Source organism: Lynx rufus, unplaced genomic scaffold, assembly GCF_022079265.1.
Source record: "Lynx rufus isolate CCGP_SWC_20201006 ecotype Redwood Valley unplaced genomic scaffold, mLynRuf1.p SCAF_12, whole genome shotgun sequence".
NCBI classification, from domain to species: domain Eukaryota; kingdom Metazoa; phylum Chordata; class Mammalia; order Carnivora; family Felidae; genus Lynx; species Lynx rufus.
Window position 1 is genome coordinate 18,977,586 of NW_025814826.1, and position 67,415 is coordinate 19,045,000.

The following is a 67,415-nucleotide window of genomic DNA, read 5'->3' on the forward strand; positions in this document are numbered from 1 at the left end:
TTAAGTCCAGGACCTTGGGTTAACTACCTAACCTACTTGAGTCTGTGTCCTGAAAGATGAAGACAATGGCGTTACCCAACCACAAAGAGTTGTTTTGAGGGTTTAACTAATTTTACATGTTGTGGTTCACCTATTGTCTGGATACAGGGAAATGGTCACTAAATGATAGTTATGAATGTGTTTATTGCTTGTCTCCATCATTGGGATGTAAGCTTCTACATGGGCTTTGTCTCATTTAGAATTGTTTCCCCAGTTCCTAGAACAGAAGCTTGGCTTTTGATCAGTGCTTAATAAACAGATTAAATGAATGAATGATTCAAGTATAATGTTGATTCCATAAATCAAATATAAAAATAAGTCATTATTTTACAGGTAGACCTCATACTATACGTGTTTCTTTCTATACATGGAACTGACAAACAGGAATAATCCCCCCAGATTCCCACACAGTTTGTTTTTAGATGAAGATTTATGTGGTCTGACAAATGGACCAACGACAGGTTTAGTTCCAACAAGGGAAGAGTACAGGTTTAAAAAAAAAAATTAATGTTTATTATTTTGAGAGCAAGAGAGAGAGAGAGAGAGAGAGAGAGAGAGAGAGAGAGAGAGAAACAGGGGAGGGACAGAGAGAAGACACAGAATCTGAAGCAGGCTCCAGGCTCTGAGCTGTCAGCACAGAGCTGGATGCAGGGCTCAAACTCCCAGAACACGAGATCATGACCTTAGCTGAAGTCAGATGCTTAACCGACTCAGCCACCCATGTGCCCCAGGAAAGAGTACAGGTTTAAAGAACCTGTAAGTTTTTCATCTCAATATACCATATACAGTTTAGGAAATCAATTAAAGACTTACTTCATTTTTCTGTATACATTTTTAATGATTAGAAACAATCAACTATGCAGTCATAATTGCAGTTACTGGGGTCTGAAAAAGCCAGTCAATAAAAATAAAATCCATATTGAACTGTCATGAGTAGGATGTTTATCTCATTTTATTCACTGAAGTTTTTGAGAGCTTCAAACTATACGGTATGTGACCAGTGGGATGCATGTACAAGACCTCAAGTCCAAGTTTGGGACAAGTGTAGCCAGCCAAAGCATAAAGCAAAGCTAATTGTTTAGTTTACTTGGAGCCCACACCAATGTCACTTGTCCCATAAGCACTAGATCATCAGCAAGTGAGCCCATGATGACATGGTCAGCAGAACAAGAAGGTAACAACTGTAGAACCAAAAGATTATAGTAGAAATGGAGGCCTTGAGAGGCTCCATGACTTGCCTTAGGTCACAGAACAAGTTAGTGAGAAGCACAAGACTGTCAGTTCTCCAGATTTTCAGTATTGCATGTGGTCATAAAGCTCTTGCATAAATATTTGAACATACAAACCATTCAGTTTTTAGCCCATTAACCATATATCACAAATAAAGCAGGTTTTAACCTAACAAAACGAACTATTTAAATAATGTGTCCTGTATATGAGGATTTATCCCTTTTAAATGGCAACTGAACTCTACTGAATTACTGTGATATGTAAATAACAGTAATAGTAAACATTTGAGTGTTTACTTTATGTCAGGCACTATTCCAATCATCTGATAAGTATTAACTCTTTTAATCCTCACAACCACCCCAGGAGTAGATATCCTCATCATCCTCCTAGAGAGGAAAATGAAGCATAGAGCGATCATACCATAAGCAGCGTGCCCAGACTCAGTTCTAGAAGTCTAGTGTCTGAGACTCTGCTCTAAGTTAAACAGGTCTAACAAATTGGATATTAAACATACATATTAAAACTTCAAAGTAAGTATGTCATGTTGATTGCTAAGCTCTACAAATGTTACTATTTTCTTTATTTCCCTTCATTTCATTATGCCTAACAAGTATTTTTTAAAAAAACAGCACAAAACTAAGTTATGTCTTTATTGGAACATGTCTGTTTTGTCTTTAAATATTCAGTAAGCGTTCCATAACCCAATTATGTAAAATGCCTAAAGAAATTTTGCTCATTCTTTTCTAATTGAGTCCACTTCATTTCCATTGAGATCACATTAAGGGGGAAACTTCTGTCCCTATATGATGTCCCACTAAAAGTTTAGAAAAGACTTTATTATAGTAAGAATTCCTTTATAAAACTGAACTATATTTTCATGCATTATATTATTAAAGTATAATTCCAGGAAACTAAAGAATAAAAAATTATTTTAAAAAGCTACTGTGGAGAAGTCGAGGGGAAAATCAGTATGTATTAACTTATAGTTTTATTAATATAAAAGAAAACTTCAAATACTGTACAGTGTGAGGTGTGCTGTAGAACACTATATAGTTATAATACACTATTACCAATTATTTATTACTCAAATGTAATATATACAGCAACCACAAAATCAGAAAATAATGGGTAACAGCCAGTGCCTTAGGGATGATAAAACATTTATACTATTTAATTGAGCAATTAAAGCACTAGCTATGTGATTTTTCTAAATATTTACATTACCACTTATTTTTACATATTCTAAAGAGTATTTCTCTCCAAAAAGTAGACTCTCCAGCTCTTGGCACTAATTCTTAAAGTCAAATAAACCTGAAATATTGATAACCTTTTCACTCTTTTATTGCCCTATCATAGGCATAAAAGGCTCAGGGACTTGTGCATTCTAAAGAAAAATATGCAATACCTTCAAATTTTAAATACTAAGTAATTGATACTCACAAGCAGATAATATCAACTAAAACTTTTTTTTTTTACTAATTTTCCTTTTCTTTTACAAGAGAATAATCATTGTATTAATATTATACTACAAAAGCATGTAGACTCCATAATTTAAAAAATTAAATGTCAGATATACAAGTAATGGCATTTTCTCCAATAATTCACAATTTTTTACAATTTCTGCTATTTTGGAACAAACGTTAAAATTCCCACAATTTAATTATCATTAAATATGAATTGAAACACAGTATCTCAAAGAATTATTAAGAATGGCAGAACTTACAGTTAACTATAAATCTTACAATAGCTCCGCTTTGTTATTTTATTTCTTAAGTAAACATTCTACTGTGGTATGTTTTCAAGTGAATAGTTCTCTTTTGCAAATTAATTTCTTATATTGTGAAGAGCCTTGAGAATGTACAATTTTGTTAAATTATATAATCTTGAACTGTAGGATATATCTACTCAACTTATGTAGAGTATGTATCTCACTACTGCTATGATAAAGGTCATTTTAAATTCGTATCAAATGCAGCTTAATTCAATTTTGCAAAGGCTTCTAGGAAAATCTTAATATGGAGATCTTGTTTTGGGAACCATGAAACTCTCAATATCTACTCTGCAGTATTTTAAGTGTGGGCCAACTGAAATTCCTATTGAAAAATGAAGACAAAATTGTACTGATATTCTGAAATAAACACAGTATTAGATATTGTCACTATATTGATCAAAGCATAATTAATGACAGAAGTTACGAGTTTACTTCATAGCTAAAGATTAGTAATTAGCGAGTTCTAAATTTTTAAGAAAATGTTCACTAGCAGTCAGTATTAGTAGGCAGCTCCATAAAGTAATAGTTATAAATTGTGCATTTAGTAGCTAACATGTGATGTCAGTACAATTCTCAAAAACCTGTCATTAGTAATATATGAATTGCTAGCAAGTGATCTTCCCTGAGGTAAGAGACCATACACAAAAGTCTGCTCATTTCAAATCAAGTTAGATACTTAAAAAGAATGGCAATAGGGACCTGTGGCTGGGATTCACAGATGCATTTCAGATTGATGTCTTAATTGCAAGCAGTAGGCTTGATTGTGAAAACCAAACTAAAAATCATCAGAAGATATAAAGCAAATTTCACAGTCAATAGCATTTGCTAAATTTCTCTCAGGTCTTCATTCTAACATTTTCCAACAAAATACTTGAAACATAGTGAAAGGGGAAACTTAGGCTTACTTTTTAACCAGTTCCTGAGTAAACATTCTCTTGGAGTTCATTATATTCTAGCTTATAATATATGGCAGTGTCTTGTTTTCTTCAATTTCAACCAGTTTGTCATTACCACTATTCTAAACATACACCATCTTCAACTCTACTTGGACTTTTGGTCATCATTTCAAACTTGGTATGACTACTTATAAAATGTATTACTGAAGAGAAAAACTTACAATTTTACTTTAAGTTTCAGTGAAACATCGCAAATAGAATTTAATTATAAGATTGAGTTATGGTTATGTTACATCTAGGGCTAAAAAAAATATTTTAACGATTTATGATCTCTAGCTTGAACTCAAAGTTGTGGTGACCACAAATGGCAGTACTAAAAAATAAGAAGTCTGTGGTCATGTATTTGATTATGATAACCACATGGAAGGACAAAGGATGAAAATTAAGCACTTAAATTCTTTCTAAAACTTGTGAAGATGATACCTGGCCCGCTTCTCAAAACCTACTAGTTACTCCACCCAAATTTCAGCAAATTTAAAATAATTTCAGAAAATCTGACCACTCTCAAAATCAAGCCTTTTATTCTTTATCAAGGGAGAACCCAAACTATTATAATATTCATACCTAACTGGCTTCTAAATAGCATTGCTGTGGCAAGAGAAATTAATAGTGTTATCAGAGTTTAAAGCCCTTCTTCTAATGTTCACAGGTGCATTCTAATTTGACTAAATGCAAATATTTAATATAATAGGAAGATAAAATTTATTCCTGACACTTTTACTTTATGCTATGAGAGTGTATTTCTCAGTTATTAACTAAACATGCCAAGCCACAGGTGAAGAAAATATTTGTTAAAGAAAAGGTGATTATATCATTTACCTGGAAGCAGTGCATCTGCTTGCTAAACAGTTTTCCTGTATTTAAACTAATAAGAAAAAGCCAGTTTCAGTGGGTGAAAGAGCCCAAAATAATTATAGTGGTTAGTGGTAGTTCTAATTTTTAGTTTTATACCCAGAAGCCACCTATACTAACTAAATAATTATTTGGTAGCTGCAGTTCTTTATGCAAAACGAGTGCACAATATAAAAGTCCTAAATTTTCCTGCTCTTTAGGTATTAAGATCATTGAAACTAAATTTAGAAGAAAAGAGATAAAATATGGTTTAAAATGTGATGTGATAAAACCCAAATATATATCTTGCTCAGATATCACTTGCAAAATGTCTAGATTCTCCATTCTTTCCTGATTCAAAATGGAGTAGTTCATTTAGTAAGTGGATTCAGTCAGAAATACTTTCATAGAAAGAAATCTAAAACCTCCCTTCTTTGGAAACACAAGTCAAAGTACTGTATATATATTCCTTAATGAATCAACAGGTTGAAATTTTGAAACACCTGATAATATACTTTCTGATGAACATTTTCTTAGACTGAAAACACAGTTCTGTATCTGTTACATGTGCAAACAGAGACAGCCAGGCTTTGAATGCTCTAGATAAGAGATTGTATTAACATACATTTTGTCTTTCATCCATTCAAATTCAACTTAATTTCAGTGAACAAAGGAAAAAGATGGATTGAAATGTACATTTCAGAATACAGCTTTGCAGAATAGGATAAAATAGTGCAATACCAATCTCAGGATAAACATTCTTTGTCTTTAAGGTATAATAAGCATGAAAGCTGCTTCTTGAGGAAACTGGCACTAAAGATTTGATGAATACACTATTTAAGCAAATGCCCAGTTGATCAGGGTATGATGCAGTAAAATTTGCATCCAAATCCAAGTGAAGCCAACAAATAAAGAAAATTTTATGGATGCTAAGGGAAAAAAGGAAACATTTTTGGTTCAAAGGGGCTCAAAGACATTTAGCATATACAAGCTTAAATACCATTGATCAAAATTGTAGAACAATGTAACTCATTCATAAAGATAAATTCTTATATATAAATTCTCTGTGAATCTGACAAACTCTGAAAATTAGAGATTAACTACTGCTACCATTATTTTCATATTTTCTACCACACTTTGCAATCAACTTTTCTGCAAGATTAAAGAAAAAAATTCAGTGGTACTTGACCAGGCCAGGATTAAAAAAATAATGGTAACATATTATCAACAACAGAGCACACAATTGGCTGTGTTGGCTCAGACAGCAACATTACTGAATCACATTGACTTTATCATTCTAGAATAGATATTTTCCCCCTAGCCTTGCTTAAATCAGCAAAATGTTATATCATTACACTCTATTCTCAAGATATTTTTCACCAAGAATACATATCTCTATGAATGTGTTTACGTTCACGGAAATGTCAGGATCCCAGTATCTAATAAATCCTTCTATGAATTTTAAGATATAATTTAGTTCAGATAACCTTCAAATTTACATAAATCTTTTGACACTCTAATAAATATGTGGAATGGTTATCTTGATGACATCAACATTAGCAAAATCTCATTTCCCCCTAGTTCTATCCTTTTCAGAAATCAAACATTAGCAAGAGAATTTTCATGTTTGAAACATTAAGACTTTCATGGAATTAAAGTTACAAAAACTTCCAATGAACCACATGTATGGAAGAAACTCATCTCAGCAGATCTAATAACTAATTTATAGGAATTCAGAGCCAGCCTGGGCAGCAGTATATTAAAAGCTATTGCCAATCACACACTTGCTGTCATGCACTGAATAACAAGATATAATCTTTGAATTATATACGTACAAGATTTTTATGACTAATTGAGTTATGTGGCCCAGCCAACAAATGTTACATATTCACAATAAACATTCTGCCTTTATTATTAGCCTCTAAATAAATCAAGAGTGATCCATTGGCTCAGTTGTGTTTGTCATTTCAGCATCTTGGCTATCCATCTCTTCAGGCTCCTCCACTGAATTTCCCTTTTGTGCTTTTGACCTTGTAGCAAATGCTGCTCCCAGTGCCTCTGCCACACAGCTATCAGTTGTTTCTATATTCAAATTTTCAGTGCCACCAGTTAAGGAAAAAGATTCAGGTAAGCCAGTCTGAAGACTCCCAGACTTCACAGAAGAACTCACAACTTCTGCTTTCCTTTGAGGAAGATCAGATGGTGGCTGCTCTGTACTTTGATCCCGCAAGTGCTTGTCCATTGAAGCCTGGATAGAAGAAACCATTTCCTGCAATTTTTTTCGCTGGGCCTCAACCAAATCAGGATCAAGCTGCCTGCTGTCTCTCATTGTAACTACTCCAGGAGCTATTCGAATAAGCTCACTATTACTAGGAGCAGCTGTGAATACAGAAGGCTCTATTTTAATGGAACTAGTACTAAAGTCTGTCCCTGTGTTATGCTTCCGTACAACTGGGGCTTCCCTAGCTCTTGAATCAAGGTGTGGGTTACTGGATGCAGTTCCTAGAGAATGCCCTTTTCCCTGAAAGGCAGTTACGTTATGAAGCTGCTCAGATTTCTTTTTCACTACTCCACCACTACCTAGTTTTAATAGCCCATGTGAGGGACTGGATTCTCTACTTCTTGTAGTAGCCTCTGCTCGAACCTGACTTACAGCCTCTTTAACTAAATCTTCAACATCAGGACCGATGGGGAAATGTCCTGCAGCATCCACACACAACTCCAGTCTATCTTCAGAAGCATTATAGACAAAGGTTTTGCCAGGCAGATGTGGAAAAGTACAATGCTTGCCATCAGCCATACCTAAAGAAGGGGGGAAAAAGGTGTTTAACATATTAAAATCTTACTTAAAAAGTGTAGTAAAGACCATTATAGTTGAAATACTGAATTTGCAACAATAATAGTCAGATCAGTTTTGAAAAACAAAACTAATTTAAAAATAACTCATTATATTTATTAATAGAATTTGACACTACTAAACAAAAAGAAATATAACAGACCTTACTGTAGTTCCCCAGGGGACTTTTTTTTTCTTTTTTTTTTAAAGACCATCATTAACCTATTACAAAGTTAGGAAAAGGGCTTGCAACAAACAACTGAGTTATGGGAAAATAGTAGCAAAATTAGTAAAACAACTGCTTACAGTAAAGCAGTTAGAAAATATATTTTTATTTACTAAAACTCAAATTTAAAACTCAGCAAAAATACTTATAAGGGCAAAGTGTTGCACAAATAAGCTGCACATTGTGAATTACAATTAAAAAATCATAAGTAGTTCTACTGAATTACAGAATACCAGAATAAAAGTAGTTTTCTCAGCATACCTTAGGTACATACTTTTCACAAATATAAAAAAATATGTACTTTCAAAATAAGATATCCCCTAGTTAAAGTAGTAATTATGAGAGCACATTCAGGAAAGCTAAAAAAGAGCTAAAAGATCTTAATTCAATTCCTTTAAAAAAGGAGTTATATTTCATGTTACTTCTCTTATTCTTCTCTGGTAAGTCACAATCACCAAAATAAGCCTGACTTACGATTTACTTCTGATCGTCAACTAATACAGCAACAGAAGAACTTGAAAGCAGCTTCTCTTTCTTTTCTAGTTGAGGATCTTGACCTCACTATATGGCATTCCAAAACTGTATATTCTTTCCAGCATACGTGTAAGAAATATGTGTGTGTTTTAAACTATCCAATATTCCTACATTTTAAATTTGTTACTCAGAGTATACTCCAAGTATACAAAAATAGGGGTATAAAACCAAAGATTTTCCATGTTAGCAACAACAAAAGAAAGATGAAGTATAGAACTCTCAACAACATGTGATGAAAATGGTATGTTTATGGCAAAATATAAAGGTAAAAGCAAACTAGTTTTAAATGAATGAAACTATTAGTAAGTGCTGTAGAAACACAGAGGTGTAGGGTAAATGAATTCAAGAATGCTTAGTGGGCATTTAGGTAGTCTCCAGTTTTGTAGGTTGTTAAGAATAGTTCTTCCTGGGGCGCCTGGGTGGCTCAGTCGGTTGAGCATCCGACTTCGGCTCAAGTCATGATCTCACAGTCTGTGAGTTTGAGCCCAGCGTCAGGCTCTGTGTGCTGACAGCTCAGAGCCTAGAGCTGCTTCGGACTCTGTGTCTCCCTCTCTCTCTGCCCCTCCCCAGCTCATGCTCTCGCTCTCTCTCTCTCTCTCTCTCTCTGTCAAAAAATCAATAAACATTAAAAAAAAAAAGTTGTTTAAAAAAAAATATAGTTCTTCCTCCCTCCACTGAAAAAAAGCTACAGAGTGGTTCTAATGTATCTCACTGAATATTCCAAATAACCAGAGAAAAGAACGAAACTGCAAATGAATAAATAACATATAGTAATTTTAAACACTCATTTCAGCAGAAGTATCCATTAATACAAATCCAACTAGAATTTCCTCTTGACAGAACATTTTTGGCAGAGATAACTGACAAAAAGAGACAAAGTTTAAAATCAGAGATGTGGTCTAAAAAGTGCCTTTCAGGCCACAACCCTGGAGTCAGTTTATTACCAATCCCCTCCCTCAAAGATCTGTAAAACTTGGCACAAGAAACAAAGGTAGCAGAGAAGAGAATTTTGAATGGTTAAGTCCAGGGATGACCCTAGGCAAAACTTTTCAAACATTCATTTCAGTAGATAACATCTATTGAGTCTCACTATGTGCCAGGAACTAAAACAGACCCTGAAGATTCAAATAAAATGTAATTCTTAGGAGACAGATACAAACAGATCATTATAATACAATCAGGTAAATATATGATGGGCATACTACTCATTTCACTGATTTGAGGATTAAATGAAAAAACATGTAAAGCATATACCACAGACTGCCTAATATTAATCAGTCAGTCAATAGTTTTAATTCCTCTGTTAGATCGAAAAAGGTTTTGTAATTGTTTCCAGGCTGCTATTGTGATGCTTTTCCTTGACCCTCCCTGGAAAGAATCATAGTCCCACACATGTTCATCACAGTATTTTTTATAACAAAATACCAGAAACAATCTAAATAAGCTTTCAACAAGAAGAGAATGGCTAAGAAAATTATGGTCTATCTCCCTAATGGAAGTAATATCCAGCTATTAATAACTGACATAAATAAGAAACCTATGATGTTTCATATATATAGTTAAATGTGCATGAATAGCAGGAAACAAATCTAAGTACTATAATTACAATCTGGCCAAAACATATATGTATAAGATAAATATTTAAAAATTATAGGTGATGTTTCCCATTTCTATATTTTCTAAACCTTTATATTATTAAAAAAATTTAAATTGTATTAAAAAATCCCTGCAAATATGTTAAGGGTTGTGACCCCTTTAAGCATAATCATTTACATTTTATATAACTTATATAGTCCTTTGAATTTTAAGAATCAAAGTGTATTAAAGTTCCTATATCACATATCAACAATTCCATCACACTGGATACACCAAAAAATGTGTATACTAATGTTTATAGCTACATTCTTCCTTATATCAAAAAACCCAAATGCATCAGAACAGTAGATGAATAATATTAAAATGATACAATAGAATACTATGCGGCAGTGAACATGAATGTATTGAATCCATCAACATGAACGAATCTGAAAAAGTGTTGCATAAAAGAAGCAAATCACAGAGAATGTATACAGCACAATTTTCAATGTCCATTTTCACAAAGTTCAAACACATTATAAAGATACCTGTACAAGTTTTAAAACTAAATTTTTCGTTCATGAATGCATTTATCTCTATATAAAGACCTGCATGGAAAATTACTATAAGCAAATTAACTTTAATTTTTTTTAAATTCATTTATTTTGAGAGAGGGAGAAAGAGAGAGAGGGAGGGGCTGAGAGAGGCAGAGAAGAATCCCAAGTCGTCTCCTCACTGTCAGCATGGAGCCCAATGGAGAGTTCAAACCCACGAACCGTGAGATCATGACCTGAACTTAAACCAAGAGTTCAACCAGATGTTCAACTGACTGAGCCATCCAGGCACCCCTTAAACAAATGAATTTTAAAATATCTACCCAAATATAAAGACTAGGAACATTAACAGTCTGGTTAATTAAATTGGGAAATATTCCTGTTCAAATGTAGATATAACCATCTATTTGTTAGAGAATTTGAAAAAAGTAAGAGAAGTATGTTCCAATTTTTGGAGGATATGGTTGTAAATTTTGGGGTGAGGAGGGCTTGATATACTTTGATTCTTTGACCACCAGATAATAACAATGATTTGCCAAATAAATCTGTCCTAAAAAAAGGAGAGATCAGGGGCACCTAGCTGGCTTGGTTGGAGGAGCATGCGACTCTTGATCTCAGGATCGTGAGTTCAAACCCCACGTGGGGTGTAGAGATAACTTAAATAAATTAATTAAAAAAAAAAAGAGGTAAAACTTTGCCACAAATATTAGAATTGTATTTTGAACAGTAAAATAATTTTCTGACAATGACCCATTTCAAATGGCTGTTGTAGTCAAAAGAATTTTAATTATTCTGCAAATGCCAGCTGAAATTCTAATAATAATAACAAACATTAGCTAATTATTTATTAGGTGCCAGGCCCTTTGCTAACTGTTTCATGTGCAGGATCTCATTTGATCCTAACAATCTCTAGATTATAATATCCACTTACAAATGAAGAAACTGAGACTTAGAAGTCACACAGGTAGGGGCACCTGGGTGGCTCGGCAGGTTAAGTTTCAGACTCTTGATTTCAGCTCCGATCATGATCTCACGGTTTGTGAGTTCCAGCCCTATGCACTGACAGCGCGAAGCCTGCTTGGGATTCTCTCTCTCTCTCTCTCTCTCTCTCTCTCTCTCTCTCTCTCTCTCTCCCTCCCTCCCTCCCTCCCTCCCTCCCTGTCTCTCTTAATAAATAAAGTTAAGAAAAAAAGTTTAAAAAAACTTTTTAAAAATAGTAGTAAATGGTAGAACCAAAATTTGATATCAGATGTTCTTACTTCAGAGCTCTAAACTACTTCCTAATAAGGATAAGTAACACCGGTAACATTTAAAAAACTATAATGGCTCTATTGAGAAATAATTCACATACAATTCACCCGTTTTAAGTGTACAACTGAATGGTTTTTTGTATATTCACAGAGTTGTGCAACTGTTACCACAATCACTTTTAGAACATTTTCATCACACTAAAAAGAAACCCAAACCCATTAGCAATCATTCTCATTTTCTCCCCTTTCCCTAACTCCCAGCCCTAGGCAACACTGATTTCTCTCTAGGTGTGCCTATTCTTGACATTTCATATAAATGGAATAATAGAATGTGTGGTCTACTGTGACTGGCTTGTTTCATGTAACATAATATTCTCAAGGTTCATCCATGATATAGTACATACCAGTACTTCATTCCTTTTTATTTCTAAATAATAGTCCATTGTATGAATATACTAAATCTCACTTACCCATTCATCAGTTGATGGAAATACTGGGTTGTTTCCACTTTTGACAGTTATGAATAGTGCTATTATGACCATCTGTGTACAAGTTTTGTGTGGACAAGTTTCATTTCTCTTGGTTATACACCTAAGAGTAGAATTGCTGGGTTGTAACCATGTTAAATCTTTTGAGGAACTGTCAGACTGTTTTCCCAACTCACTGTACCATTTTACATTCCTACCAGCAGTACGAGGGTTCCAGTTTCTCTACATCTCCTTGCCAGTAGTTCTTATTATCTGCCTCTTTAATTATAGCCATACTAGTGAGTGTGAAGTACTACCTCGTTGTGGTTTTGATTTGCATTTCTCTGGTTAATGATGCTGAGCATCCGAACATCAGTTCATGTACTTACTGGCTGTTTATATATTTTCTTTGGAGAAACATCTATTCAGATTTTGCCCATCTTTTAATTGAGTTATTTGCCTTTTTACTGATGAGTTCTTTATATTCTAGATGCAAATCTATTATCAGGTACATAATTTGCAAAAATTTTCTCCCATTCTGTGGGCTGTCTTTTCACTTTCTTGATGGTGTCCTTTGTAGCACAAAAGTTTGCTTTTTATTTTCCTACTTTTTTCTTTCGTTGCTTGTACTTTTGGTGTCATATCTAAGGTTTTGCCAAATCCAAAGTCAGGAAGTTTTAGGCCTATGTTTTTTTCTAAGAGTTTTCTAGTTTTACTTCCTATACTCTGGTGGTGGATACATTTGGTGTGAGGTAGAGGTCAAATTTCATTCTTTTGTGTGTAACTATCCAGTTATCCCAGCACCATTTGTTGAAAAAATTATTCTTTCTTTATTAAATTGTCTTAGCATTACAGCTAAGAGTTTAAAAATAATTTCAAACCAGAAACATATAAGTATTCAGAAAATAATCAAGAGTCATCCCCACAATCACCCACCTCCTCCCCCCCACACACAAAAAACTGAGGGAAGTTACTTTCAGTTGCATGAAAGACACTGCATACTTACCCTAATTACTGAAAACACCATAATCAATCCTAATTAAATACTAACTTTTAAAAAAACTATTAGCTGGTATCAATATAGTTCAGGATGTAGAATAAAGTGAAAATGGAAAGTTAAAAAGAAAAGGATTAAAAAAAGAGGGGAGGATGTTAAGAGAGAAATTTATAGCTTTAAATTTATTTATTTATTTTTTTTTAAATTGTTTTTTCAACGTTTATTTATTTTTGGGACAGAGAGAGACAGAGCATGAACGGGGGGAGGGGCAGAGAGAGAGGGAGACACAGAATCGGAAACAGGCTCCAGGCTCTGAGCCATCAGCCCAGAGCCTGACGCGGGGCTCGAACTCACGGACCGCGAGATCGTGACCTGGCTGAAGTCGGACGCTTAACCTACTGCGCCACCCAGGCGCCCCAGCTTTAAATTTAAATAATTCTACCTTTATTAGAAAATAAAAATAGAGAAAACCTGTGAAACCAAAACCTGTTTCTTTGAAAAGATCAATAAAACTGATAAACCATTAGCTGGATTGGCCAGCAAAACAAGAGAGGCACAGATTTACCTATATCAAAATGAAAGAGCTAGAGACTTTACAGATATTAAATAGATAGTAAGGGAAGATTATAAATAATTTTATGCCAATAAAATTGATAACTTGGATGAAATGGATAGATTTATTGAAAAATAAAACTAACAAAGCTTACTCAAGAAAAAAGACATAACCTTAAGAGGACTCTATTAAAGAAATTAAATTCATAGTTTAAAATGTCCAGCAAAGAAAATTCCAAGCACAGATGGCTTCATTGATGGATTCTACCAAATAGTTAAGAAAGAAATAATATCCTCTAGAAAACAGTATGGAGGTTCCTCAAAAAGTTAAAAACAGAACTACCCTACAATCCAGTAATTGCACTACTAGGTATTTATCTATAGGATACAAAAAAACAGACTCAAAGGGGTACAGGCACCCCAATGTTTATACCAGCATTATCAACAACAGCCAAACTATGGAAAGAGCCCAAATGTCCATCAACTGATGAATGCATGAAGAAAATGTGGTAAACACACACACACACACACACACACACACACACACACACACACACTGGAATATTATCCAGTCATAAAAAAGAATGAAATCTTGCCATTTGCAATGACATGGATGGAGCCAGAGTGTGAAGTAAGTCAGGGAGAGAAAGACAAATACCATTATGATTTAACTCATACGTGGAATTTAAGGAACAAAAGAGATGAAAGGATGGGAGGGAGAGAAAAAAAGAGAGAGGGAAACAAACTGTAAGAGACTCCTAATGATAAAGAACTGAGGGCTGATGGAGGAAGGTGGGGGAGGAATGAAAGAGATGGGTGATGGGTATTAAGGAGGGCACTTGTTATGATAAGCACTGGGTGTTGTACATAAGTGATAAGTCATTGAATTCTACTCCTGAAAGCAATACTGCACTGTACGTAAACTGACTAGAATTTAAATAAAAATTTGAAGGGAAAAAAAAAGAAATAATATCAGTTATTACAAAATCTACCTGAAAACGAAAGAGAAACAAACACTTCTCAACTCTATTTTATGAAGCCAATATTACCCTGATTAAACAGTCATTACAAGACAACTACATTCTGGGGTATCTGGGTGGCTCAGTTGGTCAAATGTCTCTCTTGATTTTGGCTCAGGTCACGATCTCTCGGTTCATGGGATCGAGCCCTGTGTTGGGCTCTGCTCTGGTAGTGTGGAGCCTGCTTGGGAATCTCTCTCCCATTCTCTCTGCCTCTCCCCAACTTATGCTCTCTGTCTCTTTCTCTCTCTCTCTCAAAATAAATAAACATTAAAAAAAATTACATGCCATCATACCGACATAAGTCACAAAACACTCAACAAAATAAGTGATTTGAATCCAGCCGCAAAGTTGACTCAACATCCAAAAATCAATATAATTCACCCTATCGATAAACTAAAGAGAAAAACCATAAGATCATCTCAATAGATGCAGGAAGAGAGCACCTAATAAAATTCAACATCCATTCAAAATATAAATTCTCAGTAAACTACCAATTGAAAGGAATGTCTTCAACCTGAAAAACCTAGAGGCTGAATGCTAATGCCTGCCCCCAAAGATCAGGAACAAGGCAAGGAAGTCTGCTGTCACCACTCCTATTCCACAATGAACTTATAGCCAGTGCAATAAGGCAAGAGAAAGAAATACAAGGCATACTAACTGAGAAGGAAAAAAATAACTTTTTTACTTGCAAAAGATATGATAACCTACATAGACAATCCCATAGAATCTGATCAAAAGCTACTAGAATATGTGAATTTAGCAAGTCACAGGATACAAGGTCAATGCATAAAAACCAATTTTCTATGCACTAGCAAAGAACAAAAGGAAATTGGAATTTTTAAAAAGCATCTTTTACAAGCATTCCCAAAACATGAAATATTTAGGATTTCCAAGAATTGTATACTGAAAATTACAAAATTTTGATGACAGAAATTAAAGAACGCTTAAATAAATGGAGAAATACAAAGTTTTCATGAAATGAGAAGAATTGATGTAAAAATATCAATTATCCTCAATTTGATCTATATAGTCAACAAATCACAGTAAAAATCCCAGATTTTTTTTATAGAAACTGACAGGTTGATTCTAAAATTTATATGGATAAGCAAAGCACCTAAGATATCCAAAAAGTTTTTTTGGTAAAGAATAAAGATGTTTGCAATGACATAGACAGAGCTAAAAAGTATTATGCTAAGTAAAATAAGTCATAGAAAGACAAATACCATGTGATTTCACTCATGTGGAATTTAAGAAATAAATGAGCAAAGGGAAAAAAAGGGGGGTGAGGGAGAGGCAAATCAAGAAACAGACTCTTAACTACAGAGAACAAACTAATGGTTACCAGAGGGGAGGTGGGTGGGGGATGAGTTAAATAGGTTTGGGCATTAAGGAGTGCACTTGTTGTGATGAGCACTAAGTGTTGTATGGAAGTGTTGAATCACTATATTGTATACCTGAAACTAATTATTACACTGTATGTCAACTGGAATTTAAATTAAAACTTTTAGAAAATAGAAAAAAAAGAATAAAAATAGAAGACTCATACCAACTGATTTCAAGAATTACTATAATGATACTGTAATCAAGACTACAGTATTTGTTAAAGGAGAGACATATAGATCAACAAATCAGAAAATAGTATCTAAAAACAGACCCACATATACATGGTCAATTGATTTTTAAAAATAATTTTACTGATGCTATATTTTGCATATACCCTTTTCAAGTGTATAACCCATGGTCAGTTGATTTTTGATGAAGCTACCAAAGTAATTCAATGGACAAGGCGTACTGTTTTCAACAAACAGTGCTGGCACAATTGGATGTCCATACATAAAAAAAATGAACCTCAACTCATACCTTGTGACATATAAAAAAATCAACTTGAAATAGATCATAAACCTAAATATAAAACCTAAAACTATAAAAACCCCTAGAAGAAAACATAGAAGAAAAATTTTGTGACCTTTGATTAGGTAAGGATTGTTTGGATAGGGCACAAAAAGTATAAATCATGAAAGAAAAAAAGTGTTAAATTGGTTATCAAAATTGAAATCTCTGATCTTCAAAAGATACTGTTAAGAGAATGAAAACACCAATTACAAACTGGGAGAAAATATTTGCAGAACACTTACCTGATAAATGATGTGTGCCTAGAATATATAAAGAACTCTCAAAACTCAACTTAAAATAAAGATTCAAGCCAATTTAAAGATGAGCAAAGGATGGGGTGCCTGGATGGCTGTCAGTTGAGCGTCCAGCTTTGGTTCAGGTCATGATCTCACATTTCATGAGTTTGAGCCCCACATAGGGCCCACTGGTGTCAGAGCAGAGCTCACTTCCGATCCTCTGTCCCACTCTCTCTGCCCCTACCCTAATCACACTCTCTCAAAAATAAATAAAACATTTTAAACAAATGAGCAAAGGAAGAAGTAGGAAGCAAATAAGCATATGAGAAGATGGTCAACATCATTGGATATTAGGGAAATGCAAATTAAAACCACTATGAGATAGTACTATAAACCTATTAAAATCGTTTTAAAAACAAAAACTGATACTACCAAGTGTTGGTAAAGAAAGATACAGAGCAACTGGAACTCCAATGCAGTGTTAGTAGGAATAAAAAATGATCCCGCTACTTTGGAAAATGGTTTGGAAGCTTCTTATAAAGATAAACATACACTTACCATATGACTCAGCAATCCCATTCATAGGTATTTACAAAAGGGAAGTGAAATATATGTCCACACACAAAGACCTGTTCACAAATGTTTATGGTGGCCTTATCCATAGTAAACCAAAACTGAAAATAATCCAAATGTCCTTCAATTGGTTATGGATTTTTAAAAATGTGACATATCCATGTCCAATGGAGTATTACTCAGCATAAAAAACAATGAACTACTAATATATGCAACCAGATAGATGAATCTCAAAAGCATTAAGCTAAAACAGAAATTGGCAAATTTTTCCTGTAATGGAACAACACAGTAAATACTTTATGTTTTCAGACTATATAGTCTCTGTTACAACTATTCAACTCTGCCATTGTAGTGTGAAAGCAGCCATAGACAATGTGAGTATGGCTGTGTTCTTTTTGGCTGTGTTCTGATAAAACTTTATACACAACGGGCAGCAGGCCTGATATGGCCCACAAACAGTAGTTTGCCAACCCCTGTGCTAAATCAAAGAAGCCAGACACAAAGGGTTGTATTAAATTAATCCATTTATATGGCAATAATGAAAAAGCAAACATAAAGAGACAGAAATAAAATCAGTGGTTGTCAGGGCCTAGGGGTAGGGGTAAGGGATTCATTAGAACGGAGCACAAGACAACTTTTTGGAATGATGGAAATGTTCTGTATCTTGACTGTGGTGGTGGCTACTGGGCTGTATATGTTTGTCAAAATTCATATTACACTGAATACCTACAAAGGGTGAATTTTATTATATGCAAATATGCTTCAACAATCCTGTCTTAGAAAGAAAGGAATGAAAGAAGTAAGATCAAGGGAGAAAGGAAGGAAGCCAGCAATTCTTTGGTCCCTGATTCAAATAAAATAAAAGAAAAAAAAAATGGAGACAATCAAAAATCAAGGAAATTTAAACACTCACTGGATATTTGATGTTTTAAAAATTATTTTTCATATTTTTAATATGTGATAATATATTGTAATTTTTTAAGGAAAGTTCTTACTTTTAGAGATACATACTAAAGTTCTTACAGATGAAATTATATTATGTCTGGATTTCTTTTAAAATAGTCCAGTTGATGTAAATAGAAATGTACTGAGAATTGCTGAAGACAAGTGGTGGGTTAACAGGGGTTCATTATATTATTCTTGCTACTTTTACATATGTTTGAACATTTCTACAACAGCCAAGTTGGGCTGTTTTTGTAAGAAGGAAAAAAAGTGTGTAAGAGATAAAATCCATAAATAGTGACTGTGCACTTAATGTCTACAGAGGTCCGGTAGGTGGAAAAATGAGAAAAGCCAGAGTGATAAAGTCTGGGGCCAAAATTATTCACATCAAATCTTTGAAAAAACATGTGAGATCCAAACACACACACACATTGCCAACATTTCTCTTAAGACCTTAAAACTCTGAAGTTGCATACTTGCATATATCTTTACAAACAATGCATATACAATATGAGAAGTTAAATATATAAAATGAACTATTTCTTAAAATCCAGAAAACACTGAGGTATATAATAAGAATAGCCAAAACACAACAACAACAACAACAACAAAAATACTGTATTATCTGGTTCTGGAAGTCACTAGCATTACAATCAATTCTGCTTCTAATTTCACAATTTGTCCTTAGAATCATATACATAATTTAATGAGAAAATAGGAGCAAGAAAGTGATAGGAGACTTTTTGTAATATTATAGCAGAAAATATAGCTGACCATATCAAGAGAATAATCCACTTTAATTAGGCAGACTGCTGAAGAATATATACCTAAAATAAATGTTGGAAATAGCCTTATTTTTATTTAATTTTTTTGTTTCAGAGAGAAAGCAAGCATGAGCAGGGGAGAGGGGCAGAGAAGAGAGAAAGAGAGAGAATCTTAAATAGGCTCAGCGTCTGTCACATAGCTCAACAAAAGGCTTGATCCCATGACCCTGGGATCATGACCTGAGCCAAAATCAAGAGTCGGATGCTCAACCAACTGAGCCACCCAGGTGCCCTGGAAATAGCTTTTAGAAGAATACTATCTGATCTTTCTTAATCTTATAATAGCTTAAATGGAGATATTATCTAAGAATAAAATCATATATTAACTATACCCATGGTTTTCTTCATAATATTGTAGAACACTCCACCCTGCTGGAACATGTGAGGAAGGCCCTTTGCATAAGACCATACATCTTCTCCTGTAAAATAAAAACAAACAGTATTAGCAACAAACAAAAGAATTCCACCCAGGGTTGCCTAATGATTAACCTTGAACAGAGATTGCAAGGTAGATCTCCTAAATAAGTGATGCAGCTTGGTATAACATAAGGAGATGATATGGAGTGATGGGACTGCGGTAAACTGGAAAACCCATGACCTATCTAAAGGTGGCAGCCACTGACTGCCAAGTGCTATCATAGCAGAGTGTAAGCCCAATGCTTTAAGACCATCTGGCTTTTCAGAAGCCAGAAAGCTAGGTTTTTCATGTGAATTCTCCCTATTTTTAAATGTAGAAACTAATTCAAAAATGTCTTTAAAACTGCATGAGTCAATACTGGGCATATGAAACAAAATATATCTGAAGACTCAATCCAACTCAAAGGAAAGTATTTCTCAACACTGAACTAAACCAACAGAGAGAGTGATAGGAAGATATTTATTTTTAACAAGTAGAATACAGAACATTCTATATTTATGTTAAAACTAAACAAAAATAGATGGAAGAGGCTAGGGAGAGAAGTCTATAGGTAGACTGAAGATAAGTAATTGATGTTGTATTGTGTTGTTCCAAAGTTGACTTTTTTAAATAGAAATTTAGAGGGGAAATGACTTGTTGAAGAGATTTAGAATAACCTATAGAAGTCCACAAAATGTCCCCAAGCAAATCACCATTTCACAAAAATATTTTTTCAAGAACATCCTTTGACAGTGACTATTCAATAAGAAGTTTCAAATAAAAAGTTAAGAATGATGATCACTGTTCAAAAAGGTAATAAAGAATGGAAAGAACGTAATAGTTACTTCTGGTAACTAGAGGAATGGTTGTTTTTGTTTCCTTATACTTTCACTATTTTCTCATCTGATAATGTACATGTACGATCAGAATTTTTTAAGTTAATCTTAACAAAGAAAGGTTTTTATTTTTCCTACTAGAAGATTATACTGGGTCTGAGTTTTGAATGGAGGTTACTGATGATGAGGCTTAATCACTATGTACATGCAATCTCTCAGAGCTCTAACCCCTTCCCACATTTATAAACAAGAATAGGAATTTGCATGGCAGTTGGCTAAAGTTATTCAGTACATCAGTTTAAAGTATGCAAATTTTAGGGGCGCCTGGGTGGCGCAGTCGGTTAAGCGTCCGACTTCAGCCAGGTCACGATCTCGCGGTCCGTGAGTTCGAGCCCCGCGTCGGGCTCTGGGCTGATGGCTCAGAGCCTGGAGCCTGTTTCCGATTCTGTGTCTCCCTCTCTCTCTGCCCCTCCCCCGTTCATGCTCTGTCTCTCTCTGTCCCAAAAATAAATAAATGTTGAAAAAAAAAAAAATTTTTAAAAAAAAAAAAAAAAAAAAAAAAAGTATGCAAATTTTAAAAGGCCAGGCACTTAAAGTTTCGGTTGAATAGAACATTTACTTACACACAAACACTTCATTCATTAATGATACAGTATTACCAGAAAATGGCTAAATTTAAGGGTGGGCATACAAATTTAAAATTTTAATATTAATAAAATCCCCAAATAGAGAATGTTAATAACTTCTAGTAGAAGTTCTGGTTGCTGAATTTATCATTAGACTTCATTTGGATGAATTATTTCTATGATAACCTTTCATTTACTTATCAATATTACTTTGTACTATTTTATAAAATATCAGAATACAATTTATTTGGAAAACGTAAAAAATTATAATGGTAGCACTTAAGTTTTTTTGGTAAAAGTCTGAACGGGTCTCAAATTAGGGAACTCTTCAGAATTGACCACCATTAAATACTAGTAAAAAAAAAAAATGACATTTCTTAGTGCTTTACATAACTTAACTATTCCTATTCCTTAACTATTCTGGAACTCTAACCAATTAGAACTCTATTGGAGTGGTTATTAATCTTGTTTTCATTCTGTCCCTCTAAGGATCCTTCTTTTTTTTAATTGTTCCTAAGGACCCTTTTAAGACACTATATTCCTATGCTGCCTCCTTCATTACATTTGAATACTACAGATATACAGATATACTGTTTGTCTATGTACTACATCAGAATTTTATTCATTAAAGTTTTTTTTACTCTCTCCATCTCCCAAGAACCAAATTCACCCCCTTTGAGAGCAATATGTGGCCCCACTGAGTATGCATGCTCTGTTGCTTAAGGGAAGGATAAATAAATCAAAACCTCTATTATCTACCCAGCTTTGAGCTGGAACTTTACAGTTTCATTTTCTCATCACAACTAAGTCCTATTTTACAGAAAAAGAAACAAGCTCAGAGTTTAAGCAATTCTCCCAAGATCAAACAGCTAGTAAGTGGCAGAGCCAGGATTTGAATCCTGTGTATCATTCCAAAGCTTAAACCTACCCTTTCCATTGATATTAAACCTCTACCAGAGGTCAAATTGTGTTACTACAAATTTGACAGAACTATCCGCAGTCTTTTCTTACAGAAATCCATGGCATCAACAACTGGTTAGGAGGAAAAAGTAGGCAAATTATTTCCTTTGGTATACAGATACTTCCATTTGTTGGCAACAGAACCAAAAAAAGAAATTAGAGGTCAGGAAAAATGGATTGTGACATTCTGCACAAGAGCCCCATTAGCATCATATGGCTCTCCACTGCATTTGTCTCCATCAATTCTACAATTGCCCTGGTTCAGGCCTGTCTCCTATTCGAATTACTGCCACCATCTCCTTAACTGGTTTTCCCTCCAATCTTGTTCTCAAATCCCTCCTCCATAATACCTTCAGAGTTGCACCTTTAATGGTTCCCCCAAAAACATAAGGTAAAGTCCAAGCTCCTTTTTCATGGCAGATAAGAGTAATCCTTGCATTCTCTCCTATCCCACATCTCACATCATACCCTAACTTGAGTTTTACAAAGCAACACCACCAAAATGCTCTCTGGTTCCCAATGGCCAATAATTGCTATATATTCTTTAAAACTCAATTTAGGTGTCACTTTCTCTAGCATTCTTCAGAGTGGTGGATAGGTAGGTACCTTCCTTGCTACTCCTATGCATATGAGTACCACAGCCCTCATCACACTACAGGGTAATTTAGTGTATTTTTCTGTTTCCCCTTCTAGACTAGCCTTTCAAAGTCAGGAAAAGGTCACTGGTCTATCTGACTTTCTATTTCCAGGGCCTGGCACGGTGCTAGGTAGACAGTATCATTCTTAACATTCATTGAATGAATGTACATGAATGAACAGTATAAATGACGTTTTTCCTTTTAACAGTGCCTCAAATAAGTTCAGAAAAACTTAACTGAAGCAGCACCATGATAACTGTTCTTCAGTGTCAATACTGATAAAATATAACTAATGGAACCATCTATACCTCTTCATGAATCTAATAAAAAAAATCACAGCAAAAACAAAGGAAAAGACTTTTAGGTACAAACTTCCAGTTATCAAATAAATAAGTCATGGGAATGTAAAGTACAGCATGGTGACTATAGTTAATACTGTATTGTCTATTTGAAAGTTATTAAGAGTAATCTTACAAAAAAGGGAAAGAATTATTTTTCTACCATTTCATTAGAAAGCAAACTCTTGGAGAATAGGAAAAGCTTGGTAAAACATTGAACAAATATTGTATTAATTCATATTGTTAGTCCTCAATTAATTTTACTTTTATTTTATTAAAAAAATTTTTTAATTTATTTATTTTAAGAGAAAGAGAAACAGAGCACACAAGCAAGGGAGGGGCAGAGAAAGAGGGACAGAGAGAGAATCCCAAGCAGGCTCCATGCTATCAGTGCAGAGCCCAATGTGGGGCTCAAACTCACAAACTGTGAGATCATGACCTTAGCTGAAGTCCGAAGAGCCGGATGCTTAACCAACTGAGCCACCCAGGTGCCCCAGTTTTACTTTATAATTCATTTGTTTCTCCACAGTGAACAGTAAAATATTTATATTCAACATATTGTGTGTATGTATAAATGTAGAAAAAAGTCTGTATCACCATCAATAATCTCTGTCTAAACTTTGTCTTCCTCCTAAAAATCTTCAGTTCTCCTATCTAAGTTATATATGGCAGTGATATTACAGATCGTTTTTCTTTTGGTTTATCTGACTTTTTTCCTCCTTAAGAAGCAATATTTAATTTTTAAAAAGCATGTTAAAATGAAACATTTTTAAAATTTTCATTTTTCTAACTTTTACTACTAATAAAATCATGGGGTTAAAAGTGGGCTTTAAGCTCATCATTCCAATCTTTTTTTTATTTGGGGAAGAGGGGCAGAGGGACAGAGAGAGAGAACCCCAAGCAGGCTCCACACTAAACAATGTGGGGTTCAATCCTACAACCCCAGGATCATGACCTGAGTTGAAATAAAGAGTCAGACGCTCAACAGACTGAGCCACACAGGCACCCCCGTCATTCTAATTTTCTAACTAGATTTTTAAAAAGGCAATTTGAAGTTTCTACTTTGCAATTTATAAAGTGAGCAAATTTTAAATTCTAACACCTATATGAAATTTATTTATGTGTTTTTATTGAGGCATAATTGACACACAATGTTACATTAGTTTCAGGTGTATAACACCGTGATTTGACAACTCTATAGGTTATGCTACACTCAACATAAGTGTAGCTGCCACCATACACTATTACAATACCGCTGACTATAGTCCCTAGGCTTTAACTTTCATCCCCATGACTTTTTCATTCTGCAACTAGAAGACTGTACCTCCCATGCCCCTTCACCCATTTGGCCCACTTCCCATCCCCACGACCATCAGTTTGTTTTCTGTATTTATGGGTCTGTTTCTGCTTTTTTGTTTTGTTTTTTAGATTCTGCATACATGTAAAATCATATGGTATTTGTCTTACTCTGTCTTATTTTACTTAGCATAATACCCTCTAGGTCCGTCCATATTGTTGCAAATGGCAAGATCTCGTTCTTTCTTTATGGCTGAGTAATGAAATGAAATATATTTTTAAATGCCCCCCCTTTATATTTTTAAAGATGCCCAAAGGTACTAAACATTAACTCTGAACTCCAATATCTATGACCATAAAATAAACTGGCCAAAATGTAAATTTAAACTAGGAACATGGGACTGTTTCTACTAGAAATACTCCTAAGGGTATTCATTAGCTGAAAGAACCATTGCCATCACTCCACCCTTCTTGCAGATCCTCCCATCTAAAAATGTATCTACTTTATCAGTAGTCAAAACCATTTCTAAGAAAGGCATGCCTGTTTTTTTCCTTATACTGAATCCCTGAAGTATATCCAGCCCATACAACTTTTAGCAGCATCATTAGCATTAAATGATGTATTTATCACACACACACACACACACACACACACACACACAGTCTCTGGGGAGTAAAAATGTTACAGGCAACTATCATATTTTACTTTATACACACTTAAATTCTTTGAATTTTTAAAAATATTATCTTATAACTGAAAAATATGAAGGAAAATAAAAAATATCAAAGTAGCTAAGCACAGAAAGGAACAGAATCAATGTTTAACTTAATCTTCAAAGTATGATAGTATAAATTCATGTATAGACTACTATCTCTGCCTTTGAGTAGTTTATAATAAATACGGTGGGGTAAGCAAATGAATGAAGTAAACCAACAAATAAGATAATGGAAACCTGTAATAGGTGCTATAAGAGAAATGAACTGGGTACCATGAGAGAGGGGGCCCGCTTAGAGTGGTTAGCAAAGGTCTCTCAAACCCTTAGAAAAGGTAGTCAGGAGAAAGCCTCTCTAAGGTGGTATTTAAGCCTACACCTAAACGAGAAGGAGCCAACAATTCAAACAGCATAACGCTTGATGAACTATTTTCATAACAGCTCAGTTCACATCTGGTAATTCACAAAGTAATTTCTGCATTTTGAAATTTGCAATTTTATAAATAAGCCCTGTCATTTTCCATTTTCCAGTCCTCTCCAAACTAAACATCAATAGTTCTCCATCACTCTTTACATAAAGTTGTGTGTATATATAACTATCCCCAAACTGACATTTTTACCAACACATCAGTTTTTATTAAGAATGTCTTCTGCATAATTCAAATACAGTTATAAGAAAATTAGAGGTAAAAAAACTAATGTTTAATACAGGGACTAATACAGGCCACGCAGTGTCTTAGTACACTACAGCAGAAAGTCTCTCAAGTGCTACACTATAAAATCAGCAAAACACTCTTTTTATACTCAAATTTTGTGTTGGGAATAGAAGATTTAAAGAGATTTGTGTATTGAGAAGGGAAGCAACATAAATGTTGGAGGTAAAGAGGAAAGTGATCATAACAAGAAGACACTACCTTACTGAACTCATTGCAGTCAATAGTCTAGTACTCAGATATTCAGGTTGAGAAACCTCAAACTAAACTCAAAAAGTGACCAATTATAAACCAGAACTACATTTTACTAATTTTCATTATAAAATATATTATTATGCTAATCAGACTTTTACAGTACTGATCATAATCTCACCCTTGCCAATTTATTTATCTACAATGGAGAACACAGTCTTCTAAGTGAAGACTACAGGTATGCTCTCACCTGTACATCAATACTTAGGAAGTTAAATGAATGATCAGAATACTTGATGAATACAGAATCCCTAAACAGATACAGTTCTTTCATCCAGGCCATGGTGAGGACTGATCAAATATTCCAGCCCCTAGAGATTATCTTTCTAGTTACCAGAATTTTCATGAACCCCAGATGATGTATCTTTTCCCTTTGTACAGTAGTGTATAAACAGTGCCAAATTCTGCTTTTCAACTCTTTTTCAATGTTCAATGCTGACCATCCATTCCATTTCTGCTGACACAGCCTTTCTTTAGACATGTTAATGTCATCTATTTAATCCAATCAAAAACATTCAGGGTGCCTACAACCTGCTGGGCACTATACTAGGTACTGAGCATCCAAGGTTAGATAAGAAATGAGCCACATCCTCAAGAGTTCATCTTCTACTGAGGAAGACCTTTTCTTTTCCTGTTTTTGACCTGGGAGATTGCCAGTTTTTAAACTACCTTCTGCATGTATCTAATTTTATCCATTCTTTGCCGATGTTATTTGATTTTCACAGTTCTAGGAGGATTTTACTGTTGCCCTGTGTATCAACCACAAAAGGCATTTTGTACAGAGGCAACTGAAGTATCGGGGAGTTAAGCAGCTTGCCTGAATCACTAAGTTAATAAGTAGTGGAGCCAAGATTCAAATTCGAGGTCTTTCTGACTCCAAAGATCACACAATCTTTCCTATTATTTCATGCAGTCTCTAAGAAACTAAAAACTCTAAGAGATAGAAATACACAAAGTGCCTAGTACATTTCTTGACATATCCCCCGATTTGATGGCTATGTCTGCCAAAATAAAATCTACAATATCAATATCAAGTTATTAATGTGTACAGGGCTTTTAGATCTCCTATTAACTTCTAGGCCCCCAAATTTAACAAGCCAGGAATAATCTTTATTTTGGTAGGTCAAGGCCCAACTCACTGATACTTAGTACTCTTAGAAAACAGAATCAAAACCCAGATCACTTTTCTAGTTAAAAACTCTAATTTCAGCAAAAATAAGGCTCTTCTAATATGTAATATAAATTTTAACTCTACTTTAAGCCTTAGTAAAGCATATTAACAGTGATTTAAAAACAAAGAGTAAGCAAATAAAAATAATGTAAAAAGTGCACCATTGGATCATATCCCAAATCATCTAAAGCTTTAGTTTACATATTTGGTTGATATTTTTAATTTATGCTGAATTATTAAAAAGAAATGCTTCTTAAGAAACACATTAACATCCACCTCTGTTTCTTTTATTTCTCAGGAGTTATAATAGTACAATATGTTTGAAAGCAAAGAGTCACTGAGCAAGGAAATTACTTAAACACAAATCCTAATGTACAAATAAAAATGTGATGAACTAGGAAAGGAAGAACAGGAAATGGAGGACAGAGACTATTAGGTGGGAGTGCAGTGAGAATATAAACACCAGAAACTGCAATTCATCAAACAGGAAGTCCTGAAATCACATGACATGCAGGAAAAGAAAATTTTAAAATAAATGAAAAGGGACAAAGTGACCAGGCTCAATACAGCCCTGGGGGGAAAATATTTTAAAAGACTTTAAATAGATACATTATAAGCTATTAAAAAAATATGAGAATAAGTTATATTTAAATAATCTGGTGACAGTTAATGGACTACTTTCACTTTCTTAGTTATCCTAATGTTTACTCAATGGAGAATCATGCTAACATCCATCTATTTAGGAGGAAGAAAATAATCTCTTCCTAAAATATTTATATAATCAAATCGTTTTTATAATGATCACAGATTGTTTTTCATGAAGACAACAGAAAAATATTCACAATTAAGAAATACCATCTAAGTTAAAATTATCTTACCCATTAATGTTGCTAAAAGACACAAGGAGTACATTTCTTTGTCAGCTTGCTCCTGAAGTTCCTTGGATAGTTTACCAGTAACAGCAATCTCTTCTTGTTTCACAGTGTGGGCAGAGTGTGCTGCAGCAGACTGACCACCTTCCGCTTTACTTTTTAGAATCTCTATTGTAATTCTGTCACCATGCTGTAAAGGAACCGGCTCCTTTTCCATTCCTGCCTGGGGTGGCATTAACTCTTTAGGAGGAAAGCCATATCGAATACACTGTAAATATGGAGGAATGTTAAATTCTCTGGCTATGCTTTCTTGAAGTTCAAAAAAGGTTGTTGAAGATTTAAGTGTAACCATGGACTGTCGTCCATCATTAGTTGTTATTCGGATCTTCTTTTCCTTTGAAGTTGTTGGTGAATATGGAGCCTTGGTAGGGGTAGCAGGTGCAGAGGACGGACCATCACGAATGGTACTAGGAGAAACAGTCCTGGGTTGCCCTTTTTGTTCTTGTTTTAACTTCTCTGTTTTCCGTTTCTGCATTACAGCAGCCTGTTCCGTAATATTCTGTTGAATAGTTCTTTCAGTTTTACTCATGTTTAACTCCTCCTTGTGCAAAGTTTTTGTTTTCTGTCCAGTAAGAATAATTTTAGTTGGGAGCTGAGACTCTGACTCTTGTCCTTGTACATCTCCAATTCTTTGGGCGTGAGCACCATCTATATTTACAGGAGTATAATCATCGGGATTCTTTTTGGCAGTCTGATGCAGTATAGTATGGACAACTTTCTGAACTAGGATTTCACTCCCAAATTCACCTGGAAAGTGCTTGGTAACAAGTTTCATTGCAACATCATAAACATTACTATTCAAAGATGAATCACTTTCATACTGGAACCAATATACTGTTTCTCTGACCACTCTTCCACCCCATTCCAAAGTAATAGGAAAAGCTTCTGGTAGATTGTCATACTCTTTACCATCCCAAAAATGTTTGAATCCACAACCACATTTGCCACCAGTGGACCTAGAATTAGTTCTGTCCCCATCCAAATACACAATAGACCCATCTCCTCTGACCCTTCGCACAGATGTGCCATGGCACCAATTACAGGCTGTCAGGTTACTCAATCCATAGTCTGGTACCAGAACATCTTTCACTGAATCATATGAGCAAACTAAATTGTTCAAGGGAAAGCTATAATTTTTGTCAGGCCTCAGCTGTCCATGAGTACTTTTTGCCAGGTTATACAGTTTCCCTCCTGGAGCCAACCACTCTGGAGGAACATGAAGTTCAGAAAGGGCACCACAGAGCAAACATTTGTGAAGGCGATTATCCATTACTGCTTTTTTAGCAGCTGCTGTAACTTCTTCAGGCTGAACTCCTATCACCCCAGTCCTCCTGTAGAAATACTGATGGACATCAGCAACCAAACTAGGATGGATACCGTGTTTGTCCATAAAGACTTCTTCCATAGCAGCCACAAGCCTAAGTAAGTATTTATCCTGCAAACTTCTGTCTCCTCCAATAACACAACCACCATCCTCCTCAAGTTTAATGTACTTTTTAATAAGGTCCTGAGGCACACCCCATGCTTTAGGCAACAAATTCATAGGCAATTTGGGCAAAGCAGCCCCTTTTATGCCTACCAAGGGGATATAATGGTTTCTACCAGAGCTACTCCATGCAATACAGATTGGTTTGTTCAAATGACCATCTCTCCCTGTGCACTTCTCTGCAGGGATGAGCCCAGGCAGAAAGGTGGCTGAATAATCACCAGAGCTTCTCATGCCACTGAGAGAATCTAGCAGAATAATAGGGCGATGTAATACATTGGCAAGGCCAAATATGTGGATGTTCCTCAGGCCCAAGGGAACACCCTCAGGTGGTACAAACAGAGGGTCACACTCATTGATAATATCCTCCCATTCAGCGGCATCAATGAAGTCATGGAACAGGGCTTGATATTGGGCCAGGTGCTGCTGAAAGTGCTGTTTAAGATTCTCTCTCAAGGCATGCCAGAAGAGCTCCCGGCCTACTAGAGCACGGGACACAGCATGCACCAAGCAGTGTCCATCCCCGTCCACATGAACTGGAATGAGGCATTCCTGGCTTTTATTGGCCCGCTTGATGTCCTCAAGTGTGTCATGCAAATACAGGAGGCTTCCGGAGCGGTCCTTGCCATAGCCCACTGTGTTAACATGCTCTGGTTCGATGAGGAAGGCGCGGTCACCTAGCAAAGCGCAATCGAACAGTTCGCCCTGGTTCATGTCCCGGAGAAGCTTAGCCCTGCCTGTCTGTTTATCCATTCCATAGCGAGCTAATATGGGCGACAACAATTTGCAGTGGTAGTTAGAAAGGCCCATCACCTTTACCAGTTCCGTGTTCTTCTTGGGTGCCCCTGTCACCCCAAGCAGCGCGTTCCGCAGCAGGTTGTGTAGCACTACGTCCGGGTCGGTCACCTCCTCCACCCCCAGCAGCTGTTGCTGCTCGTGCCGCTGTCCGCACTCGGTACACTCGATGCTGACAGAACCGGAGGCCGGGAAGAACAGACGCGCCTGGCACTTCGGATCCGGGCAGCTCCCAGAGAGGATTCTCCGGTCTCTCCGTTTCGAGAGCCCCCCCGGAGGAGCCGCCGCCGCCGCCGCCGCCAGGGACGGCGGAGTCTGCGGAGCCTCAGGGGGAGGAGGTGGCGGCGGCAGCGGAGGCGGCGGCGGCGGCTGAGACATACCTCTCGGCTCTCGTGTCTCGCTCCGCGTCCCAAGCGACCCTCAAAGGCTCATAGCCCAGACACCCACCGGCCCGACTCTGTCTAGTCCAGGCCCAGGACGAATCACTTTCCTTTCCCTACCAGCTCCTCCTCCTCCTAAGCGAAGGCGGAAGCGCCGGACGTTGTTTCTCTTCTTACTTCTCCACTGCCGTAGCCGTTGCCCCGAACGTAACGGCCACCACCCTACCCAGCACTCACACTCACTCACTCTCGCTCTCTCTCTCCCTCAGACACACAGACATACACGCCCTCACTGGGAGTGCGCAGGCGCAGCTACCGCTCTGCCCTCTGGGAATTAGAGTCTTGCAGCCTCTCTCCGGGCCATTGAATGCTAGGATTTTGGATCCGCAAAGAACTACAATACCGTGAGGCCATGCGGTTCAGCACCCGCGGAGAGGAGGAAGAGGAAGGCAATAGTAAGGGGGGGCAGAAAGGAGATCGTCATTCGTGTTGCTTGCCGGGAGTTGTAGTTTTAACTGGATCTTCTTTGTCGTCTTCCTCACTCTGGGGCTCAAGCAAAAGAGGATGAGAGACCACATTTCCTAGGATGCCCTGCGGTGCGTTCAGCCTCACTTCCCCCTTAGGCGGAGAGAAGGATACAGGGAAGCTTGGTAAAAAACAGAATTAAAGGGAATGGGTGTCGGAAGCCGAGGGTCTGAAGTTCACGACTCATAGAAGGGGAGGGGAATTGAAAGGCTCTCAGTGAAGAAGGTACAGTAAATAAATGTCCAGCGGCATAGCGGGCTGGGAAGTTGAATGAAATGGCCTAATCTAGGCCGGAGGTCGTAAGAGAGAAGGGAGGGGGGCGGGGGGTAAACAATGAATTGATTCTCGGAATATTTCTTAAGGTCTTTTTTCCTGCCATACTTCTCCTCTCATTCCTACCGCTATTCCAAGCTACTGAGGCGCCTAAGTCCCCTTCTCTGCCTTATTCCCCTTCTGTTTTGAGGGTCACTGAGGCGCCATTTGTTTCCTAGTTCCTTGTACGTCTTTGCAGTTTACAGTACAAATAACAGTACTTTGGATGCGTGTAGAGTTGTATATGCATGCAAAGGCTTTTAACTAGATATAATTTACTTACGATCCTCTCTTCAAAACTAATAATAGCTATCATTTATTAAGTTCTTAATATATTTCTGCCTCAATCTTTACGTACACATTATATTTGCTCTTCATAAAAACCTTGTTAGAAAACATGCCCAAAAGGAAGTGACTTCCTTAGGTTCACACAGCCAGCAAGCGACGGTTAGGCATTCAGATCTAGATATGTACCCATATTGCAGACGGGACATAGCAGGAAAGTTTAGGCCAGTATTATATAAAATAATAACTAACTTCCGGTTACTGTTGCTTTATAGTTTACATAATACGTTCACATATATCATTTCATTCTGGCACCAATCCTGTAATACGATACCAGGTATTGTCGACTCCATTTACAGTTATGGAAACAGACTAGGAATTAAGTGACTCGTCCAAGGTCAAACCACCAGTGTATCTCAGACCCAGAGAGTGTTTTTTGTACTATTTTCTACAAAAGAAAAGAGCTGTTAAGCTCACACCTTTTGTTAGGCCTCTGGATCTCTTAGGGGGAAGAAGTGATAAGGATGTTTACCCTTAAGGAGGCAACAGAGCTTTATTTTATTGTGTGCTTGGAAATTGCCTCTTCATGCACAACACATTGATATGTTAATTGAAAGCTAGTATTGTTTTAATTATTATTGTACAGTGAGCCCCTTTCACTTATTCTGGAAAGTCTTGCTTTCTGAAACCTTAGATAAGTGAACTATCTCAAAATTTCTGAAACGTCTGGGACAAGATACATCAGTGCAGTCCATGAGGCCATTTGAGTCTTCTGTAGCTGCCAAGGGAATTGTTTACCTTACTAGGTTTTTTGGGTAAATAGAATTTGATGCTTTGAAATGAACCATCTGTGAGACACTCCTAAGAGGTATTAGTACTGACTTCCACCTTAATTATTGTCTACAGTTTTCTTCAAAAGAAATGACATGTTTGAAAGAGAAATTATTTAAACATTATTCTCTTATCCAATTCTCCTGGCCCACGGCACAAATGATGTTACCGTAATACAAGATAGGTAATGTTACTTATCTTGAAAGGGATAATTTTCAATAAAGTTTTTTGGGGCGCCTGGGTGGCTCAATCGGTTGGGCGTCCGACTTTGGCTCTGGTAATGATCTCATGGTTCGTGGGTTCAAGCCCTGTGTCTGACTCTGTGCTGACAGCTCAGAGCCTGGAGCCTGCTTTGAATTCTGTGTCTCCCTCTCTCTCTGCCCTTTCCCTACTCACACTCTCACTCTCTGTCTCTCAAAATTAAATAAACATTGAAAAAATAATTTTTTTAAATAAAGTTTTTCTTAATTCATGCAGGAAAAGTTGTTTATTTCTATTCTGACAATAGTTTGGTGGTAACTACATACATGGTCTTGGAACTGGTTTTTAATTGAGTGTTTTTAAGTTGAGAAATTGAATATGCCTAGTAGGTGGAAATTATTGTCTACTGTTACTGAGAAGTTACACCTTCAGTGAAATTTTATTTTCGTCATACAGAATCCAAAGAATTGAATTATGAAAGCCTCAAAACACATGAAAAATGACAGCAGTGTGCACATGGGCATGCACTTTTATGTTTTGACATCACCAAGCTAAATTTTCTTTACTGATAATACATATGAATAGTGAAATAGATTTTTTAAATCGCATTTGAATATGTCATTCTAAATCACACTTGACAAAATAACCACTTCCCACCTTACTGAAAAAAATGGGTAGCCTTTTGCTGGTTTGTCAAGCACAATCCATTTGACTCATCCAATGTTCATTTCCCCATGTGGAACTTTGATTAGTTAGAAATACTCTTCCAAAACTAAATCTGACATTTAAACCCATTTGTAACTATAGTTCTAATTTTAAGAATGATACTTTTGAAAGGAAAAAAAAAATAAAATACCCTGATATAAAGCACAGTTCATAGGAGGAGGGAAAGGAGTTAAGTTTTCGATCAATTCTAGAATTAAATTGGGTCATTTAACCTTCAAGTCACTTAATGAGTCTGTAGATGCAAAGTTCAGAAAGTAAGAAGGCTAACAAATAAAGGGGCATTAACCATGCCACGTTCAATATGTGAATTATTTTTTTTTACAGGCATTTAGAAGGCATGGGTACCTGTAAAGTAAGAACGTTTTGTTAGGACAAAATATACATGCTGTTTCTTATAAGGCCGTAGGAGTGCAGCAAGCTTCTAACTTGCTTATGTGAGATATACATGCTTCCTTCCTCTTCTTCCCCAAATCCATGATCTTAATTGCCTAATAACTTTTAAAAGATCTTGATGAGATTTCTAATAGTTTTTTTTTTTTAAAGTTTATTTATTTTTGGGGCGCCTGGGTGGCGCAGTTGGTTAAGCGTCCGACTTCAGCCAGGTCACGATCTCGCGGGCAGGGAGTTCGAGCCCCGCATCAGGCTCTGGGCTGATGGCTCGGAGCCTGGAGCCTGTTTCCGATTCTGTGTCTCCCTCTCTCTCTGCCCCTCCCCCGTTCATGCTCTGTCTCTCTCTGTCCCAAAAAATAAATAAACGTTGAAAAAAAAAAATTTAAAGTTTATTTATTTTTGACAGAGAGAGAGAGAATGTGGCAGGGGAGGGGCAGAGGGAGAGGGAGACAGAATCTGAAGCAGACAGCAGAGAGCCTGATGCAGGGCTCAAACTCATACACCGTGAGATCATGACCTGAGCCAAAGTCAGATGCTTAACCGACTGAGCCACCCAGGAGCCCCACTAATAGTTCTTATTCTCATCTCAGTATTCCCTACGGGAAAATGAGCTGAGCCCCTAATGTTAGCTGCTCTGATATATACCTCTTCTATCACCATTACCCCAGCATCACCTCTATCTGAATTGACAAAATGCAGTTAAAACTGAAACCCTGGGGTGCCTGGGTGGCGCAGTCGGTTGAGCGTCCGACTTCAGCCAGGTCACGATCTCGCGGTCCGTGAGTTCGAGCCCCGCGTCAGGCTCTGGGCTGATGGCTCAGAGCCTGGAGCCTGTTTCCGATTCTGTGTCTCCCTCTCTTTCTGCCCCTCCCCCGTTCATGCTCTGTCTCTCTCTGTCCCAAAAATAAATAAACATTGAAAAAAAAAACCATATAAAAAAAACAAAAAACTGAAACCCTCTTTTTCCCCGTAAATTTCTAGTATGGCACTTCTAAAATTCCTGTATTGCTTTTTTTTTTTTCAATGTGTATTTATTTTTGAGAAGGAGAGGTGGAGAGAGAGGAAGACAGGATTCAAAGTGGGCCCTGCACTGACAACAGAGAGCCTGATGCGGGGCTTGAACTCACAAACCGTGAGATCGTGACCTGAGCCAACGTTGGACACTTAATCAACTGAGCCACCCAGGCGCCCCTAAAATTCCTATATTGCTTTTAATAAACCTAGTAAATGTAAAAGCAAGAGGCATCCACTTAACAAGAGCTTAACCATTATTGTTTTTCTTTTATATTGGAAAAGGAAGGGAATCATAACTTTGGGGATTGTTATAAGTCAGCCACATACTTTCTTATATGAAATATACATCTGTACTAAGAGTTGACTGTGTTCCTCCAGATCTCTACTCCAGATAATCAGACTTTGAGTCATCAGCTTTTGTTGAAGCTGAGGGTGGATATGTGAGGGACTTAATTACTGAAGTAGGTATCGTGAGAACTTGAAAGGATGCAGAATGCCATCCCTGATGCCGAGGAACTCCAAGTCTAATAGAAGAAATAGGTTAAACTAAATTGTTCATAAATATAGGTAGAATAAAGTATGTAATCAATCAAAACAGTATAAGAAAATAAATATCACAAATGCTATGAAAAATTGAGGGCTTGTTGTAGGGGGAGTGTTTTTCAGAATATTATCTTAGTCTTTAAAACAGTCCTGTGAGATAGGTTTAACTCTGGAAGGTTAACATTATCATCATCATTATTACCACCCAGCTAGCAAGTAGCAGAGCTGGGCTTCAAATCAAGGTTTTCTTCCATGTTTAGTACTCACTCTTTCCACTACATCACAGCTGCTTGGTGATTTGAGAGAGAATTAGCCAAGAAGTGAGTGCAAACTGGTGGCCAGTGGCCAAACTTGGCTTACATGTGTTTTTGTTTGGCCAGCAGCAGTTTAACTTTTTTTTTTTTTTTTTTTAATGTGAACATCTTTGTGCAGTGGCCAGCAGTTCTCTCTCTAAGGTCATATACCAGGTCCCTTGAGACATATTACCTGCTTGGCTCCAGAAAGCATTTGCGTTTTCTGTGTCAGGCAGTAACTGGCGACAGAGAGGAGATATTCTCAAAAGGCTCATGAAAGGTATTTCAAAGGGTGGAAGAAGGACTTTGTGAACAAGAGTTGCAGAGAGTATTTGCAGAAAGTATTTGAAGAAGAATGATTGGCAGTATTTCTTATTATATAAAGGTGAAAGAGGTCAAGTAGAGTTAAAGGTTATGCTTTAGCACTATAGTTTTCAAACTTTAGTGATCATCAGAATCGAATGTAACAGTGGGTTGCTGGGCTCCACCCCAGAATGAGTGCATTTGGGATGGAGCCTGAGAATTTGCATTTCTACCAAGTTCTTTGGTATTGCTGATACTGCTGGTCCAAGGATCATACATGGGAAATTAGTGTTTATCAGACTGTGGGTCATATCTGGGGAAGGACTTAAAACCCAGACTTTGGTTTCTGTTGTTTTAAGTACAACAGGAATTTACATAGAATGTTTAGAAAATAAGTAAAAAAATTAAAATTAGTCTTATCAATTGGAAGGTTACAATTAACATTTTTAATGGACTGTTCAATTTCCTCTTTTCTAAAAGTATTAGGAAACCAAAATTGTATCATCATTATCATCACCATAATAGTAGCTATTAAATTAACACTAATTAGGGATCTATTATGTGCCAGGGTCTTTACATATATTTACTTAATCCTTATAATATTTTTTGAGCCAGGTACTATTATTATTATTTTTATTTTACAGATGAGGACTGAGGCACAGAGAGGTTATTTAATTTGTTCAGTGTTTCATTGCTAGTAAGTGGCATACTTAGGATTAAACCCAAGCAGTCTGGCTCCAGAGCCTGTATGCTTAATCATTATGTTTACTATAATGAGTCTTCTGTCATACTGACCATTATGCTGTACTAGTGTGCTAAACTACTTTTAACCTGAATTGTTTAATCAAATCATGAACAATTTTGATAACATTAAATATGCTTGTCCAACATTTAAAATGAAAGCCTACATTTTTTTCTTTTAAAATATTTCAGGGGCGCCTGGGTGGTGCAGTCGGTTAAGCGTCCGACTTCAGCCAGGTCACGATCTCGCGGTCCGTGAGTTCGAGCCCCGCGTCGGGCTCTGGGCTGATGGCTCAGAGCCTGGAGCCTGGTTTCCGATGCTGTGTCTCCCTCTCTCTCTGCCCCTCCCCCGTTCATGCTCTGTCTCTCTCTGTCCCAAAAATAAATAAACGTTGAAAAAAAAAATTAAAAAAAATAAAATAAAAAAAATAAAATAAAATATTTCAAACATTTTAAGTGTACAGAAAAATTATATAAAAATACTCATGCACTGACTACCAGGTTGAACATATGTTAATATTTCAGCATATTTGCTTTGAACCCCCCCTTTCAAAAAAGAAAAAAAAATATGTAATTTAGTAAGACCATGATTTTAAGATTTAATTTTACTTAAAATGGTGCCTTATGAGTTATAAAAGAAATCACCCTTTCCCTTAATAAAAGTAGGATCCTGGGGCGCCTGGGTGGCTTGGTCGGTTAGGCGTCCGACTTCGGCTCAGGTCATGATCTCACAGTCCGTGAGTTCGAGCCCCGCGTCGGGATCTGTGCTGACAGCTCAGAGCCTGGGGCCTGTTTCGGATTCTGTGTCTCCCTCTCTTTCTGACCCTCTCCCGTTCATGCTCTGTCTCTCTCTGTCTCGAAAATAAATAAACGTTAAAAAAAAAAATTAAAAAAAAAAAAAAAAACAAAAGTAGGATCCTGGGGTGCCTGGGTAGCTCAGTCGGTTAAGTGTCTGACGCTTGATTTCAGCTCGGGTCATGATCTGAGCCCATGGATCTGTGCTGATGGTTCAGAGCCTGGTTTAGATTCTTTCTCTCCCCCCTCTCTCTGCCCTACCTCGCTTGCTCTCTCTCTCAAAATAAATAAACGTTAAAAAAAAAAAAAAGGACATCCTTTAAACTTATAAAGGAGGAAGAATTTCTATGTAGTAAACAACCTCGTAATTACTGTTGTTATGCCATCCCAGTGAACACTTGTCCTCCTTCAACACTCTGGCCCATACGTGGGCTTTTAAAATTATTTGGTGATAAAGGTAATAAACACAGATAGTAACATAAAACTAGGTAATGTGACTTGTATGGTTTACTCAGTTTTCAGGCTGCTTAGCCTACTTTCATGGGCAAAGGTCAGATTCCACCTGGGTAACAACTCTGCGTTGCCAAATAGAACTATCTGCAATGATGGAAAAGTCCTATGCCTGTCCTGTCCAATATGGCAGCCACTAGCGTAGCCCTTGAAATGTGGCTAGTACAACTTAGGAACTGAATTGGGTTTTTGTTGTTGTTGTTGTTGTTGTTGTTGTTTTGTTTTTGAGAGAGAGAGCATGCACAAGTGAGCAAGGGGCAGAGAAAGAGAAAATCCCAGGAGGGGGGGGAGAGAGAGAGAGAGAGAGAGAGAGAGAGAGAGAGAGAGAGAAGTAGAGAGAGAGAGAGAACTTGGGCTCACCCAATGTAGGGCTTAAGCTCACCTGCAGCGTGGGCACATGCTCACCAGATGTGGGGCTTGTGCTCACGAACCATGAGATCATGACCTGAGCTGAAGTCAGATGCTTAATGACTGAGCCACCCAGGCGCCCAGAAACTGAATTGTTACCTTTATTCAATTTTAATTAAATTTAAGTAGCCACATGTGGCTAGTGGCTCTCAATTGTCAGCACAGATCTAGGTCCTTACAGCTCTAAGTCTTCATTAAAAATAATGATTCCCCAGATTCCAGGGAGTTCCTGGTTCTGGTGCTGGGTCAAGGGATGCAGACTGAAAAAGGGAACAAGGGAGCTTTTTTAGGATGATGGAAATATTCTTTATTTTGATCATGGTGATGAGGATATGGATATATACATTTGCCAAAACTCATCCAACTGAATTCTTAAAAGGGGTGCATTTGTGTGTGTAAATTATACCTCAATAAAGTTGATTTTAAAAAGTAGAAGAAAAAAAAAGGGCTGAGTTCCAGGGACAGAAGTTCCACCTCTAGTCTATCTAAAGCATGCCTTCTGCAATCCCATTTTTTCCTTAGGAACCACCAAAGTCATTACTACAACATCATAGGACCCTTTGTGATCTGGCGCCTGGGTACTTCAGACATTTCCTTGGCTGGATGCTTTGGCACACTGACCACCTTGTTAGTGCTCAAACACTCCAATACATTCCTGTCTCAGGGCCTTTGCACTTGCTCTTCTTCTGATTGGAAAATTTTTCCCAGGTAATCATTTTAGGTGTCTGCTCAAATGTCAGCTCCAGCAAGATGCCATTCCTGCCAACCTCTGTCCTTTTCACTCTCCATTTCCTTATCCTGCTCACTTTATAGCACTAATCACTATCTGAAATTATATAGTTACTTGTCTATTGTCCTTCTTCCCCATTAGACTGTAAGGCTGTTCATAAGGGCAGGCAGTTTGTTGATTGTTAGATTCCCTGTGCCAGGCACACAGTAGCCTCAATAAATATTGTTGAATGAATGAATGGCTGTCATCCATGGTAGTGTTTCTCAGCCTGAGATCGAAGCATGCATTCATTGAAAATCCACAAATTCTCTAAAAACTTTTTAAAATTTTTGTGTTGTAATTTTGATACTAATCTAAAACAATATTTATGATTTCCTAAATGAGCACCTTAAAACATGAAGTTTTGAATGCCTGAATTCATGTAGAGTTTAGGATTTTGTTTGTATCCGGTAAAAACCAAAGAACATCATGACAACACGTATAGATAAAGATTTCACGGTAATTTTGATAGAGTTAGGTCATCACATGTCACACAGTAGCCTAGACTTGCCAAACTCAAAAGAACTAGGCCTTTAACTGCCAGTGCTACATTCAGTTAGAAACAGAAATTGCACAAAGCATGCATGCATGTGTGCACACACAAACACACACACTCTCATGTATTCTGAACTTAGTAGCATAAGTGAACTAGTAAATACACTGTAAGGAATTTTTTTTATGTTTTTATTTTATTTTTGAGAGAGACAGAGTGAGAGTGGGGGAGGGGCAGAGAGAGAGGGAGACAATCTGAAACAGGCTCCAGGCTCTGAGCTAACAGCTCAGAGTAACAGCTCTCCAGGCTCTGAGCTAACAGCTCCATGACATGGAGCTCAACCCCATGGACTGCGAGATCTTGACCTAAGCCAAAGTCGGACACCCAACCAATTGAGCCACCCAGGAGCCCCTCTCACAGTAAGGAATTGCTTTATGGTTTCCAGCAATACTCAGATTTGATACTACTTAACTAAGATGTCATACTTAAAGGGGGGATGCCTGATTATTGGCTCAGTTGGTAGAGCATGTGACTCTTGATCTTGAGGTCCTGAGTTCACACCCCATGTTGGGTATAGAGCTTATTTAAAAATAAGAGAATGTCAAATACTCAAAAATACTAACCCAATCTTATGAGTGACCACTTTACAGTTATCAGGTGATCCTCAAAATTGGCATTCCAGGATTTTGTAGCACTAGAATTTTTATTGAAATATGTGATCTAATCTTCTCAAACTAGCAGCAGGAAACCTGGAAGATATTAATACAGTGTATTTGTACAAACAGGTGTCATTTGCATTGACATTATTAAAGTAAACACACAGAGACACATTTAATATAGATGAGAAGTTGCATCTTAATCTTCGTAAGCCTAACAGCTTGCAATTCAAACTAACATTAATTTTAAATGGCTGGACCAAATAACCAATGTCTGTGGAGCAGGAGAATACTTATCACTGCAGTTTTATTACTTTTCCTTCTTCCTTTTCTTTTTCCTTTACTTAGAACTCAAAGGGTACTTTGGGGGTAAAAGAAAGTAAAGTTCAAGGGTTTACTGAAAGAAACACTTTATCCTCATCCCGGTAACATTCTTGAGTTTTTGTAGAATGGCCTGATCTCTCTGTCTGAACCTTCCGGCTCTATCTCCTAAACACAGTCTAATTCAGTTCCTTTCGTGGGTATGACATAAAGAGTCAGAATAAGCATTACATTTTTTTATATGTATAGTCTCATAAGACATATGTGAATGGGTAAGAGAAGAGCAAAAGTACAAGGTGACATACTTTCTTAGTCCTTTAGATTATTTACATAAATCCTTGCATAATATTCCAATATATAAGTGTGTTATAATTATGATGTACAAGAATATAAATCCAAGGCAGTCTGCAAGCAGGGATTTTTATTTAGGTGGACAGGAAAGTATTGAAAATTATGTATGCATGTACTAAATTAAAGCATCAGCACTAGGTGTCAGCAGATCACAACATTGGAGAGTGCCTCAATTTGGACATTGGTAAAATAGCAATAAATGGACAGAGTGTCTTTCATGACACCTCTTGCCTAGCATTTTCCCATTCATATATTAACTTTCAGCCTGGCATTTGCTAAGTGTGTCCACAAATTCTATGGATATTAATGGGTATCATGTTGAGGGGAGGCTTCTACAGTGAAGTAAGTTTAGTAAACAATGAGTAAATAAAGTTAGTTTTTCTATTGAGGACTTTCAGAGCCTTTCTATGCTGATGACACTGTGACTCCAGAGAAAAAGCAGTGATGCCTCCAAAATGTCTAGGGAGAGGAAGGGTTTAATGGCAAGAGTCTGCTAGCAGCTTAAGATAATAGAATGTATTACATTTTTCATTTTGGACATTATTTTGTTTACAGTGTACATTTTGGGGTAATCTGGGTGTGCTGATAGAGATAACAGGGATGTTAATACCCTAAGCCACCCTGGCAGTATTATTGATATGTAGCATTTCTGCACTTTGTTAGCCACAAAAACATTTGAATCTGTCAGAGGCACATATTTTTAGGAAAAACCAACACAGAGAAATAGTGCCTCTCATTATGGCCTCTACTTTCATCAGTATGCTTAAAAAGGAGTTAATGCTCTCCCATATTCTCTGGTAATTACGGAGGTGTTTTCCATTTAGTGTTTTAATCCAGCTGACATGTATTTTTGCATAGGATGTGAGGGAAAGATTCAAATGATTTTATTTACTTATTTTATATTGCAAAATACCGGTTGTCCCAAAACCTTGCATTAAATATGTTTTTGGTTTTGTTTTCAGGTCCAGAATCCTCCAGATCACTTTACCAATAAGTTCAATATGTAAAACAGACCAATGTGGTTGAAATGGGAACGAATGAGAATTATTCCAACTTGCCAGCAGTACTTACCCCCTTTTCCACCCTCCCCAAAGGGTGTACTTTGAAAACCATTGGAAAAACTCACCCCCTCATGAATGGCTTGAAATACCCCATCTGTAACATGCTACATTAAAACGTTTGCCTATCTCAGTTATTTTTCTGCCAGTCTCATACTTTAATTTATGGAGCCTAGGACCTTTATAATTTAACAAAAGAAATTGAAACATCTAATAAATAACAACATGAGATTTGGGGAGACCCATAAAATTAGGATATTTCTTTTAAATGTCTGTTGTTGGCAAGAGTTGATTAAGTCCCTTCAATATATATTTGAACTAAAATTATTTATTTAAAAATTTTTTTAACGTTTATTTATTTTTGAGAGACAGAGCATGAACGAGGGAGGGGCCGAGAGAGAGGGAGACACAGAATCGGAAGCAGGCTCCAGGCTCTGAGCCATCAGCCCAGAGCCCGACGCGGGGCTCAAACTCACGGACCGAGAGATCGTGACCTGAGCTGAAGTCGGACGCTCAACCGACTGAGCCACCCAGGTGCCCCTGAACTAAAATTACTTCTGAATAACTTGGTAAAACTATATACTGGTTGATAATATGATAATGTGTGTCACAAGTTTACAATGTGGATATTCTTTGATTGACTAAATCACTTGTAAGATTTAACCCTAAAGAAATAACCAGAAATGTATGGGAAAATTTTGCTGTTGTTTATTAATAGTATTGAAGATGTTCCAGATTTTTAACAGTGTGGGACTGGTTAAATGGACCCTAGCACAGCCATAAGATGGAATACTCATTAGCCATTATAGTGATGTTATAAAAAGAAAACTACCTTATTGAGTACTTGTTACAAATCTGGCACTGTACCAGTCACCTTAATTGTATTGTCTTAAGTCTCACAATATCCCTAGGTGATAGGTATCACTCCCATTCATAGAAGAGAAAACAGTTCAAACAGCTAGTGAAGTAGTATTGTTGGAATTCAACCCATGTCTGCTCTTAACCCTTGTTCTTAATCACTATCCTAATGATATGGGAAAATATTCACTATTTACTGATAAGCAATTGTTTTAATGTAGTTTAACTGACATTGAAATAAACAACAAGCAGAAAACTTCTGCCTGGGGTGCCTGGATGACTCAGTGGGTTGGACGCCTGACTCTTGATTTCGGGTAGGGTCATGATCTCATGGTTTGTGAATTCAATCCCTGTGTTGGGCTCTGCGCTGACAGGGCAGAGCCTGCTTGGGATTCTCTCTCCTTTTCTGCCCCTCCACTCACTCTTTCTCTGTCTCTCTCAAAATAAATAAAAACTTAAAAAAAAAAAACCACAACTTCCTCCTACATGAAATTCCTTCCTTTCCAAAGTTACTTATGCTTGGTAATGTTTCTCCCCAAATGAATCTACCTTTACACATGTTTTTTAAGTTGATTTTGGAAGCCTTAAATGCCTGGTCTAAGAATTCAAACAGTACCCATGATTATAAAGTTGCTGCACCTTTATTCGTAAATTATATCACTATATATGAGTGGATACACTTGTAGGCTCTTTTTTATGTTCCCTGTATTCTATTTCTTCTTGCTCTGGCATCAACTTGTAGGCAAAGTGAGGGGAGGGATCTGAAGGTCCATATGGCTAACTTTCAACACAGGAGTCCCTTGTGTGTGTGGTGTAGTGCGGTAGTTAGAAGTCCTAGTTCTGGAACTCAACTGGTTAGACTGAGTCCCAGCTTTTAAATGAAAGTGTTTTCATTAAAATGAAGTGGTCATTGTAGCTACCTCATAAGATTGTGGTGAGGATTAAACTAATTGACATGAAAAATGCTTAGAACAGTGCCTGTGACATAGTAAATGCTCAACCATCAGCTATTATTGTCAGGATGATGATGATGATGCACATGTGCAGAGATGGGGAAGAGAAGAAAAATTACTTAGGAGTGTTCATTATGTACCACATACCTACATGATCTCTCCATATGATCTCAGATACTTATTTGTATTCCCTTTTATTATAAAGGTGAGGAACTTAAAATTCAGGGTGGTTATATATGGAAGGAATAGAATGAGTTATTAGACCCATTTCTAGGACTAAGGACAAGATAAATACTGAAAGGTGCCTGACCAGGAGATAGCAAAACGCTGAGAAAGGAGATGAGAAATAGACCTGTAGAGCCACACCACCCTTCGGGACCAAGGGACAGTGTTGTAATTTTCAGGACTGAGTGGGTGCCCAACCCAATCTGTATCAGAAAACTGTGCTTTGGAAATTCAACTGTTTTTACACTAGTTGTATTTTCTGTAAATATTTCTTGTTTTGTTCTCCTGTTGTACGTACTGAAATTATTTCTGAATTGCCAGTCTGTCTCATTTGTACTTTGAGAGAGCCAAAAGGAAAAAAGAATTTTCGGGCATCTTCTGCAGGAGCTACATGTCAGACACCAGGTGTCCTGGGCTTCAAATGCCAGAAGCCCAAGACAGAAAAGAAATGCAAGGAAGAAAATCCTCTTCCCCAGAGGCTTCTACAGTATTCTCTGCTCTAACCTTAGAAGGCTTTGAACAGTGTTGCCTAGAGAATGGCCTTTTACTTACTCATCCGTCCAGCATGACTCATCCCCAAGACTGTTGAGTAAGTGAAATTTTACAGTATGTATGTTTCTGTGACTTTTATAAACATGGTGATGTGGAAAGAGCATGGACTTTGGAATCGGACAGGCCTAAACTTTGTTACTTAGTGCTTGTGTAATTTGGGCTATTTAATGACTTCTCTCAACTTTCTTATGCATAAAATAGGAATAATAAAATCTATTTCACGGAATTGGTATGGAAATTAAGTGAGGCAGCAAAAATGAAGGTATAACCTCTGGCACATGTAGGCACCCATGCCTTTCCTTTCTCTGTCACGTTGTGGGTTTGGAGTGAGCATTTGGCTACATCTTGTATTTATTTTTATACTTTTCTACTATATCCAGGGCCGTGCTTTGTTTACAGTGAGCATCCTATAAATAGTAACAACATCATTGGCATACATGCACAGAAATTGAATGATGGGTCAACAATTTTAGGTGTGTCTTAATGTTTATTAATCTATTTATCCTGTCATAGAGAAAAACTGCCAAATGTAGATAAACAGGATGTGGAGCCAGGGCTGAAGAGTCAGGCAGGTTGTTCCCTGCATAGGGCCAGCAGCTGCAGAGGAGAGTGGGGACCAAGCCCTCCGCCCCTTCTGCTCGCAGAGCCCCCTGACAACTCCCTATTTCAGGTCACTCAAAGGCAGTGTTCTGTGGGGGAACGACAGACTTGTCTCTTCTGACATCAGGGGTTCCTCTTACAGACAATTTGCTATGCTTGATTTTAATTGTTTTCTTTTTCTCTTTTAATTATTAAATACTTAAAAGGTAAAAAAGATAATGTGGGGCACCTGGGTGGCTCAGTCGGTTACGCCTCCAACTCTTGATTTCAGCTCAGGTCACTCACGGTTCGTGAGTTCAAGCCCTGAGTCAGGCTCTGCGCTGACAGTGCACAGTCTGCTTGGGATTCTGTCTCTCCCTCTCTCTGTCCCTCCCCAGTCACTCTGTCTCTAAAACAAAAACAAAAACAAAAAAATCCCAGATGCTCTCACCACATTACCATTATTATTATTTGTTATCTGGAATACTGAAATAGCTTCCTAATTGGTTTTCCTGCTTTTACTTAGTTGTCTATTTTCTATTTTTTTTCAAGTTTATTTATTTATTTTGAGAGAGAGAGAGAGAGTGACAGGATCCCAAGCAGGCTCTGTGCTGGTAGCAGAGAGCCTGATGCGGGGCCCGAACCTATGAACCATGAGATCATGACCTGAGCCGAAGTCAGACGCCCAAGCAACTGAGCCACCCAGGCACCCCACTAGTTTCTATTCTCCATAGAATAACCAAAGTGGAGTGATTCTATAAAAGTACAATTTACCACTTCATTCCTCTGCCTAATATTTTCTAACATCTATCACATTTAATCAAAATGTCTTTCCATGGGGATGCCTGGGTGGCTCAGTCAGTTAAATGTCCAACTCTTGGTTTTGACTCAGGTCATGATTTCATGGTTTCGTGGGCTTGAGCCCCAAGTAGGGCTCTGTGCTGACAGTGCGGAGCCTGCTTAGGATTCTCTTTCTCTCTCTGCCCCTCCCCACTTGCTCTCTCGCTCTCTCTCACTCTCAAAATAAATAAATAAACTTAAAAAAAGATAATGTGATACTCCTTTACCCATAAATTGACATTACTATAATTGTTATAAAATCGTTGAAATTATAACTTAATTTCAGACTTTTAGAAAAATAGAAAAAATACTACAAAGTGTTCCCACACACCTTTCACCGTTTACCAAATGTCAATATTTTGCCACACTTGCGTATCCTTGTCTCTCTGTATTACATATGCAGATTATTTTTGGACCACTTAAGAGAAATTTCCCTTCCTCTTCCTTCAATCATTTCTTCTTTCCCTCCTTCCTTCTTTCCTTTCTTCGTCTCAAATAAAACATTAGAGCTAATATTTCCCTGCTTCTCCCATCCCCTTCTCTCCTTCTCTGCCTCTCCTTACCCTTGTCAGGGAACCTGCTGTCTTACATGTTTCTGTGCTTTTACTACATATGATTAGATGTAAAGATATTGAATTTTCATTATTTGTTGAGGCTTGCTTTGTGATCAGTACAGGATCACTTTTACAACTTTTCCATAGAACCTGAGAAAGAATATGTACTTTTTAAATGAGCCAATAGCTGTAAACCCCTTGCAATAGTGCCTGGCACATTATCAGCACTAAATAGTGTTAACATTTTTTAAATAATCATATGCTCTACAGTCACATAGAAGTCTACTGGCTCAGATTTGTTAACTGTCTTATTCAAATTTTGGATGCTTGAACTCTCAATTTTTATTTAAAAATTTTGTTTTTACTTATTTATTTTGAGAGAGAGAGTGAGCATGAGTGGGGGAGGGGCAGAGAGAGAGGGAGAGAGAGAGAATCCCAAGCAGGCTCCTCAATGTCAGCACAGAGCCTGATATGGGGCTGGAACTCACAAATCATGAGGTCATGACCTCAGCCGAAATCAAGAGTCAAAATCAAAATCAAGATGCTTAACTGAGCCACCCAGGTACCCCTTTGAGCTCTCAATTTTTAAAGAAATTTGCTAAAATCTTGTGATTGTGGATCTGTACATGTTTGTGTGTATTCCACCAACTTTCGCTCCCTGGCATAGGAGTGAGACCCTGGTCTGTTGTCTGCATCCCACCTCTAATCCCACCCTTGTTAGTGTTTCATCGCAGAGAACTGGGATGGAAATCAGGGCCCTGACTGAACAGAAAAAGCATCACAGGGAAATGGAAGTTTATGAATCCAAACCCATCAAAAATTGCAGTGACCTTGACATTTCCCTTTTGTAAGGCTGCTCTGCAGCCTGATCATCATTTGCTACACTCTGATATTTCTCCCCTCTAATGCCCACCACCATTCCCACCCTACCCCCACCCCCTCCCCCAGTCCCTGAACCATAATTCCTCTGAAGTTTAAGCCAATTTTTTTGGCTAGTATTCACCAAATTCCCTCTCGCTAATATTTCAAAACTAAATTTCCATATTCCTGTAGTTCTGGGACTAGAAGCTTGGGAAGAAATGTTTCTTAACTGATTCACTAAAAATTGAATATTGTTGGCTGTATTATGATAAACAGAATACACATGAAGAGTGGGAAAACAGACATGAAATCAATAAAACCAAATAAATTGTGAAAAATGCTAAAAGAGAAAAGAACTGTTTCTAGAAGAGAGAAAATGGAGGGGGCGTGTCCTGTGAAGATGTGTTGGGGGAGGATGTTCCAAGAGGGGTGACCGGGTCTGGGAAGGTCGTGGGGCAGAACAGAACTTGGTAGTGAAGAGCTGAAAGAAGCCAGTGAGGAGGGATCAGTGAGTAGCCCAGAGGTCTTAGGAGAGACACAGGCTAGCTCACATAAGGCTGTATGAGCCACGTTAGAGCTTTTGATTTTATTCCAGAAACTGGAATCCATTGAAGGGTTTTAAGCAGAGAATGAGGTGACTAGATTTATGATTTTAAATGTAACTCTAGCCAGAAGGTAGAAATGACTACAGGAGATCAAGAGAGGAAGCAGGGATCCCATTCACAGCAACTTTAGCAAATGGGGGTTTTTGGTGAGCTCAAAGCGTGTTTCATTCTTGTCAGAGAGTTTGCTAAAACCACAACGGCAAATGAAACAGATTTTAACTTCATCTGTAAAAGATCATTTGTGCAGTTTGTGATGACCATCATAGACTTTTCACAGGTCTGGAAGGTCTAGAGTTATAACTAACTCCACCCCCAATTTAAATTTTGTGGGTATCTTGTGAGAACTTTTGATTTGAAAATTTTAAACTTTAATTTAAAAAAAAGTACAGGGGTGCCTGGGTGGCTCCGTCTATTAAGCATCTGGCTCTTGATTTCTGCTCAGGTCATGATCTCACAATTTGTGAGTTCGAGTCCCGCACTGGACTCTGCACTGACAGTGTGGAGCCTGCTTGGAATTCTCTCTCTCTCCCTTTCTCTCTACCCCTACCCCACTTGTGCATGCGCTCTCTCTCAAAATAAATAAATAAATAAATAAATAAATAAATAAATAAATAAATAAATACAATTAATTCCCATCCCATTACCTTGGGAATTACTTAATGATTGTTAAGTTTGCTGACATTTACTTCATCTGTTACTTTTTTTCTTCCTTTGCTGAACTTTTTTTTTTAAGTTTATTTGTTTATTTGTTTATTTTGAGAGAAAAATGAGAGTGTGTGCAAGCAGGGGTGGAGGGGCAGAGAGAAAGAGGGAGAGAGAGAATCCCAGGCAGGCTCTGTGCTGTCAGCACAGAGCCGCACGTGGTGCTCAAACTCATGAGCCGTGAGATCATGACCTGAGCTGAAATCAAGAGTTGGACACTTAACCAACTGAGACACCCAGGTTCCCCCCTTTGCTGAACTATTTAAAAGCAGATTCTAAATATATAATTTTGTCCCTTCATATATTAAGGAACCACCTCCAAAATATGAACATTTTCTTACATACCACAAAGCCATATTCACAAAATTAACAATTTATTGCTAACATCTAATGCCAATTCCATTACAAAATTTCTCTGATGTCTCAAAAATGTCTGTTTATAGTTGGTTTGTTCAAATCAGAATCTAAATAAGATCTGCACAATGCATTTGGTTGTTAAATCTTTTAAGTCTCTTCATCCACGGCACTGCTTTGTTCTTTTTTTTTTTCTTTTTTTCCTTTTTTAAAATTTCTATTATTGACCTGTTGTAGAAACTGGATTAGTTAATCCTGTAAAATGCCTAATATTTCATAATAAAAACCATTTTTATAAAGCAGGATAAAATATGGGGTTTGAGCCTTCAAACTTCCAGTAAGTCAGACCATCTCTCTGGAATGTTCTTTGAAGTGTCTGGCATACAAAACAGTTGGTGAACCATCAACACTCACCACACTTGGCACGCATAATGCAAGCTGTTAAATAAGAGTGCTTGTGCTTAAGGTTTTAATTTTATCATTCAGTCTTCTCAGGTTCTTGACCTGCTTACTCACTGTGATTTGCCTACTGTTATTAAATTAACAGAATCTGAAAATAGCAGTTTCTCAGATGTTTTTAAAAGCAATTAAGATAATGCTTCAGTTTGCTAACTTCAGCCTTTTTCACTTCAGAAATTAGAAAATTAAAAATAGTTGAACTGGAGGTAGCATTAATAAAAGCCAAGTTTGGTTCCACTCTGAGGATGCACAGAAGCAGCAGTGACCAAACTACATGTTTTCTTCACCTCAATGTCAGTCTCTCTGAGAAGGACGACTTTGGTTTCTTTGCTATAATTAGCCTCTGTTGCCAATGGAGCAGAGTCTTATTACTTGCAGTAAATAGAATTAGATCACTAGTTCTTTTGGCTTTGTTGATTCAACAGGTTGTGAGTGCATGAACATTATTGACAACAATACCATTGTTATGTAAAATGTTGACATTAGGAAAAACTGGATAAAGGTATGTGGGAACTCTGTACTATCTTTACAACTCCTCTAACTATACAATTATATCACAGTCAGACATTTTAAAATACTAATTTCCTTTTCTAAATGATTATCTTAGGGGAGTGCATGGTTATTCTGTTAATGATGTCATTGGTTTAATTATTTTTGAAGCCCCTCTTTTGGAACTGTCCTCAAAAACCTAAAGGTCATAAAATTGGAAAATTGTAAGAGATCTGAGGAGTTATCTAGTCCAGTCTGCCAACCATTCCGGAAAATTCTGCTATGTACCATAATTTATTTACCACCCCCCTAGTGATTAGTACTTAGGTTGTGTCCCAAATTGTCCCCTTTACAAAGTTTATGTGAATTTTTTGTACTTATATCTTTAGACATATTAGGGATATTTCAGTACTCTAGATTCAAAAAGTGGAATTATTGGGTCAAAGGAAATACACATTTAAAATATTGATCCTGAGAAACTTAACAGGAACCCATGGGGGAGGGGAAGGAAAAAAAAAAAAGAGAGGTTAGAGTGGGAGAGAGCCAAAGCATAAGAGACTCTTAAAAACTGAGAACAAACTGAGGGCTGATGGGGGGTGGGAGGAAGGGGAGGGTGGGTGATGGGTATTGAAGAAGGCATCTTTTGGGATGAGCACTGGGTGTTGTATGGAAACCAATTTGACAATAAATTTCATATATTTAAAAAAATAAATAAATAAAATAAAATATTGATTAAGTCCTTCCAATTTGCCATCCAAAACAGCTGTATGCTTCTACCAACAGTGTGTGGGCATATACTAACATGGGATGCTATCACTCTTCTACATTTTTGCTGTTCTGATATGGGCCTGCTGACACACAGACAGTGTGAGTGGCCTGTCTCCATAGGGAAGAATATTTTGCCAATGACATATTTTAGAATTAGCATGATGATATGTTTCATAATTATTTTGAACCCTCCTTTCTGCTGACTGTTCACACCACCTATCCATCCCTCTATATGCTGCTGCTGCTAGGTAAAAAAACCATCTTGCTTTATTTGCATTTCTCTAATTAGCAGTGAGGTTGAACGCATGCTTATTTATTGACAGCATGTATTCCTTTCTCACTGAATTGCCTATTCACTTTCTTGGTCAGTTCTATTTTTTATTTTCTTTTTCTTATTTTAAAAGAACACTTGATATTTGGTGAATAATAACCCCTTGTTGCCCAGGTTGTGAATGTTTTCTGTGCGTCACTCATAACTTTATAGTCTCTTTTGCTATTTTGCTATTTGAAAGTTATGTTGGTGTTTGGCAGAAGATACAAGAGAGTTTTCATTTCATTTAAATTCATTTCAAATTAGAAATACTGTGCTTATCTGAGCAGGGAGCAATGCTCAGGATCAAAGCAAAGCATAGTAAAAGACTCCTGGGTGGCCTTTCTGGACTCCCTCCACTTGCCTCCCAACTCCCATCTCTCACCCCATGCTATTGCTCCCCTGGGGATTCCAAGGAGAGAAGGATGACCATAAGGAAAGGCATCACTCTTTACAAGTGTTTAATCATCATACAATCTCATCAATCCATCATGGCTTCCAGGTTTTTGTGTCAGACTAAGGAAGTTCTTTCCTACCCAAAGTTTGTAAAGACATTTTTCTATATATATTTTTTACAGATAGTTTTATTGTTTTGTTTTTTTACATTTAGATGTTTAAATCACCCATGGTTTATGGGTAATTAAGCCAATTATCCTTCTGCTGTTTATGTTGAATTATCTAGTCTTCCCCCACTGATTTGAAATGCCACCCTGAGGAGTACCTGGCTGGCTCAGGCAGTTGAGCATGCGACTCTTGATCTTGGGGGTTGTGAGTTCAAACCCCATGTTGCATGTAGAGATTACTTAACAATAAGATATCAAAAGGAAAGAAAGAAAGAAAGAAAGAAAGAAAGAAAGAAAGAAAGAAAGAAAGAAAGAAAGAAAAAGAAAAAAAAAGAGAAGTAAAGAAATGCCACCTTGAGCACATGTGAAATCCTGTAAGTATGAACCTGGATTACTTTCTGGACTCTGTTCCATTCCATTGATCTAGTTGTCTTTTTTCTGATCAGTACCATACTACCCTGTTTACTATATAGTTTTATAGTTCTTTTAGTGTCTTATAAGCCAATTTTTATTTTGTTACAGTTGTTTTTCAAAACCTTCTTAGCTATTTTCAAACATTTACTCTTCCAGAGAAACTAGAGAATCAATTTTTAAATTAAAAAAATTCCATTGGGATTTTGATAAAAATTAACATTTAATTTATAGATCAATATGGAGAGAATTGACTTTTAAGAAATACTGAGGTTTCTTATCCATATATGACTCTCCATTTTCAAAAAAAATGATATGTCCTTCAGTAAAACATAATTTTAATGGGTTTTGAATATTTTTTATTAATTTTATTTCTAGGTATTTTTTTTCAAGGTTATTCATTTTTGAGAGAGAGAATGAGAGAAAGACAGAGCATGAGTGGAGAAGGGGTAGAGATCTTGAGAGGGAGACGCAGAATCCAAAGCAGGATCCAGGCTCTGAGCTGTCAGCATAGAGCCCGACACGGGACTGGAGCTCACGAACTGTGAGATCATGACCTGAGTTGAAGTTGGACGCTTAACTGACTGAACCACCCAGGCGCCCCAATTTGTAGGTATTTTAGAGTTGTGATTATTATGTGTCATTTTTCCATTATATTTTTGAAATGGTTCTTAATACATAGTAAAATTATGATTTTTGTATATTCCTTTTGTACTTAGTATCTTGTATTATTGTACTTTGTTTACTTAACTCTCCCCCATTTCTGGGCATTAGGTTGTTCCCAAGCTTTGAGGATCATAATTAGCCTTGCTATAAACATCTCTAAACAGGTAATTTTTTCTCTTTAAATTTCTTCCCACAAATGGAAAAACAGATTTAAAGAGTATATGGAACTTTATGGCTCTTATTACACATTGCTCTGAGTAATCTCCTGAAGGGCTAGACTCCTTTCCAATTCTGCCTATAATAATATCAGCAAATGAAATAATAATGATGAAGATAATGATGACGAGGATGATGAGACTATTGGTAAGAGCCATATTATGCTCTGGGCTTCCCATGTCTTTTCATCTAATACTCATAATGAATCTATAATATGCTATTGCTGTCTCATATGGACAGATAAGGAAACTGAGGTACAGAGAGATTAACATCTGCACTCACACCTGGTAGGAGGTGAAGTCAGATGTGTTGTGTTCCATGGTCAATGCCTTCTCAAATACCCCATACTTTTTTTAAAAGCATTTTTTAAAGTTTATTTATTTATTTTGAGAGAGAGAGGGAGGGAGAGCAGGGGAGGGGCAGAGAGAATCCCAAACCGGCTCCACACCAGTAGCTCTGAGCCCGACTCAAGGCTCAAACTCACAAACCATGAGATCATGACCTGAGCCAAAACCAGGAGTCAGATGCTTACCAACTGAGCCACCCAGGCGCCCCATCTAATACCCATACTTTTTATATTTCATTTATATTTGAGACTTTAAAAGGTATATAAAAGCTGAAAGTTGTTTTACTTTGCATTTCTTAACCAAGAAGTAGGTTGCTAGATAACATACTTGTTAAACCTCTTTTTCATCTCCTTTGACCACTTATCCAATAGATTGGTGATGTTAATTAGATATTTGTAACAACGCCCTCTAAATTGGATAGAAATTGGATAGAGATTATAAAAAAAGATTGTATTTTTTCCCCATATGTTTACATATATTCTTAGGTTTTAGTGCCCATTGATTCTTCCTTTCCTCTATTCTAATTTATGTCTTCTGTAAATTCCTTTTTTTTAATAAATTTTTTTAAGTTTATTTACTTATTTTGAGAGAGAGTGAGCATGAGCATGGGGAGCAGCAGAGAGGGAGAGCGAGAATCCCAAGCAGGCTCTGTGCTGTGCTGTCAGCACAGAGCCCAATGCAGGGTCCACCCAGGCACCCCTTCTGTAAATTCTCCTTATCTGAAAATTCCATTACCAGCATGGGGAATAGTATATTAAGTAGTACTTAACACTCTTATCTTATTCATACAATGGTAGTCTTAGTAGAAGTAGTAGTAGTAATGGTAGTGATAGCAGCTTTCAAAAACTAAGTGCTTACCAAGTGCTAAGGATATTACATACATGAACTCATTTAATTATCACTATAATCCAGTGAGATATTATCTTTGTTTTACAAATGAAGAAATAGGCCCAGGAGATCCTGGGTGGCTCAGTGGGTTAAGTGAGTAAGCATCCAACTCTTGATCTCAGCTCAGGTCATGATCTCGAGGTTCGTGGGTTTGAATCCTGTATCAGGCTCTGTGTTGACAGCATGAAGCCTGCTTGGGATTCTGTCTCTCCCTTTCTCTGCCCCTCCCCACTCTCTCTCTCTCTCAAAATAAATAAATAAACTTAAAAAAGAAAAAAAAATAGGCTCAGATTTATCAGCTTGGCCAAGGACACACAGTTAACAAAAGGAAGTCCTGTCTATGCCGAAGTCCATGTTCTTAATAACAGTACTGCTGGCCCCCTATTATGTAGAGTATAAAGTTAACTCTCTTTGAAAACAAAATCCTTTATAAACGTAAAGAAATCTTCCATACCAATTTATTTCTTTTTAAAATTTTGAATGAATGGGTTTTTATAACATATTAGTTTCACGTTTACAACATAATGATTCAATATTTGTACGTACTGTGAAATGATCACCACGCTAATCTAGTTAACATCCATCACCACGTCTAGTTATAAATGTTTTATACTAACTTCTTACAAGCTTTGAATCAAAGAGATTTTTAATTTAATCAAATATTTTCTTAACGTTTATAAAGAACTTTGTCATTACCCTTGCCTATCCTAGCGTCTACCTCTGGTGGTCTCTGGGCATTGCCACTCTGGCCTCCAGGGGGCACTGTTACCCCTTTAATACTGTGGCTCAAGCCTTTGCTAATTCCCTTAAGCACAGATAAGACCAGGAAAATATTTAAACAAAGTTTACAAGGGGCTCAGATGAACAGAAGGCAAATGAGTACAGAGAGTAATATACAACTAGATAATTTGGTTCACTGAATGCAGAGTAGGCATTTCAGTATTTGACACTGAAATACCTTGCTTCCCACTGCATGCACAAAGCAGAAAACTTTTTTTCTATCCTGCACTATGTCCTCAAGCAAGCAAAATTCTTCAAAAACTGGCTCTGAGATTAGTAAGGCTAGTTCCAGCTAAGGGCTTCCTTCCAAATTCTACTTTCCAGTTTCAGTGTCTGCCTCTCCCTACACACTGGACACTTAACATGTCAGCCCTCTTCTAGAAAGATGGCATTGTCTGCTTCTGGTTTGTAGCTTTACCCTGTTGTTTGGGAATGGTTATCTGTGGGTGTCTCATACTCCTTCATGTCTTAGACAGTATGCCAAGAATGTAAGGCCCTAACAGTTTATACAGCTTATATTACATATCTATTACTACATAACTGATTACTCCAAAATGTAGAGGCTTAAAAAACAAACTTCTTTTTTTTTTTTTGACAGTTTCTTTTGATTAGGAATCTGGGCATAGCTTAGCTAGGTGCCCCTGGTTCCAGGTCAAGGTGTTGGCCAGGGTGCAGTCATCCCCAGTCTTGAATAAGGGAGATTCTTCTTCCAAGCTCATTCAACAGAGTTGTTGGTAGGCCTCAGGTTCTTACTGTGGCCAAAGACATCCTTTCCTTGCCATGCAGGTCTCTCCATAAGGCAGCTCACAACATGCTGTCTACCCTTGCAGTGAGTGGAGAGAGAACATGAGAAGGTGCCCAAGACAGAAGCTTTGGTCTTTTTATAACCTCATGTCAGAAGCAATATCCTGTCATTTGTGCTGTATTAAATTAGTTAGAAGTGAGTCAGTAGCTCTAGCCCACAGTCAACTGGAGGTGATTACACCAAGGAGTGAATACCAGAAGGTAAGAATCATTATGGGCCATTGTAGAGGCCTTCTACCATATCACTTTACGCAAGCCATTTCTCATGGTGGTGTTTACAGCAAGCAATCTTTTTTTCTTTTTAATTTTTTTAAATGTTTACTTATTTTTCAGAGAGGGGAGGGGAGGAGAGAGGGAGACACAGAATCCAAAGCAGGCTCCAGGCTCCGAGCTGTCAGCACAGAGCCCAATTTGGGGCTCGAACTCATGAACCAGGAGGCACCCCAGTCCTTTTTTTTTTAAGTTTATTTATTTATTTTGAGAAAGAGAACAGGGGAAGGGCAGAGAGAGAGAGAGAGAGGGAGAGAAAAAGAACCCCAAGAAGTCTCCACACCCAGCCCGGTGCCTGATGTGGGGTTTGATCTCACAACTGTGAGATCATGACCGGAGCTGAAACCAAGAGTTGGACATTTAACCAACTGAGCTACCCAGGTTTCTTGCCCTTGTTAAAAAACTTATGTCTACTCCCAACTTGGGGCTTGAACTTACAACCCTGAGATCAAGAGTAGCAGGCCCTACTGACTGAGCCAGCCAGGATCGCCTACATCAAGCAGTCTTGAGGAATGAAGTAACCTCTCCCTCTGGGAAAGAGAAGCTGGCTTAGCTTGTTGCTTGCTAGAAAAGCAATGGGCTCCCCAAGCTCACTGTTACCCCCAATGAACACAAACCCACTGCACATGTGGCATCTATCTGGGGCTTTTAGTATCACACCTGTGGGACTTGAGGCAAGAGGAGTTAATGTAAACAATTCATGCTGTTTATGCTGTGCTGTGGGTAAAAAAATTTTTTTGTCTAGGTGGCTCAGTCTGTTGAACGTCAACTCTTGGTTTCAGCTCAGGTCATGATCTTACAGTTCATGAGTTCAAGCCCTGCCTGGGGATTCTCTCTCTCTTTCTCTCTCTCTGCCCGACCCTGCTCTCTCTCTCTTTCTCTCTCTCTCCTTTCTCTCTCAAAATAAATAAATAAACTTTTATAAAAGTTTTTCCCCCTCTTCCTCAGATATTCCATGTCTTCTTTCAGCATCTGTAAAACAGTAAAGGTTAACTTGTTGGCTTGTAAGTAGGATAAAAACAAATTGCAGACCTGACAGTTTGACTCAACAGCACAATTCAGAATTGTATACAAGCCTGGGAGACCATGATTCATACAAGAGATCCACGTACATATATTTCATTTTATTTGACAAACACTTATGTGCCAGGTAATTATTCTCAGAGTTTATAGACATAAACTCATTTCATCCATGAGGTAGGCACTATTAAAAACCGCTGCTTTACAGATGAGGCAGAAGAGGCCCAAAGATGTTGAGTAACTTGCTGCAAGTCACATTGCTCATAAGCGTCAGAGCCTCAAATAGTCAAACAGAAACAAACACAAAAGTCCTGGCTACACCATCCATTGATCCACTGTATCATGCTAACTGTGTTCCAGGTTGGGAAGGGGTGAAGCAGAGACAAGATGGGGGGAAATGACAAAACAGAGAGTTCATTCCTCAAAACATGAGTTGAAATCAATTTAGAATTTTTCATTCCTAACATAGTAACATATTGTCTGTTGTTTCAAAGGATATTCAAAGGATAAACTCTACCAGTTATATTTGACTGGTTAGGATTTGACTTAGAACACTTGTTCTATATTCAGACTATGAAGGTTAAAATGTATTGTTCACACACACAAATCCGAACATGGAATTTATAACAGCTTTGTTCATAACTGCCCAAACCTGGAAGCAGCCAGGATGTTTTTCAGTTGATGAATGGACAAACTGTAGTACATATAGACAATAAAAATTAATTAATTTTTATTTTAGATAAAGAGAGTGTGTCAGCACGGGAGAGGGGCAGGGGGAGAGAGAGAGAGGGAAAGAGAGAGAAACTTAAGCAGGCTCCATGCTCAGCACAGAGCCCGATATGGGACTTGATCCAATGACTCTGGGATCATGACCTGAGCCAAAATCAAGAGTCGGACGCTCAACCAACTGAGCCACCCAGGCACCCCTCAATAGAAAATTATTTAATTCTAAAAACAAATGAGCTATTAAACCATGAAAAGATTGGGGGGAGGGGACTTTAATGCATGTCACTAAAAGAAGCCATATGATTCCAGCCATATGACAATCTGAAAAAGGCAAAACTATGGAGATAGTAAAAAGATCAGTGGTTTCCAGGGGTTGGGAGGAAGGGAGGGATGAATAGGCAGAGCTCAAAGGATTTCAGGGCAATGAAACTGTTTTGTAGAGTACTGTTGTGGTGAAAACATGTTATTATACATTTGTCCAAGTCCACAGAATATGCAATAAGAGTGAACCCTAATGTAAACCATAGACTTTGATGATAATGATGTGTCAATGTAGGTTCATCCATGATAATGAATGTACCACTCTGGTGGGGCAGGTTGTGCATGTGTGGGGACGGGTTATATAAGACCTCTACACTTTCCACCCGATGTTGTTATGAACCTAAAACTGCTTTAAAAAATAGTCTTTTAAAAAGTGCTTTGAAAATTACAGTGTACTTAAATTTTTAAAAAATTTTTTTTAATTTATTTTTGAGAGAGAGAGGGCACACCAGCAGGGGAGGAGCAGAGAGAAAGAGAGACACAGAACCCGAAGCAGGGTCCGGGCTCTGAGCTTTCAGCACAGAGCCCAATGCGGGGCTCGAACCCACGAACCATGAGATCATGACCTGAGCTGAAGTCGGATGCTTAACCGACTGAGCTACCTAGGTACCCCAAAAAATTATGGTGTACTTTAAAATTTAAACTTTTTTTTTTAATTTTTTAATGTTTATTTATTTTTGAGAGAGAGAGAGAGAGAGGCCACGAGCAGGGGAGGGGAAGAGAGAGAGGGAGTCACAGGATCCGAATTTGCACGTCACCCTTGCACAGGGGCGGGCTAATCTTCTCTGTATTGTTCCAGTTTTAGTACACGTGCTACCCAAGCGAGCACAGGAGTCGCAGAATCCGAAGCAGGCTCCAGGCTCCGAGCTGTCAGCATAGAGCCTAACTTGGAGCTAGAACCCATGGACCACGAGATCATGACCTGAGCTGAAGTTGGATGCTAAACTGACTGAGTCATCCAGGCACCTCAAATGTAAACTATTATTAATAGTGTAAACGTGTAGTAAGTTTTTGTTAACCTCACTCTATACCTGTTCAAGTCCACCTTGCTCTTGGTCTCATCCTCTGTCTGTTGCCTCCTCCTTTCCTTAATAAGTGTAAATGGCTTGGCCCCCACTTGGGCTCTCTTCCCCTCCTCCATTGTCCTTCTCTTCAACCTTCCTAACCCAGGTTTAATGCGGCTGTCTCCTCCATACCTATACCATGGCTGCAGAGCTCTGCGAAGATGATATCTATTGTACAACTTGCATTTCTCCTACATCAGTTCATCCCTCAGTGTGTCCTGCAACTATTTCTGTTTCTCAAACCAGAGCTTTCTGCTTAATATATGTATCAGCAAATTTTAAGTGTAGTTTTTATTTTTGATATTGTACTATTTTGAATAAATATTTTCAAAGTCATGCCATTTCTTCTTACTCAACAGATTTTATATGTCAGGCTTTTTGCATATATATATGTGTAATTAGATTCATGTTACTAAGCTGTTTTCTATTTAAAAATTAAAATAATCTGGCTTCTAATGATCACGTACAGATATATGGCAGATAAGCATATCTATCAATGATGATTCACCGAAAAGTGCTTATGTATCAGCAAACCCAGATGGGTTGATGTGTTTAGAGTTGCTTTAATTATTGGTCTCTTTTTTTTTTTTTTTTAAGAAAAGATGACTTTTATTTATTTTTATTTGAGAGAGTGAGTACAAGTGGAAGAGGAACAGAAGGAGAGGGAAAATCTTAAGCAGGTTCCATACTCAGGACCCTGGGATCATGACCCGAGCCGAAATCAAGAGCCCGATGCTCAACCAACTGAGCCACCCAGGTGCCCCAATTATTGGTCTCCTTAAGAAGATTCTGTGAAAAAGTTGAGTCATATTCCCTTCTTTAATGTGCCTCAATGCCTTGGAATAAGCCTCCCTTGTTCTTTAGATTAGGGTATTTCTTCACTCAGTGAGCTCAATCAGAATCTAATTCAATCCTTTCCATAGCTTCTCTTTTAGCAAGACTAGGGACCACTCCCTGTGTCCTAGGGATTAACACTACTGGTCTCAAATTGTAGCCAATCGGGAAAATTTGCTTGATAGATGTGCCTCATTTGGCCTGCACAGCATTTTAAGAAAATCTCAATTCGTTCCTAGCATTTTCGAATTATGCCATTTCACATTAAAAATGTGTATTGCTAGTTTTTATTGAAAGATTAGTGGATCTGGCCATTTGGGGCTTTGTGCTCACATAGCAACAATCAGCTGGTAGCAGCCATCAGCCATTCCATTTAGAGAGGGCATGTACCTCTTGCCACTCATGAAGACTGATGGTCAGTTGCCATTTATCACCTCACTTTCACCTCTTCTGACACTCACCATTAGAGGTGCTTCCCAGGTGCTTTAGGCATTTGAGTTTGTAAACTTATACACCTGGTCCTTGCTGCCTTTCACCCAGAACCACCTATTGACATTGAAGGCTCTAGAAACACCAGGGCTTCAAATCAAATGGACTCAGCTCTGCCACTTTCCTGCCATGTGACCTGGGTAGGGTTATTTCACCTCTTTGAATTTCTGTTCCTTTATCTGTAAAAAGGGGATGATGATGGCATGGTTATGTGGATTAAAGGCAATAATGTATATAATGTGTTTCTGATAAAGCCAAGAAGAGGCAGGAAGGACTCAGTGAGTGTGGCCTGCCTCCTTTGACAACTGCTGTGCTCACCTCTCAGGAGATGACAGGGCTACTCCTGTAAGTCTCTGGGATAGTTAATTCACAACTAATTTGTATGATATTCTCAGGTGTCTAGACACAAATAAAAATATAAGAAACCAGGGGTACCTGGCTGGCTCAGTAGGTAGAGCATGGGACTCTTGATCTTGGGGTTGTGAGTTTGAGCCCCATGCTGCGGTAGAATTTAGTTTAAAAAATAAGATAAATTTTTAAAATAATAAATAAAATATATGAAACTAGATAGTACTTAGGTAAAATTTATATTCTGTAACTGTCATCTGCCATCATCAAGGACCCATAATGGGTTAAGTAAGTTGTTAGCCAACAGCACTTAGATTGCTTGGAGAATAATCCTGTGGCATGGTAAATTGAACTCTTGCAATTGGTTATATAAAGAAAATAAAAATGGAAAAGTTTGTGAGTTGGCATGTTTTCTAAAACCATGTGGAGTGAGGGAGGGAGACAATTCTCTATATGCCACACTTGCCCTCACACTGCAACTTTTGTAGAGTTGCTGATGTATCTATATATCTAACTTGTTTTTTAATCTGTTGCTGTAACAAATTACCACAAATTTAGAGACTTAAAACCACATTTTTATCCCTCTAGGTTTGAAGTCTGACATCAGTGTCACTGAGCTAAAATTAACGTGTCAGCAGGGCTGCACCCTTTTGCAGGCTCTATGAGTGAATCCATTTTCTTGCCTTTTCCAGCTTCTAGAGACCACCCACATTCCATGGCTTGAGGCCCCCTTTTCCACCTTCAAAGCCAGCAATGTTGTATCTCTCCAACCATCCTTCCATAGTCCCATCTTTTTCTCTAACTCTTCTTTTGCCTTCTTCTTCTTCCACTTTTGAGGACGCTTGTGATCACCTTGGACCCACTCAGAAAATCCAGGATATTCTTCCTATCTTAAGGTCAGCTGATTAGCAATCTTTATTTCATATAACCTTTTTTAAAATTAATTTTTTAAATTGAGATATAATTAACATATGACATTAGTTTCAAGTGTACAGCATCATTATTCGATAGACTGCTAAATAATCACTCCAAGTCTAGTTGACATCCATCACCACACATAGTTACGTTTTTCTTGTTATGATAAATTTTAAGATCTACTCTCTTAGCAGCTTTCAAATATACAATACAACATTATTAATTGTAGTCACCATGCTGTACATTACATCTTATGACTTATTTATTTTATAAATGGAAGCTTGTAGCTTGTGACCACTTTCACTCATTTCATCTACCCTCTCCCCAATCCCTGATGCTGTCAACCACGAACCTGTTCTCTGTATCTGAGTTCATTTTTGTTTTGTTTGTTTTAGATTCCATATATAAGTAAGATCATATAGTATTTGTCTTTTCCTGTCTGACTTAATTCACTTGCAATAATTGCCTCAAAGTCCATGCATATTGTCCATGCAAACTTAATTCTTTGCCATGTCATGTAACATATTTACAGGTTCCAGGGACTAGGATGTGATGTCTTTGGGATGCCATCATTCTGCCTACCATAATGAGTAGGTACATTACTATAAGTTTATCTCACTTAATCTTCACAACCACCTTGTGAAGTAGGAACTACATTTGCGAGTAAGAAAACTGAGGCTGAGGAGTTAGGAAATGTGCCTGGGTCCAGAGCTAGCAAGCAGAAGTAAGATTCAAATCCAGAGCTGTTTTCCTCTGAAGCCATGTGCCTAATCACTACACTATTCTGAAATTTGTTCAAATGGTGTTTTTCTTTCTATTTTCTATGAGAATGATTATTATAGTGAAAATTGGATTTTGGGGAGGTTAGTGGGATAGCCCAAGGAGTACATATGTATCAGTTAAAATTCAAATACAGATTGTCTCTTTATTGCCTTAATGTGCTTATATTTTTCTAAATTGAATTTTATGTTATCACAGACTTCTGCAACTAAGTCTGACTTTCCACACTATGCCCCAGATTGTTAACACCACTTGCTTTTAAAAAGTCAAACAGATACAGGTTCCTCCAAGGCTGTGAACTTTGACTTTGCAGAGTTTAAAAGTAAATAAGACCCCAGGTAGTTATGTGATCCAGTTTCTTGCCTTCAGTACCTCACAGCGCTGTTTTTTGGTTTGGTTTGGGTTATTTTTATTTTATTTTTATTATTTTGCTATTTGGGGAAATGTTATGAGATTCCATTGTAGGAGTTTAATTTCTATGCTCTTAGCTTCTAGCAGTTTTTTCTTCTACCTGTTTTTCATTTTTTCATGATTGTTCTCCAATGGAAATAACTAGCAATTAAAAGCAATTTATCCCAGTCATGAGTGGAAATTATAAGTAACGAGATAAACTTTTAAAGCCAAATAGCACGATTGTAAAACTTTCAAACAGTATGGTATCAGGCTTGAAGAAATACACCAGGCAGAAGTGGTGAGATAGTTAAAAAGGCAAGGTACTGAGGAATATTCAATAGCAAACAGCATAAGGAAAAATTAATGTGCTTTTCTCATTTTCTATCAAGGATATAAAATCCCCTTGAAAGCACAATGCATGTTGTACCTTGAACCGCTGTATTAACACAGTGCTTTGAAGAGGAAATGTTTGTTGAATCAGTGGTATTTATATTTCAGAAAAGCACCTTGCAGATATCTAAAAGAGAAAATAAGTCAGAAATGGTTTATTTAAACTACATGAGGGGCATCTGGGTAGCTCAGTCAGTTAAGCATCCGACTCTTGCTTTCTGCTCAGGTCCTGATCTCACAGTTCGTGGAATCGAGCCCTGCATTGGGCTCTGTTCTGATCAGCAGCATGGAGCCTGCTTGGGATTCTCTCTCTCTCCCTCTCTCTGCCCTTCCCCCACTTATGCGTGCACGCTCTCTCTCTCTCTCTCTCAAAACAAATTACTTAATTAAAAAAAATTAAACTACATGAGGGGTGCCTGGGTGGCTCAGTCGGTTAAGCATCTTACTCTTGATTTGGGCTCAGGTCATGATTTCATGGTTCATGAGTTCAAGCCCCACATTAGTGGGGCTGTGCTGACAAAGCAGAGCCTGCTTGGGATTCTCTCTCTCTCTCTCTGCCCCTCCCCACAATAAATAAATAAACATTAAAAAAAATAATAAACTACATGAAAACTAAGTGGGTGTTCAAATGACCAGTTTCAAATTCAAATCCTGGCCCCACAGGAAATCATTATCTATGCCAAGGGCTGGGAGAAGAGGTAGGGGAGGGAGCTGAGAAATAAGTGATTCTGTGAAGATTAGTTGTTGGAACAGTTCTTTATTATATGCTTCATAAATTATTTAAACTACTGTTTGTGGGTGAGAATTATATTTTTAATTTCTACCTCTCTGAGCATAGTACCGTACCTGGCACACACTAGGTACTCAACAAAAGCTACTGAATGTAGAAGAAAAAGAACAAAAGACATTAAATTCTTAGATGACACCAAACCAGCATGCACACACATATAATTTATGACCTCCTATACTAATATATTGTACACATTGTAAACCAGAAACCCGAAATTTAAACACATGAAATAATCAATATATTTTAAATTATTTAATGGTATTTTATTAGTAGTAGAAGAGCCTTTTTGCTTTCATTTGATGCTTTATTCCTTGGTAATTCATTACTTTTTAAAAATCTTGGTTTAACACCTTATGATATAGTGATTTGAAGATCAGGTACTAAGTTCAGCTTATTTTGATATTACATTTTAATAGCTGTCATAGCTGAAAAAGATACTTCAAAAAGCTATTTGGATTTAAATTGAAGAAATGCATTGTTGTTGGTTTCTACCTATTAAATTACTCATTTTCTTCTTCAGTCTTATCAACCAGTTCTGCAAAGGTTTTTGCTGAAGTCTTATTAGTACATTCTCATTTTCTCTGCTATCAATCAGCAGTTCTTGCAAACTAATTTAAAGGCATTGCATTTTAATTAGTTTGAGGCCCACTGAAATTACTTGAAAAATATTTAAAGAAATAAAAAATTATTTCCAAAATTTTTAATTATGCATATGAGTTTTAAAAGGACACACACACACACACACACACACACACACACACATTTTTTTGCAACAAAATTACACACTGATAGAAATATTTCTGAACGTAATTTTCAAACATTCTCTAAAGTGTTTCTTTCTAAACACATGTACACTTAAAGGAGAGGGTGGATGGAGTTAGTCTCTCAGGCAGTGTTAAAAGTTTGCCTTAAAAGGAAAATACCACTCACCACAAATGTAGGGAAATCTGGATCCCTTGTATTGTTGTCAGAGGAAAATGTATCATTCATCTTGATATTTATTTATTTAAGTAATAATAATAACCCGTGCTTATGTAGTGCTTATTTTGGTGGTAGATTTTCACATTTTTAGCTCATGTCATCCTCAGAACAACCCAGTACAGCAGATACAGTTATGCTCTCCAATTTACAGGTGGGGAAACTGAACCCCAGAGATGTTAAATAATTTGCCCAGGATTACATGGCTGGTCATGGCAGAACTATGGTCAGAACCAGGCAGTGTGTATGCAGGAACAATGCTTTTGACCCCAAGAAGTATCTTGGACACTTCAATAGAAGATATAGAGTTTCCACGATTACTCTCCATCTCAGTACAAAGTATTATATATATTCTATTGAAAGGATTTTTTTTTTTACAAAATTAACCACATCAATGACCTCCTATGCTACACAAAACTGCAATACACTGACGCTGGGTAAAGGAGAGCTTCCCTGCAAGGGGGAAGCCCACCCTTCTCAGGATACCTCACAGAGCACATGAATGACTGCCTGACAAAGGATTGTATGAGCAAGCCATTGTCAATATGTATGTTAAATAAGAAAGCTTATCCTCTTTGTGTTTAGATAAAATAGACATTGGGGTATGTTCTTTCTAATCTGTATTAGATTGTCTTGAGCACCCTTAGGACATGCACCCTCCACCTTAGATGTTTTTGTTTTAACAAATATAAAATTCAAAATCACCAAGGAAAAGTACAGTTTGGATAAAATAGGTACAGGGGAGTTTCATAGGATAATCAAAATGACTTCTTAAATATAATGCAAGAATACATAAATGGGCTAAATAAGCATTTAGAGTTCAGATTTTAAAATCTGATAATGAAGAAATGTAATTTTAAATGTGAGAATAATTTTAAGTTCCAATATAGGAGCGTGAATTGAAGAGCTGTGAGAGAATGCTCTCACTGTACTAAGGACTTACCTGATCTTTTATAGAGTTCCATGTCTCATACTGGGCATCTCATCTAAATAAGAACATGGAGTATTTGGAAAGAATTCATGAGAGTCATTTCACATTTAAAAAAAAAAAGAGGAGGGGAGGCTGGGTGGCTCAGTTGGTTGAGCATCTGACTTTGGCTCAGGTCATGATCTTGAGGTTGATGAGTTCAGGCCCCAAGTTGGGCTCTGTGCTGACAGCTCAGAGCCTGGAGCCTACCTTGGATTCTGTCTCCCTCTCTCTCTGCCCCTCCCCTGCTCTTGCTCTGTGTCTCTCAGTTTCAAAAATAAATAAACATTAAAAAAAAAAAGAGGTGAGGGAGGGGGGATGGGCTAAATGGGTAAGGGGCATTAGGGAATCTACTCCTGAAATCATTGTTGCACTATATGCTAATTAACTTGGTTGTAAATTAAAAAAAAAAAAAGTGAGAAAAAGTTAAAAGGACTGAGGTTGTTTATTCTAGAAAACCTAAAGAATTTAAGGGTTTCCCTGTATATGAAGCGTTATAATCCCTTAAAGTCTATTTAAGTCTTTGACACATTTGGTGAGCCAGACACAGACTCCTCAAAGAATCAGTTGTGGAAATAACAGCAACACACTTCTTTAAGCCAGGGGCTATTAAGCTTTTGCATTTGAAATGGGTTCAATCATTAATTGCACATAATTAACAGTAAATAACTGAGTCACCAAATGAATAGTGTTTAAGAAAAGCTATTATTTCCTACTGATAAGCAACTAAAATAATTGTTATCTTCAAAGTCCACCCAGTAGGTTTGAGCTCACAGGCCCAATATGATTCTGAGGAACATCGTAACTGCTGACACAACTTATGTAAGTTATTGCCAACTATTTACAGATGTAGTTTATGTATGTAACAGACTAACCAGAGATCAAAACAAAAAAAGGAAAGAAAGAAAAAGAAAAAAATGAGAAAGAAAAAAAGGGCGATTTGTATTTTGTTCTTGATACTTATAATAACTAGATTGGAA

At 37.3% G+C, this 67,415-nt stretch overlaps 1 protein-coding gene, 3 long non-coding RNA genes and 1 other non-coding gene across 7 annotated transcripts; 3 read left to right on the forward strand and 2 right to left on the reverse strand.

Moving 5' to 3' along the window:
• Positions 1–2,716: 2,716 nt before the first annotated feature.
• On the reverse strand, positions 2,717–31,097 carry VCPIP1 (valosin containing protein interacting protein 1). The gene is made up of 3 exons (XM_047073993.1): positions 28,127–31,097; positions 19,641–19,727; positions 2,717–7,629 (listed from the first exon to the last, which is right to left on the reverse strand). Exons 1-3 carry the CDS (start codon positions 30,837–30,839, stop codon positions 6,758–6,760), a joined length of 3,672 nt encoding a protein of 1,223 aa, XP_046929949.1. The 5' UTR covers positions 30,840–31,097; the 3' UTR covers positions 2,717–6,757.
• Positions 31,098–31,443: 346 nt separating this feature from the next.
• Positions 31,444–42,705, forward strand: LOC124507694 (uncharacterized). Of its 2 annotated transcripts, XR_006961103.1 has the most exons (3): positions 31,444–31,591; positions 39,241–39,426; positions 42,271–42,705. It is a non-coding gene; the product is annotated as an uncharacterized LOC124507694 (long non-coding RNA). The 2 variants fall into 2 exon arrangements; XR_006961104.1 differs by lacking the exon at positions 39,241–39,426 and having other exon boundaries at positions 42,271–42,499.
• Positions 42,706–44,222: 1,517 nt separating this feature from the next.
• LOC124507696 (uncharacterized) lies at positions 44,223–52,265 on the forward strand. Its single transcript, XR_006961107.1, has 3 exons — positions 44,223–44,991; positions 50,334–50,410; positions 52,158–52,265. It is a non-coding gene; the product is annotated as an uncharacterized LOC124507696 (long non-coding RNA).
• Positions 52,266–52,310: 45 nt separating this feature from the next.
• On the forward strand, positions 52,311–60,190 carry LOC124507695 (uncharacterized). 2 transcript variants are annotated; one of them, XR_006961106.1, is made up of 4 exons: positions 52,311–52,412; positions 53,224–53,279; positions 56,133–56,351; positions 59,287–60,190. It is a non-coding gene; the product is annotated as an uncharacterized LOC124507695 (long non-coding RNA). The 2 variants fall into 2 exon arrangements; XR_006961105.1 differs by lacking the exon at positions 52,311–52,412 and having other exon boundaries at positions 52,987–53,279.
• On the reverse strand, positions 59,211–59,316 carry LOC124507981 (U6 spliceosomal RNA). The gene has a single exon (XR_006961192.1). It is a non-coding gene; the product is annotated as a U6 spliceosomal RNA (small nuclear RNA).
• Positions 60,191–67,415: the final 7,225 nt, after the last annotated feature.

What these genes read in the sequence shown, in the direction of transcription:
- VCPIP1 (XM_047073993.1), bottom strand. Translation starts at nt 30,839, where the DNA reads ATGTCTCAGCCGCCGCCGCCGCCTCCGCTGCCGCCGCCACCTCCTCCC. An exon ending in TCTTTTAGCAACATTAATGG is followed by an intron (nt 19,728 to 28,126) that starts GTAAGATAATTT and finishes TTTATTTTACAG; the next exon opens with GAGAAGATGTATGGTCTTAT. An exon ending in TATTATGAAGAAAACCATGG is followed by an intron (nt 7,630 to 19,640) that starts GTATAGTTAATA and finishes CCCCTTCTTTAG; the next exon opens with GTATGGCTGATGGCAAGCAT.